The sequence below is a fragment of the Crotalus tigris genome, unplaced genomic scaffold, assembly GCF_016545835.1.
Source record: "Crotalus tigris isolate CLP2741 ecotype Arizona unplaced genomic scaffold, ASM1654583v1 scf7180000017929.1507224028:355905, whole genome shotgun sequence".
Lineage (NCBI taxonomy): Eukaryota > Metazoa > Chordata > Lepidosauria > Squamata > Viperidae > Crotalus > Crotalus tigris.
Window position 1 is genome coordinate 111,001 of NW_024096724.1, and position 72,089 is coordinate 183,089.

The window sequence follows — 72,089 nt, forward strand, 5'->3', positions numbered from 1 at the left end:
TCATCTATCAAAACCCGCATCAGCAACTTAGCCCCCTACCCCAAATTATTCACCTTTAAATAATTTCATCTATCAAAACCCGCATCAGCAACCTAGCCCCCTATCCCAAATTATTCACCTTTAAATAATTTCATCTATCAAAACCCGCATAAGCAACCTAGCCCCCTACCCCAAATTATTCACCTTTAAATAATTTCATCTATCAAAACCCGCACCAGCAACCTACCCCCCTACCCCAAATTATTCACCTTTAAATAATTTCATCTATCAAAACCCACATAAGCAACTTAGCCCCCTACCCCAAATTATTCACCTTTAAATAATTTCATCTATCAAAACCCGCATAAGCAACCTAGCCCCCTACCCCAAATTATTCACGTTAACGTCAACTAAAATTGTTCCTCCCCTCTTTCTGTCTCTGAGTTAGGCTCTTCCAAACTGTTGTTTGTTTTTGCCGTCCTTTTAAGCTTGGATGGATTCCTTCGGTCAGCCCTCCCAGGTAAATATGACCAGGTGATCTAATTCTATTTTGTTGTAAGGTTACATTAACCCAGTGGTTCTCAACCTGTGGGTTGGGACCCCATTTGTGGTCGAACGACCATTTCACGGAGGTCGCCAAACAACACAGTCCGCCATTTCCCCCCCCCCCTTTTCCTTAGCTGTGCTCCTCCCTTTTATTCTATTGGCTTTTGAAAGCCAATAGAATAGACTCTCTTGAATAGACTCTAACTCTATTGGCTTTCAAAAGCCAATAGGAATTGTCCAGGCTGTCTCTGCCCTGCTGAGCCCGCCAGAAGTCCCATTCTGCAAACAGTGCTGCACCAGTTGAGTAGTCCTCGACTTACAACCTGTTGAGTAGTCCTCGACTTACGACCGGTTGGGGGGTCGCGGCATTAAAACGGTTGAGAACCACTGCATTAACCGAATCTTGCAGGTCTGAAGGGAGAAATCTCCTGCTGTCACTTTTAACCCGTCTAACCCATTAGGGTTGACCCTTCCAAGTTTCTTCCTCTGACTGTTGAGCCACTGAGGGCTCCTGTCTCTCTTATCCAATTGTTTCATAGGTAAATGTCTACGGAGTTGATCTGTGCTGGGTGGTGGTGTGAGAGAGCGTGCAGATAGCGGTCTGTGTGTGTTTTCTTCTGGTAGATGGTGTGTCCTGGGGAGCCATTGGATTTCTTGTAGACTAAGACATCCTGGAAGGGAAGTTGGTTATTAGCTTCTGTTTCCATGGTGAACTGTATTTTGGGGTATAGGCTGTTGAGGTGTGTGAGGAAGTTGTCCAGTTTTTCTTTCCCATGTGGCCAGATTATGAAGGCGTCGTCTACGTATATGAGCCAAAGCTGAGGTGAAGAACCTCATTCAAGTTTTTCCCAAGTCAATTGCATACAGGTAATCATCAAAGGCTCGGAGACTAAAACATATGAAGTACAGTTGCGGGACTTGGGTTTGGCCAGTCTAAAGAAAAGAAGAAACAGGGGAGACATGATAGCAGTATTCCAGTATCTGAGGGGCTACCACAAAGAAGAGGAGGGGGTCACGTTATTCTCCAAAGCACCAGAGGTGAAGGGTGAGAAACAATGATTGGAAACTAACCAAAGAAAGAAGCAATCTGGAATTAAGGAGAAACTTCCTAACAGAGATGACAATTAACCAGTGGAACAGCCTGCCAGCAGAAATTGTGTGTGCTGGAGGTTTTCAAGAAGAGACTGGACAGTCACCTGTCTGAGATGGTATAGGTTCTCCCTGCTTGAGCAGGGGGCTGGACTAGAAGACCTCCAAGGTCCGTTCCAGCTCTATTCTATTCATTATTTATAATATGGTGGAATGCTTAAAGGGAATCGTGTTTAAGGAAGAGCCCAGATCACTTCTACCTTCAACCAGTTCCTCTTTCTTAACTGAAGCCTTCTCAATGTGTTGAAGTTGGGGAGATAACCAAAGAGAGATCCTTGTCCTCATTCAGCTCAAGGAGCCCTGATGCGCAGTGGTTAGAGTGCCATATTGCAAGCAAAACTCTGCCCTCTGCCAGGAGTTCGATTCTGACTGGCTCAAGGTTGACTCAGCCTTTCGTCCTTCCCAGGTCAGTGAAATGAGGACCCAGATTCTTGGGGGCAATAGTATATAAGTCTAAGTGCTATTGCTATTCCTTCCTTCCTTCCTTCCTTCCTTCCTTCCTTCCTTCCTTCCTTCCTTCCTTCCTTCCTTCCTTGAGCCCTGGTAGCGCAGAGGTTAGAATGCAGTATTGCAGGCAAACTCTGCCCACAGCCTGGAGTTCGATCCTGACGGGCTCAAGGTTGACTCAGCCTTCCGTCCTTCGGAGGTCATTAAAACGAGGACCCAGATTGTTAGGTTTAATAAGTGCTATTGCTATAAATAGGAGCCATAGTGGCACAGCGGTTCATATTGCAGGCTGATTCTGCCCACTGTCAGAAGTCCGATCCTGACCGGCTCCAGGTTGACTCAGCCTTCCATCCTTCCGAGGTCGGTAAAATGAGGACCCAGATTGTTGGGGGGGCAAATAGGCTGTGTTGAAGGAAAAGGAAAGACGTTTGCAGTTTATTGAAGAGGAGAGCCAGACAGAAAGGTGGGTCTCCTCTGCAACAAACTGCCACCTTCTTTCTAAAGCAGTCGTCATGTTGTTTATTCCCGGCTTGGACTGAACCACGATGAAGACTTTTCCTTCAGCATCTGATTCTGTGCATCGCTCAGAGAGGGCAGTAAAGCACTGTCAATTGGTATATAAGTCTAAGTTGTTGCTTATATCCCTCTTGAAGTGCCACGGGGGAAAAAAGAGCATTACAAGCGCCATAAACAGCACATCTGGGGTTTTCCCCGAACCATCTCCTCTGCTTCTAATCTCTTGACCTGCTGTGCAAGGGCATGGCTAATCAGCACCGTCTTCTTTCTGTAGCTTGATCTGAGCCCAGTTGATCAACTTTGAGTCCTGGAACTTTCAACAAAAGACTTGCAAGCAATTGGAGAGTAGCCGGGCTCTGTGGGTGTTATATGCTTTCATATCGACGTGCTAGTGCTGTTGTTTTGCAAGTTGTGGGTATTATGTGCTTTCATATCGACATGCTAGTGCTGTTGTTTTGCAAGAAAAATAACTGCAGAAAGGGAGAAAATGGGGCAGAAAGAAGCTTTTGCAGGAAAAGCCCACATCAGGCAAACTTTCCACACTGCATGGGAGGAGGAGGAGGTGGAGTAGGACTTCCAGACCCAGAGATTTTTTTTGCAGAGTATATAAAGTGCAACACTGCTCTTTTGCTATCACTGTCCCTGCACACCCTCCTTAGGCAATAAACTTGGCAGAGACAACAACGTTTCCTAACCAGATACTACTGCAGGTAAGATATTCCTCACTCTTCCCCTAACACAGCTGGAGGGTTACATTCTGCAGCTCCCCTTGAAGTTTCCACCGCTTTGAGCTAACCCCATCTCTTTCCCCCTTGCTAGAAAATTGCAAAAAAAAAAAAAGCATTTTTAAAACCAGAGAAACAAAATGGAATTTTGGTAAAGAGCCCTGGTACCAGAATCCTGGGCTGGGGACTCCATCGTGCTTGGCATTTTTTGTGTGTCGGTGGTTAGATCTGGTGGGACCGTGGGGTGCCACCTTGGCAATCTCAATTTCCTGCCCCTGTTCCCTTCGAGCAACTGGTAGCAAGTGATAAGAAGCAGGGGAAAAACAACAAACAGCTGGGTCGTCAAAGAAGCTGCTGAAAAGTGAAACCTCTGTGGCTTTTTTATTGTTATTATTTGCGGTTTGCCCTTGCCCGCCCGAGGGCGTTGAAAGAATTGTGGGCTTATAAAAAGAGGCTTAATGGAGACTGTCTTTGGGTTGAAACCAGGGAGGTGTTGTAAGTGAAGTATCCAGGCTAATGTGCAATTATTTGCACATTAGCTACATTCATCTTTACATTCATATGTGAAGGAAAATGGGAGAAAGTTCCACACAAAAATTATTTAGAAATTTATGGATGCTCATTTTAACAAAAACTCTGTATTACTAATGAAATGATAGATAGATAGATAGATAGATAGATAGATAGATAGATAGATAGATAGATAGATAGATGGATGGATGGATGGATGGATGGATGGATGGATGGATGGATGGATAGATAGATAGATAGATAGATAGATAGATAGATAGATAGATAGATAGATAGATAGATAGATCGAGATGAGAGAGCGCAAGAGCTGTTTTTATAAAATCTCTCTGTAAAAAAAAAAATGTCCGAAATGGTATAGGGTTTACTGCCTGAGCAGGGGGTTGGACTAGATGACCTCCAAGGTCCCTTCCAACTTTACTACTACTACTACTACTACTACTACTACTATTATTAATAATAATAATTTCTCATGATTCCTGTTGTATTTGGGGTTCTTTGGAAATCATTCATGCACCCACAGCCACAACTGAGATTTTACCTTAAGTCTTTGTTTAAAAGGATGAAAATGTAATAATAATAATAATAATAATAATAATAATAATAATATAGAAAATAATAAAATTAAACTGCTCTGGGACTTCAGAATTCAAACAGACAAGCACCTGCAACATAACACCCCAGACTTAACAATTGTCGATAAGAAAGACAAAAAAGTCTGGATAGTGGATGTGGCAGTGCCTGGAGATAGCAGAATAGAAGAGAAAGAACTGGAGAGATAACAAAATACAAAGACCTACAAATAGAAATAGAAAGACTGTGGCAAAAGCAAGCAAGGGTAGTACCAATAGTCATAGGCTCCTTGGGTGCAATCCCAAAACAACTGGAGCACCACTTGAACACCATTGGCATTGACAAATTCGCTATTAGTCAATTACAAAAGGCGGCCTTATTAGGAACTGCTTCCATCCTGCGACGATACCTGTAATACCATCAAACATCCACATCTGCCTATCCCAGGTCCTGGGTAAGGACTCGATAGGTAGACAAAATGCCAAATCCAGTCTGAACATCTGACTGACTGTGCGATGATTGATAATAATAAAGTTGGAAGGGACCTTGGAGGTCATCTAGTCCAACCCCCTGCTCAGGCAGGAAACCCACGTGAGGGTTGTGTTGCTGAAGCGATGCTCCAGGGATAAGAAAGAAATATAGGACAGCCAAACAAAGAATTCCTTCTCTGCAATTAGCATTTCTGGGAAGTTAAATGGGTGCGGATAAATGCTAAGGACAAAGGCCAGCCCATAGTAACCGGGCAGCATTCAACCTCTTAATATACTAAACATTTTGCAAGGAAATCAAATTGTACCCTTCAATTTTCTGAAGTGAACTCTGGTACGGGGGGGGGGGCAATCATCTTGAAGGACAGGCTGACACAATGGATATGCAAGTCATAACTTTAGATCAGGGTGTTTTTTTTCCAAGCTGGGCAACTTTCAGATGTCTGGACTTCAATTCCCAGAATTCCCACGTCAGCCATGCTGGCTGGGGATTTCTGGGCGTTGAAGTCCACCCATCTGAAAGTTGCTCAGGGCTGGAAAAAGTGCTGATATATTATGTTACCTAGCAGCAGATATAGACTAAAGGATAGCTTCTGAGCAAAAACTTCTACAGGGAAGCACGAGAAACAAGGGTTGGAAAGTGTTACTACCACTTTAAAAGGCCTTGGTAAGGCCACACTTGGAATCCTGCATCCAGTTTTGGTCATCACAATGTAAAAAAGATGCTGAGACTCTAGAAAGAGTGCAGAGAAGAGCAACAAAGATGATTAGGCGACTGGAGATAAAAACCCATAAGGAACGGTTGTTGGAATTGGGTATGTTTAGTTTAATGAAGAGAAGGATGAGGGGGGACATGATATCAGTCTTCCAATATCTCAGGGGTGACCATAAAGAAGAGGCAGTCAAGCTATTCTCCAAAGCGCCTGAAGGCAGGACAAGAAGCAACGGATGAAAACTAATCAAGGAGAGAAGCAACCTAGAACTAAGGAGAAACTTCCTGACAGTGAGAACAATTAACCAGTGGAACAACCTGCCTCCAGAAGCGGTGAATGCTCCAACACTGGAAGTTTTTAAGAAGAGACTGGACAGCCATTTGTCCAAAATGGTGTAGGGTTTCCTGCCTGAGCAGGGGGTTGATGACCTCCAAGGTCCTTTTCAACTTTATTATTATTATTGTTATTATTATTATTTAACAATTGCACGCTTCACTTAAACAACAAATCAAAAAAATGGGGCACAACTCATTTAAACAATTGCCTTGCTTAGCGATGGAAATTGGGGGTTCAGCTGTGATTGTAAGTCAAGGAATATCTGTATATGGCATTGATTGTTAATAATAAAGAAAGATGTTCTTTTCATCCGCTTCCTAAACCTTGCCAATCATCTTTTTTAAAAAGCGTATAAGCCAAGACTGTTTGTCTCTATCTTGTGGCAGGGAGTTTCATCTACGTTTATTTATTTACTTACTTATTAAATGTCTACATCGCCCATCTCACTGGGGAGAGTTCACAAGTTCTGTGTGTGCTGCACATACCATAACAGCAGCCCAGCTATTAAATCAGTTGTTTGGCAAAGTGATAATAAGGTCCACGGGGATTGCAACATGCTTAATCTTGTTACTAAATGAATCCGTTTCCTGGGTTAATCTAGTAGATTGGCTTGTAAATCCTTGGATGGGCTGAGTTTGCAACAAGCTGCTAAGCTGCCCAAAAGCCCCGAGGTTAATGCCAACTAAACCTAACTAGTTTATCATCTAGGGTAACGTGATGCTATTGGGTTTCTAACGTAGTTTGTGAACTGGCTGTGCAAACAGAACCACGGAGATTGGCGGGAGGCAACGCAACTTTGGGCAAAGGAGAGTGTGGGGTGGAAAGGGTGAGTGTGCACCAGCTTCCCCTCCAACAACTGGTAGGTGTGCAAAGTGAAGAGGCCGTGCAACAAATGTTTGCCTCCTCTCCAGGACGTGCAAATAGAAGAAACTGGGGTGGCGTGGAAGCGCTGCGTAAACTTGTGGAAAGCTGCGTCAGATAGACCAGATGGAGCAGAAAAAAGGAGAAATAGTTGGGTGTCCATGTAAAGGTAGTCCTCGTCTTATGACTGATTGCTTAGCAACAAAGGACCTCCCTTGAGCTACTTAGCAACAGCACTTAGATGTACATACCGCTTCACAGTGCTTTACAGCCCTCTCTAAGTGGTCTGCGGAGTCAGTATTTTGATCCCCCTACAATCTGGGTTCTCATTTTGCTGACCTCGGAAGGATGGAAGGCTGAGTCAACCCTGAGCCTTGTTAGGATCGAACTCCTGGCTGTAGGCAGAGTTTGTCTGCCGTGCTGCATTCTACCCACTGCGCCACCAAGGAAGGGAGGGAGGGAGGGAGGAAAAGGAAAGAAAGGAAGGAAAAGGAAGGAGGGAAGAAAAGGAGGGAGGGAGGAAAAGGAAGGAAAATGAAGGAGGGAAAGAAGGAAGGGAGGGAAGGAGGGAGGGAGGAAAAGGAAAGGAAGGAAGGAAGGAAAAGGAAGGAGGGAAGAAAGGGAGGGAGGGAGGAAAAGGAAGGAAAATGAAGGCGGGAAAGAAGGAAGGGAGGGAGGGAGGAAAAGGAAAGAAAGGAAGGAAGGAAAAGGAAGGAGGGAAGAAAGAGAGGCAGGGAGGGAAAGGAAGGAAGGAAAATGAAGGAGAGAAAGAAGGAAGGAAGGGAAGGAGGGAGGGAGGGAAGGAGGGAGGGAGGGAGGAAAAGGAAAGGAAAGAAAAGGAAAGGAAGGAAGGAAGGAAAAGGAAGGAGGGAAGAAAGGAGAGAAGGAAGGAAGGCAGGCAGGAAGGAAGGAAGAAAGGGAAAGGAAAGGAAGGAGAAGGAAGGAAGGAAGGAAGGAAGGAAGGAAGGAAGGAAGGAAGGAAGGAAGGAAGGAAGGAAGGAAGAAAAAGGAAAGAGGGAAGGAAGGAATAGCAATAGCAATAGTACTTAGACTTATATACCGCTTCACAATGCTTTACAGCCCTCTCTAAGCGGTTTACACCCTATTTGCCCCCAATAATCTAGGTTCTCGTTTTACTGTCCTGGGAAAGATGGAAGGCGGAGTCAACCTTAAGCAGGTCAGGATCGAACTCCTGGCAATGGGCAGAGTTTGCCTGCAATGCTGCATTCTAACCACTGTGTCACCATGCACGGCTCTTAAAACCGGTTTCAAAGCTCCAATGGCCATCCAGGGTCACGTGATGGCATCTCGGGTGCTTTCATAGCCAGCCTGCAATTTATGGCCAGTTGCAGTACCACATACAGTCATGTGACTGTGATTTTGGGCATTTACTTCCAGTTTCTAGCAAAAAACAAAAAAACCCACCCATTAAAGTATAATGGATTCGTTCAACTACTGCCACATGCGCTTCACTTAATGAATTTGGGCCAATCACTGGGAGACGGTGAGTTCTAGTCCCACCTTAGCCATGAAAGTCAGCTGGGTGACTTTGGGCTAATAACCAGAAGACTATGAGTTCTAGTCTGGGCCTAGCCATTAAAGTCAGCTGAGTGACATTGGACCACTCACCGGGAGACGGTGAGTTCTAGTCCTGCCCCAGCCATGAAAGTCACCTTGGTGACTTTGGGCCAATCACCAGGAGACTGTGAGTTCTAGTCCGACCCTAGCCATGAAAGTCAGCTGAGTGACATTGGACCAATCACCGGGAGACGGTGAGTTCTACTCCCGCCCCAGCCAGGAAAGTCAGCTAGGTGACTTTGGGCCAATCACTGGGAGACGGTGAGTTCTAGTCCCTCCCTAGCCTTGAAAGTCAGCTAGGTGACTTTGGGCCAGTCCCTCTCTCTCTTAGCTCTCTTAGCCCAACCCACCTCACAGGGCTGTTGTGGGGAAACCAGGAGGAGGAAGGTGTGATGGATGACAGTTAGAACAATTAACCAGTGGAACCACCTGCCTCCAGAAGCGGTGAATGCTCCAACCCTGGAAGTCTTTAAGAAGAGACTGGACAGCCATTTGTCTGAAATGGTGTAGGGTTCCTGCCTTAGCAGGGGGTTGGACTTGATGACCTCCAAGGTCCCTTCCAACTTTATTATTATTATTATTATTATTATTATTATTATTATTATATATTCAGCACCTTGAGTTATTTGTAAAAATAATAAAGGTGGGTAATAAATAAATGAGTTTTTTTAAAAAAGGCAAAAGAACAGAGTTTTGATCGAAAGCAGAACAATTTGCAGCAGTGAATCTTCCAATTAAAAGGCAGTTCTACAGGCAGCCACTTTGCTGCAAAAATAATAATAATAACTTCGAAAAAGAGAGCATAAATCATGAAACAAATGTAAACAAAATGTGGCCGCCTGGGTTTAAGGAATTGGGAAAAATACATGTGCCCTAACTTTAAAATCCAGCTCTCTCCACAAAATTAGGGAGGGAGACTCTAAACTGGGGGGGGGGGAGAGGAGGCTGATTTTTAGAACACATTGGGGGAACCTGAAAGACACAGAGATTGAAAGGACCACCAGCTCGTGCCTTGCGCCAGAATGGATGTTCCAAACTCTGAATTCCACCAGGCAGTTTTGCACCTAAACACAATAAATCAGGTAGGACGGCAAACAGTGGGACGTGTTGTTTAATACGACAGCAATGTAAAAACATAGAGAGCAAGAGCTTTAAAAGTGCTCTTCAGAAGACTGGAAGTTTTTAAGAAGAGACTGGACAACCATTTGTCTGAAATGGTCTAGGGTTTCCTGCCTGAGCAGGGGGCTAGACTAGATGACCTCCAAGGTTCCTTCCATCTTCTATTCTGATTGGTTGGTTGGTTGGTTGGTTGAAATAGTACAACATTTCCTGCTTGAGCAAGAGGTTGGACTAGAAGACCTCCAAGGTCCCTTCCAGCTGTATTTTGATTGGTTGGTTGGTTGGTTGGTTGATTGGTTGATTGATTGATTGAAATAGTATAGGGTTTCCTGCTTGAGCAGGAGGTTGGACTAGAAGACCTCCAAGGTCCCTTCCTGCTGTATTTTGATTGATTGATTGATTGATTGATTGATTGGGTGGGTGGGTGAGTGGTTGAAATAGTATAGGGTCTCCTGCCTGAGCAGGGGGTTGGACTAGAAGACCTCCAAGGTCCCTTCCAGCTCTATTTTGATTGATTGATTGATTGATTGATTGAGTAGATGGGTGGTTGGTTGGTTGATTGGTTGGTTGGTTGGTTGGTTGATTGATTGATTGATTGATTGATTGATTGATTGATTGATTGAAATAGTATAGGGTTTCCTGCCTGAGCAGGAGGTTGGACTCAAAGACCTCCAAGGTCCCCTACAGCTCTATTTTGATTGATTGATTGATTGATTGATTGATTGATTGGGTGGATGGGTGGTTGAAATAATATAGGGTACCCTGCTTGAGTAGGGGGTTGGACTAGGGCTTTTCAACCAGGGGTACAGGTACCACCTGTGGTACATTGGCACCTGGCAGGTGGTATGCGAGCATCCTAGAAAAGGGGTAGCGGGGGAGGGGAATGAGCTGAACAGGTGGCAGCACTGCACAAGCCTGAGCAAGGGACGGCTGGAGCTGCAGGGCTGTCAGGGCTCAACGGAAGCGCCAGGATCAGTGCCGCTTTCCAGCTGATCGGCACTTTTTCGGGCTGTCAGGGCTTAGCGGGAGCACCAGGATCAGTGCCAGGCTCCAGCTGGAGCTCGGCGCTGATCCTGGCGCTTCTGCTGAGCCCAGAAGTAGCGCCGATCAGCTGGAATGTTGCAGCCTCTCCAGGGTCTTGCGATTTACATTCAGAGGCTTGGCAACCGATTCGTATTTATGACGGTCACAGTGTCCCAGGGTCATGTGAAGGGACCAAAACCTGCTGCAACCATCCAGCAGATGGGGGGGAATAAAAACCAAACACCCCCCCACCCCTGCTGCCAATCCTCAACAGAAATGCTCACAACAATGAAAGCCTCGGACAGGAGGAAGAGCGCCACCGGGCGGGCAGGCAGGTGTCTTGCTTGGCTGTGGCTTGGGGGGCACTTTTTCCAGTGTCATTGTAACTTTGAACAGCCACTAAGCGAACTGTTGTAAGTCATCAAGTTTTTGACACCTTGCTAGGTGACAGGTGGTCCTCGGATGTTGCCATCTCCTAAAAGTGGTACAATGGGTGAAAAGGTTGAAAAGCCCTGGACTAGATGACCTCCAAGTTCCCTTCCTACTCTGTTATTCTGAATACAGACATTTTTATAATTTTTATATCTTCAAACCAAAAGTATATTTTCATTGCAATTGCCGTTTTTCTTAACCTTGTAACGCAGCCAGCTATTTAAAAAAAATACACATTAGGAAAAAGCATGTACAGACATTCACGTATTCAGAAGAGTCATGTGCAAAAACGTGCACAACGAGGCCAAAAAAAAAAAAAAAGTTCTGCATGTTTGAAAAGATTTCAAACAGAACTTGGTTGGGCTTATCTGAAGAGTCAACATAAAAAAATGTTTGTGCAAACTTTAAAACCAACTCCATTCCAAAGAATGAAACTCAACAGTTTCATTAAAAAAAAAAAGAAAGAAATAACATGAGCACATTCTGTAACCCAAATTGCATGGCTGCTTTGAGGACTGGCATTTTTAGAAGGGCAGCAGGATCATACAATTCCATGCACCGACCTGCTAGGGGCCTTTTAATCAAATATATTAAAGGAAAGAAGAGAGAGGGTCAACAAGAAATGAGAGCTGAATGAATTCTCAACACGAAAACAAGTGATTCGTAATGAAAGAGTAAACGGAGATGATTTGGTCATGTGGCGGGAATAAAGGAGGGGCTGGATCACAAAAGAAAAATATGGAGTAAAACGGATGACTGAAGGAAAAAAGCAGAACATCATAGTTGGATGGATATTAGAATAGAATAGAATTAGATAATAGAATAGTATAGAGTAGAATAGAGTAGAGTAGAGTAGAATAGAGTAGAGTAGAATTAGATAAGAGAAGAGAAGAGTAGAGTAGAGTAGAATAAGATAATAGAATAGAATAGAATTAGATGATAGAATAGTATAGCGTAGAATAGAATAGAATAGAATAGAATAGAATAGAATAGAATAGAATTAGATAATAGAATAGAATAAGATAATAGAATAGAATTAGATAATAGAATAGTATAGAGTAGAATAGAGTAGAGTAGAATTAGATAATAGAAGAGTAGAGTAGAGTAGAGTAGAGTAGAGTAGAGTAGAGTAGAGTAGAGTAGAGTAGAGTAGAATAAGATAATAGAATAGAATAGAATTAGATGATAGAATAGTATAGCGTAGAATAGAATAGAATAGAATAGAATAGAATAGAATAGAATAGAATAGAATAGAATAGAATAGAATTAGATAATAGAATAGAATAAGATAATAGAATAGAATTAGATAATAGAATAGTATAGAGTAGAATAGAGTAGAGTAGAATTAGATAATAGAAGAGTAGAGTAGAGTAGAGTAGAGTAGAGTAGAGTAGAATAAGATAATAGAATAGAATAGAATTAGATGATAGAATAGTATAGCGTAGAATAGAGTAGAATAGAATAGAATAGAATAGAATTAGGTAATAGAATAGAAGAATAGAGTAGAATAGAATAGAATAGAATAGAATAGAATAGAATAAGATAATAGAATAGAATTAGATAATAGAATAGTATAGAGTAGAATAGAGCAGAGCAGAGTAGAATAGAATTAAATAATAGAATAGTATAGAGTAGAATAGAGTAGAGTAGAATTAGATAATAGAAGAGTAGAGTAGAGTAGAGTAGAGTAGAGTAGAGTAGAGTAGAGTAGAGTAGAGTAGAGTAGAATAAGATAATAGAATAGAATAGAATTAGATGATAGAATAGTATAGCGTAGAATAGAGTAGAGTAGAGTAGAGTAGAATAAGATAATAGAATAGAATAGAATTAGATGATAGAATAGTATAGCGTAGAATAGAATAGAATAGAATAGAATAGAATAGAATAGAATAGAATAGAATAGAATAGAATAGAATAGAATTAGATAATAGAATAGAATAAGATAATAGAATAGAATTAGATAATAGAATAGTATAGAGTAGAATAGAGTAGAGTAGAATTAGATAATAGAAGAGTAGAGTAGAGTAGAGTAGAGTAGAGTAGAGTAGAATAAGATAATAGAATAGAATAGAATTAGATGATAGAATAGTATAGCGTAGAATAGAGTAGAATAGAATAGAATAGAATAGAATTAGGTAATAGAATAGAAGAATAGAGTAGAATAGAATAGAATAGAATAGAATAGAATAGAATAAGATAATAGAATAGAATTAGATAATAGAATAGTATAGAGTAGAATAGAGCAGAGCAGAGTAGAATAGAATTAAATAATAGAATAGTATAGAGTAGAATAGAGTAGAGTAGAATTAGATAATAGAAGAGTAGAGTAGAGTAGAGTAGAGTAGAGTAGAGTAGAGTAGAGTAGAATAAGATAATAGAATAGAATAGAATTAGATGATAGAATAGTATAGCGTAGAATAGAGTAGAATAGAATAGAATAGAATAGAATTAGGTAATAGAATAGAAGAATAGAGTAGAATAGAATAGAATAGAATAGAATAGAATAAGATAATAGAATAGAATTAGATAATAGAATAGTATAGAGTAGAATAGAGCAGAGCAGAGTAGAATAGAATTAGATAATAGAATAGAAGAATAGAGTAGAGTAGAGTAGAGTAGAGTAGAGTAGAGTAGAATAGAATAGAATAGAATAGAATAGAATAGAATAGAATAGAATAGAATAGAATAGAATAGAGCTGAGCTGGAACGGACTTTGGAGGTCTTCTAGTCCAACCCACCGCTCAAGCAGGAGATCCTATATCATTTCAACCAACCAATCAGAATAGAGCTGGAAGGGACCTTGGAGGTCTTCTAGTCCAGCCCCCTGCTCAAGCAGGAGACTCTATCCCATTCCCGACAAATGGCTGTCCCGCCTTTTCTTAAAAACGTCCAGTGTTGGAGCGCCTACAACTTCTGCAGGCTGCTTGTTCCATTGGTTAATTGTCCTCACTGTCAGGTACTTTCTCCTTAGTTCTAGGTTGGTTCTCTTGAGTTTAAATGGAAGGGTGGGCAGCTGTGAAGCCCGAAAATCATGGGAACAAGACGATAAAATGTAAAACTAGAGCAATTCCTGGCCAGGCACGTAGAGCCATACTTTAGCAGGCGTGATATTCAATAAATGCACGACAGCCACCTCCCAACTTTGCGAACGTCACCCACCTCTCACCCTTTCTCCTCACTCGACTTTCTTCCATCCCTAAAGTCTAATTTAAATTAACGGAAACTGCTTTGCTATACGATGCCCAGAGTCAGGATGAGGACGCTCTTTGACGGTTGACTGACCCGGATCCCACAGTTGTTTTTCCCAACCTGATCATAAAATGAAATAACATCATGAGGAGCATTGACCCAGAATCTATAAAATAATAAACTCAGGGTGGAGAGTCTTTTCTTGACTTCATCCTCTCTACCCTTTAGCCTACGTGCAATGCTAACAAAGATGGATGGAGGTCCCATCAACCCTTCCACTCTCCCAATCCCAGTTCAGCTATCACCAGATGGATGCACGTCTTATGACTCTGAATCAGGAAGTTCAGCCTGTGCCCAAGATCTTTGTCAAAGTATGCCACTACTGGAGAGGCTGGAAGCCCAGGTAGGCATCCATCCACACCTTGCCTTCAATGCTCAGGTTGAGAGAGGACCACAAGGTGGATCTAACACAGTGTTCCTCAGCCTTAGCAATATGAAGGTGTGTGGACCTTAGCTCCCAGAATTTGGGGATTTGAAGGCCACAGATTGTCATTCACCCATCCAGGCTTCATGAGTTGATGATGGAGCTTCTTCGCTTAATGACTGAGTGGGACGGTTGACGCACGTCTTCAAATTGCTGAGGTTAAGAAACACTAATCTAGTGTAGGGGGGTCTCCAAAGTGGACAACGTTAAGACGTGTGGACTTCAACATCCAGAATTCTGGGAATGGAAGTCCACAAAGTTGCCCAGTTTGAAGACCCCAGTTGTAATGACCTCTGAAGACCTTAGAGTAGTTTCTCTCACTATATGTGGTGTGGACTTCAACCTCCCCAGAATTCCATAATCAACATGCTGGCTAGAGAATTCTGGAAGCTGAAGTCCACCTAGTCCATAAAGTTGCCAGAGCTGAGAAGAACTGCTTTAGAATATTCTTCAACATACCTGTGGCATCCATGGCTGTTTTGCTCGGAGTTGCTTCCTATATTCCCATGGAAAGACAGCGCTCGTTGTTGACCCAAAGGAAGTTCTGGAGGACAGTCGGTCAAATGCTTTGTGGTTTTTGTCTGGGCAGGTTCCAAGCCTCACAATGGAAATCGATGCTGCTGCTGAAAAGTGTGACAAAACACAAAAGTCAACAGGCAAATGTTGCCAGCAAGTGTTGAGAGCCCTGAGTTGTGTCACGGGAGATATGAAGGTGTTTGGAGACTGGCTAAAAGGTAGGTGACGTTGCCTGGCTGAGGAATTCTGGGAGTTGAAGTCCACGAGTCATAAAAGGGCCAAGTTTGAAGAGCCCTGCTCTACAAGAACCAATGGAAGCACAGGTGTAGGTGGGCTCGAGGTGAGAAGTTGTTGAATGCCTTGATTATCATCCAGGGCAAATGTTTCTCAGCCTCAGCAAGTTTAAGCCAGGTGGACTTCGACTCCCAGAATTCCCAAGACAGTATGCCAACAGGTTTAAGACATGTGGACTTCAACTCCCAGAATTCCCCAGCCAGCCCTAATCTGGGAGTTGACATCCGCACATCTTAAAGATGCTAAGATAGAAAAACACTGCACAAGAGTTTTTTGGAAAAACTCCCCCTTCCTTCTTTCCTTCCTTCCTACCTTCCTTCCTTTCTCCCTTCTTTCCTTCCTTCCTTCCTTCCTTCCTCACTCCTTATTTCTTTCTTCTCCTTCCTTCTTTTCTTCCTTTCTCCCTCCCTTGCTCCTTCCCTCCCTTCTTCCTTAATTCCTTCCTTCCTCCTTTCCATCTTCCTCCCTCCCTCCCTCCATCCATCCATCCATCCCTCCATCCCTCCATCCATCCATCTCTACTTCTTCCTTTCCATCTCCTTCCTTCTTTCTTTCCTTCTTCCTTGCTTCCTTCTTTCCTTTTTTCTTCTTTTTTCTTTTCTGACATTCTTTCCTTTTTTCTTACTTTCCTTCTTTTCCTTTCTTTCTTTCTTTCCTTCCTTCTTTTTTCTTTTCTTCTTTCCTTTCTTCCTTTTCTTTTTTCTTCCTTCCTTCCTTCCTTTTTTCTTCTTTTTTCCCTTTCCTTCCTTTTTTCCTTTTTTTCTTTCTTTCCTTCTTGTTTCCTTTCTTTCTCTCCTTTCTTTTTTCTTTTCTTACCTTACCTTTTTTCGTTTTCCTTCCTTCCTTCCTTCCTCACTCCTTATTTCTTCTCCTTCCTTCCTTCCTTCCTCCCTATTTCTTTCTTCTCCTTCCTTCCTTCCTTCCTTCCTCGCTCCCTCCCTATTTCTCCTTTATTTTCCTTCCTTCCTTTCTCCCTCCCTTGCTCCTTCCCTCCCTCCTTCCTTAATTCCTTCCTTCCTCCTTTCCATCTTCCTCCCTCCCTCCCTCCATCCATCCATCCCTCCATCCATCCATCTCTACTTCTTCCTTTCCATCTCCTTCCTTCTTTCTTTCCTTCTTCCTTGCTTCCTTCCTTCCTTTTTTCTTTTTTCCTTTCTGACATTCTTTCCTTTTTTCTTACTTGCCTTGTTTTCCTTTCTTTCTTTCCTTCCTTCTTTTGTCTTTTCTTCTTTCCTTTCTTCCTTTTCTTTTTTCTTCCTTCCTTCCTTCCGTCCTTTTTTCTTCTTTTTTCCTTTTCTTCCTTATTTCCTTTTTTTCTTTCCTTCTTGTTTCCTTTCTTTCTCTTTCCTTTCTTTTTTCTTTTCTTACCTTTCCTTTTTTCTTTTCCTTCCTTCCTTCCTTCCTTCCTTTCTTTCTTCCTTCCTTCCTTTCTTCCTTCCCCTCCCTCCATCTTTCTTTCTTTCTTCCTCCCTCCCTCCCTCCCTTCTTCCTTCCTTCCTTCCTTCCTTCCTTTCTTTCTTCCTTCCTTCCTTTCTTCCTTCCCCTCCCTCCATCTTTCTTTCTTTCTTCCTCCCTCCCTCCCTCCCTTCTTCCTTTCTTTCTTTCTTCCTTCCTTCCTTCCTTCCTTCCTTCCTTAATTCCTTCCTTCCTCCTTTCCATCTTCCTCCCTCCCTCCCTCCATCCATCCATCCCTCCATCCATCCATCTCTACTTCTTCCTTTCCATCTCCTTCCTTCTTTCTTTCCTTCTTCCTTGCTTCCTTCCTTCCTTTTTTCTTTTTTCCTTTCTGACATTCTTTCCTTTTTTCTTACTTGCCTTGTTTTCCTTTCTTTCTTTCCTTCCTTCTTTTGTCTTTTCTTCTTTCCTTTCTTCCTTTTCTTTTTTCTTCCTTCCTTCCTTCCGTCCTTTTTTCTTCTTTTTTCCTTTTCTTCCTTATTTCCTTTTTTTCTTTCCTTCTTGTTTCCTTTCTTTCTCTTTCCTTTCTTTTTTCTTTTCTTACCTTTCCTTTTTTCTTTTCCTTCCTTCCTTCCTTCCTTCCTTTCTTTCTTCCTTCCTTCCTTCCTTTCTTCCTTCCCCTCCCTCCATCTTTCTTTCTTTCTTCCTCCCTCCCTCCCTCCCTTCTTCCTTCCTTCCTTCCTTCCTTCCTTCCTTTCTTTCTTCCTTCCTTCCTTTCTTCCTTCCCCTCCCTCCATCTTTCTTTCTTTCTTCCTCCCTCCCTCCCTTCTTCCTTTCTTTCTTTCTTCCTTCCTTCCTTCCTTCCTTCCTTTCTTTCTTCCTTCCTTCCTTCCTTTCTTCCTTCCCCTCCCTCCATCTTTCTTTCTTTCTTCCTCCCTCCCTCTTCTTCTTTCTTTCTTTCTTCCTTCCTTCCTTCCTTCCTTCTTCCTTTCTTTCTTCGTTCCTTCCTTTCTTCCTTCCCCTCCCTCCATCTTTCTTTCTTTCTTCCTCCCTCCCTCCCTTCTTCCTTCCTTCCTTCCTTCCTTCCTTCCTTCCTTCCTTCCTTCCTTTCTTTCTTTCTTTCTTTCTTTCTTTCTTTCTTTCTTTCTTTCTTTCTTTCTCCACCACCCAAAGCTGTCATTGCTCATCCTATGATGAGCTTTAGGCTGACCCTTATTTTACCTTATAAATACATCACAAGTTATTTATGCTCAAGCATCCTCTCTCAGCCCTCTCTTTCCCCCTCCAAAGCCCCATCCCACATCACGCATTCCCCTCGCCTGCCTGCCCATCACTGCGGATGTTAAATTATACACTCGGAGGGTGTGTCAGAATCCCAACACAAGCTGGTCTAGAGATGTTCAGGCCATCTGCCAGCTTCCAGGCGAGCAACATAAATTAAACTGTTTTGTATCTTCCGCATGAACTGAGGCGCTCAATCAACTTCCCAGTTGCATGATGTTTTTGCAAAGAACAATAAATGTGTGTCATATTTTGCAACCTTATTGGCAGTAAGAGCCACACCAGATGTTGCCAGAGATATACACAATTTGGCAATTGTTCCAGCTGATAAACTTTCAAAACAACAGGAAAGAAAAAAAACACCTTGTTGTGGAATTGTGGAAGATCGGATGAGTTACTTTTTTTTTTCCAAAATTCCTTCTATATTTTGACATTGTATCCTCATTGGTGGCATTTATGCAATCTGGTCCTGCCTTGACCCATTTTAACAGAATAACAGAGTTAGAAGGGACCCTGGAGGTCATCTAATCCAACCCCCTGCTCAAGCAGGAGACCCTAGACCAATTCAGACCAATGGCTGTCCTGTCTCTTCTTAAAAACTTCCAGTGTTGGAGCATTCACAACTTCCGGAGGCAGGTGGTTCCATGATTAATTGCAGAGACCATATATGATACTCGCACGTCTTATTATTTTTCCTGCAACGACAACCCTGTGAGGTGAGTTGGGCCAAGAGAAGGTGACTGGCCTAGGATCACCCCGCTGGTTTTCATGGCTAAGGCGGGACTAGAACTCACAGCCTCCTGGTAACTGGCCCAAAGTCACCCAGCCAGCTTTTGTGCCTAAAGCGGGACTAGAACTCACAGTCTCCTGGTGATTGGCCCAAATCACCCAGCCAGTTTTCATGCTTAAGGCAGGACTAGAACTCTCAGTCTCCTGACGATTGGCTCAAATCACCCAGCCGGTTTTCATGCCTAAAGTAGGACTAGAACTCAGCGCCCTGATCATTGGTCTAAAGCAGGGGTAGGCAACCTTGGCTCTTTTAAGACTGGTGGACTTCAATTCCCAGAATTCCTGAGCCAGCCATGCTGAGGGGAAAGGAAGAGGTTTCCAAGCTGAGCCATGCTAGCTCAGGAATTCTGGGAGTTGAAGTCCACGAGTCATAGGCCAGAGGTAGGCAACCTTGGCTCTTTTATGACTCGTGGACTTTAACTCCCAGAATTCCCTCTGCCAGCATGGCTCAGCTTGGAAACCTCTCCCTTTTCCCTCAGCATGGCTGGCTCAGGAATTCTGGGAGTTGAAGTCCACGAGTCATAAAGCAGCCTAGGCCTAGGCCAGAGGTAGGCAACCTTGGCCCCTTCATGACTTGTCGACTTCAAGTCCCAGAATTCCCTCTGCCAGCAAGGCTCAGCTTGGAAACCTCTCCCTTTCCCCTCAGCATGGCTGGCTTAGGAATTCTGGGAGTTGAAGTCCACAAGTCATTAAGGGGCCAAGTTTGAAGACCCCTACCCTAGGCCTAGAGTCTAGTTCAGGGGTAGGCAACCTTGGCTCTTTTATGACTGGTGGACTTCAACTCCCAGAATTCCTGAGCCAGCCATGCTGAGGGGAAAGGGTTTCCAAGCTGAGCCATGCTGGCTCAGGAATTCTGGGAGTTGAAGTCCACCAGTCATAAAAGAGCCAAGGTTGTCTACCCCTGGTCTAAAGTCACCCAGTCGGCTTTTGTGCCTAAGGTAGAACTAGAACTTCCATTCTCCTCTAGGCTTGCACCTTAGTCACTACTGGAAACTGGCGTTGTGTTATTGTTGCTATTTTTTTTTCCACAAAGGACGCATTTTATTACCGCATAGTATTCTTGCACTTTATGGTGATGATCCCTTTTATAAACCATCCCGGCCGAGGTTTTTGACCTCTGCGCTGCAAATAAGCAACTGAAATTGCACCTCCTAAGAATTGTTAAACCTTTTGCCGAACGCAAAAACGAATACACAATGTGTTGGGCTGTCTCCTAGTCTCCAGGTCAAAGATAATTCAGAGTAGAGAAGAAAGCGGTGTTAAAAGGACAATCAAGCAGAGCGTCCATCCAGGTAGACCCTTGATCAACTATCTCAGGTTTTCCCAAACCTTGGCAACGTTCAAGGACTTCAACTCCAAGAATTCCCCAAGCTAGGATATTTCAAGTTTTCCCAGCCATCCACTCTGCAGAAAAAACAGGCTGGATCCGGAGAAACAATACATTAGACCAGTATTTCAACCTTCGCAACTTCAAGATGCTTGTGAATGCTCCAACACTGGAGGTTTCTAAGAAGAGACTGGACAGCCGTTTGTCCGAAATGATGTAGGGTTTCCTGCCTGAGCAGGGGGTTGGACTAGATGACCTCCAAGGTCCCTTCCAACTCTACTATTATTCTTATTATTATTACTTCAACTCCCAAAATTCGCCAGCCAGGATGATTGCCCAGGTTGGGAAACCCTGGATTCAGAAATCTGCTTCTTTTGTCCGGCAGCGTCCGCATTGTGCTATTTTCAGCAGAATGACCATACTAGTGTTGCCAAATCACAACATTTCAATATTCATTTACTGTAGTTCGCCTGACTGCTTCCTCTGTCCTAGCATGCAAGCACCATTGGGTCTGTCCATTGTCTTTGGACCCCAGGATGGATCAGCGCAGGGCACTGAAAACAGCCAGAGGAAAAACTATGGAGGACCAGCATGCTGTAGGCTGTCACCCGTTTTGTGCAGTTTTGTCATTAAAAAAGAAAAAAGAAATTGCAACTCTCTGGGTCAATAAGCTGGGTCAAGATACACGGGCTGTAAAATCTGTACTGGAGGGTCACCTTTTTTTAGCCCCTCTGTATCTCCCTTCCTTCCTTCCTTCCTTCCTTCCTTCCTTCCTTCCTTCCTTCCTTCCTTCCTTCCTTCCTTCCTTCCTTCCTTCCTTTCTTCCTTTTCCCTCTCTCCTTCCTTCACCCCCTCTCTCTTTCCTTCTTTCTCTCTCCTTTCTTCCATCTTCCTTTTTCCCTTCCTTCCCTTCGTTCCTTTGCTCTCTTCTCTCTTCACTCCTTCCTTCCTTCCCTCTCTCTTTCTCCTTCCTTCCCCTCTCTCCTCCCTTCCCTCCCTTCCTCTTCCTTTCCCTCTCTCTCCCCTCCTTACTTCCTTCTTTCCTTCCTTCCCTTCCTTCGTTCCTTTGTTCTCTTCTCTTCACTTCCTTCCTTCTCTCCTTCCTTTCTTTCTTCCCTCGCTCTTCTTCCTCTCTCTTCACTCCTTCCTTCCCTCTCTCCTTCCTTTCTTCCTTCCCTCACTCTTCTTCCTCTCTCTTCACCCTTCCCTCTCTCCTTCCTTCCCTCTCTCCTTCCTTTCTTCCTTCCCTTGCTCTTCTTCCTCTCTCTTCACTCCTTCCTTCCCTCTCTCCTTCCTTTCTTCTTTCCCTCTCTCTTCTTCCTCCCTCCCTCCCTCCCTCCCTTCCTTCCTTCTTTCCTTTCTTCCTTCCTTCAAGATCATCTCTATATTCCTTTCCACAAGATCTCCTATTCTATATATTACCCATATCATACCATCATATCACATCACATCATATATCATATATCATACATCATACATCATATATCATATATCATACCTCATACATCATATATCATATTGTCATGGTTTCGACAGATGAAACTCTTCAAAGAACTTCGAGGCATTGTTTACTTTAAAGAATCTTTATTCGAGTAGCATAGCGTGGGCACTAACACAACCGAAGTCAAAATCTGAATTCCCCTCCCCTGAGCACATAATATCAAAGCACAATTCCCTCCTCCAATTAACCGTCATAAATCACATTCTCCAATTAGTTTGAAATGCAGGCTTTCCCTCCACTTCTCCAACCTGCCATTTCTTATCATCTCTTATTTCAATAACCTTGGTTCTCACACTAGGTCCAGTATTGTTATATCTAGCTAAAGTCTCATGCCCATTCCTCCCCCTAGCATCATCTAACTCTTGTCAAAGCAAAAACATCCGATGTTAGCAGCGTTGACACATATCATATGAAACATTGTCAAATGCTTTGTCTTTCAGAGAAGCCTGTGGCCCTCCAATTTGTTGACTGGCTTCTGCGCGGAATCTCTCAAGTGATGTTTGTGAACAATCCTCTCAGTGGCCTCATCCTGCTCATTGGATTCCTGGTCCAGAGTCCTTGGCTGACACTCATGTGTTGCATTGGAGGGATTGTCTCAACTTTAACGGCAGTTATTCTAAGTCAGGAGAGGTAGGTGGTCCTCTAATTTTTCCTCCTCCTCCTCTTTCAATGCTCAGATGAAATTAGCCACTGGATTTCTCCTAAGTGACAATATTTATGCCATCAACTCCTATCAAATATTTTATTATGATTTGACTGGCCTTTACAATGTAAGATTACATTAAAAAAGGTAATCAGCTAAGCTCAAATACAGTTTTCAAACGAGGGTAAAAAAAACCTGTAATTTATCCGCTTCTCCTGCTTGAGCAGGGGGCTGGACTAGAAGACCTCCAAGGTCCCTCCCAGATCTATTCTATTCTATTCTATTCTATTCTATTCTATTCTATTCCATATTTTCTATTCTAGCATATTTTCTATTCTATTCCATATTTTCTATTCTACCATATATTCTATTCTATTCTATTCTATTCTATTCTATTTTATTCTATTCTATTCCATATTTTCTATTCTATTTCATATTTTCTATTCTACTATATTTTCTATTCTATTCCATATTTTCTATTCTATTCTGTTCTATTCTATTCTATTCTATTCTATTCTATTCTATTCTGTTCTATTTCATATTTTCTATTCTACCATATTTTCTATTCTATTCTATTCCATATTTTCCTATTCTATTTCATATTTTCTATTCTATTCTATTCCATATTTTCTATTCTATTCTATTCTATTCTATTCTATTCTATTCTATTCTATTCTATTCTATTCTATTCTATTACTATTCTATTCTATTCTAAACCAGTAAGAAGACCAGGCCCTTTTTCATTTTAGAAGATGAGATTTACTGAAATTAAAGAAACGTTTCTGGAGCCCAGAGACCGTAACAATTATTTCGTCGCTCAATTTCTACAGCCGCCCACACAATGAAATTTTGTTCATTTTTTTTTTAAAAAAATGGCTTGACTTTGAAGATGTGCACATTCGAAATGATAGCTCTGCTTGAGTTTGTGTGACGTTCAAGCACATCCATCTAGGTGTGTCTGCCTTCTACATTCGCAACGTAATTTCTCTACCTTGCTACACAGGTCTTCCGTTGCTGCTGGACTGCACGGCTACAACGGTGTCCTTGTAGGGATGCTGATGGCCGTCTTCTTAGACAAGGGTGAATATTACTGGTGGCTTCTACTTCCTGTTATGCTCATGTCTATGACCTGGTGAGTCTATATAAATTATCTGGTAGTTTTCTCTCTCCTTTTTTCCTAAATTCTGCTCTCTTCTTTTCTCCGGAGTCAAGTTAAAGCACTGTCCATCACTTCCAGGAAAAGATCAAGAACATATATCCTAAACCAGCGGTTCTCCACCTGTGGGTCAGGATCCCATTTGGGGTTGAACGACCATTTCACGGGGGTCGCCAAACAACGCAGTCCGCCATTTTTTTCCCCTTTTCCTTAGCTGTGCTACTCCCTTTTATTCTATTGGCTTTTGAAAGCCAATAGAATAGACTCTCTTGAATAGAGTCTAATTCTATTGGCTTTCAAAAGCCAATAGGAATTGTCCAGGCTGTCTCTGCCCTGCTGAGCCCGCCAAAAGTCCCCTTCTGCAAACAGTGCTGCACCAGTTGAGTAGTCCTCGACTTACGACCGGTTGAGTAGTCCTCGACTTACGACCGGTTGGGGGTCGCGGCATTAAAAAGGTTGAGAACCACTGTCCTAAACCTAGTTCCCCGTTGCATTCCAGATAAGCTTACTTGCATTGTCTATGGAGATTTTCAGTCAACCAGATCACGGAGGTCCCAAAAATACTTTTCCAAATGGTAACTGGATTTTCTTTCCTCTTGCTTGAAGGCATTTTACTTTTTCTCCAAGAAGCTTCTTCAGTTCTGACTGAAGAAGTATTTGAGGGGCTGCCACATAGAAGAGGGGGTCACTTTATTCACCAGAGCACCAGAGGGAAGGACGAGAAACAATGGCTGGAGACTGAACAAAGAGAGAAGCAACCTAGAATTTTCCTAACAGTGAGGACAATCAACCAGTGGAACAGCTTGCCACCAGAAATCGTGGGCGCTCCATCACTGGAGGTTTTTAAGAAGAGGCTAGATAGACAGTCACTTGTCTGAGATGGTATAGGTCAGGGGTAGGCAACCTTGGCTCTTTTATGACTCGTGGACTTCAACTCCCAGAATTCCTGAGCCAGCCATGCTGAGGGGAAAAAGAGAGGTTTCCAAGCTGAGCCATGCTGGCGCAGGAATTCTGGGAGTTGAAGTCCACAAGTCATAAAAGAGCCGAGGTTCCCTACTCCTGCGCCTACATCAGGGGTCTTCAAGCTTGGCAACTTTAAGACGTGTGGACTTCAACTCCCAGAATTCCTAAGGCAGCATGAGGGAACTATGGGTCTCCTCATGACTCGTGGACTTCAACTCCCAGAATTCCTGAGCCAGCATGAGGGAACTATGGGTCCCCTCATGACTCATGGACTTCAACTCCCAGAATTCCTGAGGCAGCCATGCTGAGGGGAAAGGGAGAGGTTTCCAAGCTGAGCCATGCTGGCTCAGGAATTCTGGGAGTTGAAGTCCATCAGTCATAAAAGAGCCAAGGTTGCCTGATATAGGTCTCCTGCTTAAGTGGGGGGCTGGACTAGAAGACCTCCAAGGTCCCTTCCAGCTCTATTCTATTTTAATGTCCTCAAGCAAGAACAAACAAAGGCCAGTTGCCTTTTGAAAAAAAACAGCTTTGGGACTTGCTTGCTTTAGGAACTATAGTGGCAATGAGGAAGACCATTGTTATTCCAAGGAATTCAGTGACATGTTTTGATTTCTTCTTCATATGGAGAAAAGTCTATCAATTTAGAGCTCACTCACAGCTGGGCTGCTTGCATTTGCTTGCTGAAGAAAAGAGAAGGGGAGGCTGAAATCGTCACGTACCTTCAAAGCATTTTTTGCGGTGAAAGTCTCGGACTTCCAGTTCCTATCCCAGAATCATGGATAAAAAAGATTCTTCTTTTCCTGGAGTTTCTGAAGTTTGATGTAGTTCAGTGGTGAAAAAAGTAAGGCAGGAAAAAGCAAATAGATACAGGTGTAGAAAGAAAAATCAGGTCCGGTTCCAAGCCGGGAGAAAGATGCTGAAAAATGAAATGGAGGCTAGCTGCTTAGGAAAGGAAGTCTATTGATGAGCAGAACCAACCACAGCAGGCAGTTCTGGGACAGCCGAGGTGGCGCAGCAGTTATAGTGCAGTTCTGCAGGCCACTTTAACTGACTGTGTTCAGCAGGTCAGCGGTTCAAATCTCACCGGCTCAAGGTTGACTCAGCCTTCCGTCCTTCCGGGGTAGGTAAAATGAGGACCCAGATTGTTGGGGGCAATGTAAATATATATATACATTGCTTACTGGTGTACACCGCTTAGAGAGTGCTTGCGCTTAAAGCGGTATATAAGTCTCATAAATACATAAATAAAATAAATAAATAAATAAAATGGAGTTGAGAGTAGGTGGGTTTTTATACATTCTTTGGGGCTTTGTGTTTGAATGCCTCTTCCTTCTGAAATGTACTTTGACCTGTGCTTGATTGTGCCCTTTTAGTATTCTAACTATTGTTGCCTGACTCCCACTGTGGCTGGGAGGTCATGCCCTGTCCTTGGAGCTGGGTGGGGAATGTAGATTTTAGGAGTCTTTGTTTTTCTAATCCCATCAGCTCCAGCCTCCTGTGGGAGCTGTGTCTAAAGCAGTGGTTCTCAACCTGTGGGTCGGGACCTCATTTGGGGTCGAACGACCATTTCACGGGGGTCGCCAAACAACGTAGTCCGCCATTTTTTTTCCCCTTTTCCTTAGCTGTGCTACTCCCTTTTATTCTATTGGCTTTTGAAAGCCAATAGAATAGACTCTCTTGAATAGAGTCTAATTCTATTGGCTTTCCAAAGCCCATAGGAATGGTCCAAGCTATCTCTGCCCTGCTGAGCCCACCAAAAGTCCCATTCTGCAAACGGTGCTGCACCAGTTGAGTAGTCCTCGACTTACGATCGGTTGAGTAGTCCTCGACTTACGACCGGTTGGGGGTCGTGGCATTAAAAAGGTTGAGAACCACTGGTCTAAAGGAATTTTGCAGCTGCCAAAAAAGCCAACACAGTGCTACGCTGCATTAACAGAAGGATAGAATCCAGTTCACGTGAAGTGTTAATATCACTTTACAAGGCCTTGGTAAGGCCACACTTGGAATCCTGCATCCAGTTTTGGTCACCACGATGTAAAAAAGATGTTGAGACCCTAGAAACAGTGCAGAGGAGAGCAACAAAGATGATCAGGGACCTGGGGGCTAAAGCATAGGATGAAACGGTTGAGGAGCACCAGGTAGGTAAGTCTATCTATCAAACAGATGGATTGGGGAGACATGACAGCTGTCTCCCAATACTTGAGGGAAAAAGGGGTCAACTTATTCTCTAAAGCACCAAAGGGCAGGACAAGAAGTAATGGGTGGAAGCTTGTTAAAGAGAGAGATCCAGTCTGGAAGTAAGGACAAATTTCTTGATGGCGAGAACAAGTAATCAGCAGAATGACTTATCTCTGAAAGTTGAAGGTGCTCCATCATTGGAGCTTTGCAAAAAATAAACCAGATAACCATTTTCCTGGGATGAAATAAGGTCTCCTGCCTTGAGCAAGAATTGGATTAGAACAGGGGTCCCCAATCCCTGGTCTGTGGACTAGTACTGGGCCACGGCATGCCAGCCACCGGTCCACACAAACCAGCAAAGCCCCACCCACGGGATGCAAGCAGCACACAAAACCACATGCCCTCCGGTCCGCGGAAAAACCTCTCTCCACGGAACCGGTCCCTGATGCCCAAAAGGATGGGGACCTCTCAACTAGAAGTCTTCTGAAGTCTCTCCCAATCCTCTGCTTCTATGTTCTATGTTCTAAAAAGCCACAATGTTGGTAAAGTGTGTAGCAAAAATGACCATATACTTTCGGCAATGATCTGCAATCGTTCCTGTTCTTCTTTTTCAGCCCTATCTTTACCAGCGCTTTAGCCTCGCTCTTCAGCAAATGGGACCTTCCCGTTTTCACGCTGCCTTTCAATTTGGCCCTGAGCCTGTTTCTTGGGGCCACCGGTCACTATAATCCTTTCTTCCCTACGACGCTGATAGAACCGACCACCTTTTTGCCCAACAACTCTTGGTCTGACGTTCAAGTGACTATGGTAAGATGATACCAACCACGTACCCCTTTGTTGTGTGCTCTTTGATGTTGGGAGAGGGGGATCTCTAAAGGAAGAAGCTTCACACATGTGTGTGGATAACACGTGTGCGTTGAGCTGGATGGTCTGGTTGCTGCGATGCCTCCCTTACCGGCATTGTGTGAAAAGCTGGCTTTGTAATATGAGCCAGTCGTGTGCTGCAGCTGCCAAAAAAGCCAACACAGTGCTAGGCTACCTTAACAGAGGGACAGAATCAAGATCACATGAAGGGTTAATACCACTTTACGACTTGATAAGGCCACACTTGCAATACTTCATCCAGTTTTGGTCACCACGATGTAAAAAAAGATGTTGAGACTCTAGAAAGAGTGCAGAGAAGAGCAACAAAGATGATTAGGGGACTGGAGGTTAAAGCATACAAGGAACGGTTGCTGGAATTGGGTATGTCCAGTTTAATGAAGAGAAGGACAAGGGGGGACATGATAGCAGCCTTCCAGTATCTCAGGGACTGCCCCGAAGAAGAGGGAGTCAACCTATTTTCCAAAGCTCCTGAAGGCAGGACAAGAAGCAACAGATGGAAACTGACCAAGGAGAGAAGCAACCTAGAACTAAGGAGAAACTTCCTGACAGTGAGAACAATTAACCAGTGGAACCACCTGTCTCCAGAAGTGGTGAATGCTTCAACACTGGAAGTTTTTAAGAAGAGATGGACAAACACTTGTCCGAAATGGTATAGGGTTTCCTGCCTGAGAAGGGGGTTGGATTAGATGGCCTCCAAGATCCCTTCCAACTATTATTATTATTATGGATCATCGCACAGTCAGCCAGATGTTCAGACTCGATTTGGCATTTTGTCTACCTATTGAGTCCTTACCCAGGACCTGGGATAGGCAGATATGAATGTTTGATGGTATTACAGGTATTGTCACAGGATGGAAGCAGTTCCTAGTAAGGCCGCCTTTTGCAATTGACTAATAGCGAATTTGTCAATGCCGATGATGGTGTTCAAGTGGTGCTCCAGTTGTTTTGGGATTGCACCCAAGGAGCCTATTACTATTGGTACTACCCTTGCTTGCTTTTGCCACAGTCTTTCTATTTCTATTTGTAGGTCTTTGTATTTTGTTATCTTCTCCAGTTCTTTCTCTTCTATTCTGCTATCTCCAGGCACTGCCACGTCCACTATCCAGACTTTTTTGTCTTTCTTATCGACAATTGTTAAGTCTGGGGTGTTATGTTGCAGGTGCTTGTCTGTTTGAATTCTGAAGTCCCAGAGCAGTTTAATTTTATCATTTTCTATGACTTTCTCTATTTTATGATCCCACCAGTTTTTGCTTACAGGCAAATGATATTTTTTGCAGATCTTCCAATGCACCATTGTTGCTACTTTGTCATGCCGCTGCTTGTAATCAGTCTGTGCAATCTTCTTGCAACAGCTTACCAAGTGGTCCACTGTTTCTTCAGCTTCTTTGCATAGGCGGCACTTACTGTCTGTTGCTGTCTTCTCAATTTTGACTTTGTATGCATTTGTCCTTAAGGCTTGGTCTTGTGCAGCCAGAATTAGTCCCTCGGTCTCTTTCTTCAATTTTCCTGCTCTTAGCCATTGCCAGGTTTTATTATTATCTGCTTTCCCAGCTATTTTTTTAATGTATTGGCCATGTAGTGCTTTGTCTTCCCATGCCTCTATTCTGTTCTTCATTTGGTCTTTCTTGTAGGCCAGTTTGGTCTCTCCAGTAGTTAGTAAGCCTTCCTGATATACTAATTTCAGTGCATCTTCATCATTGTTCTTCAGATATTCTTCCAAAGCCATTTTTTCTTCTTCAACCATCTGATGTACTTGTAGCATTCCACGCCCACCTATTTGCCTTGGTAGATAAAGTCTATCAATGTCACTGCGTGGATGAAGGGCATGATTCATTGTCATTATTTTTCTGGTCTGCCTATCCATTGCTTTTAGTTCTGCTTGAGTCCAGTCCACTATTCCAGCTGTGTACCTAATGACTGGGATTGCCCAGGTGTTGATTGCCTTTATGGTATTTCCTCCATTGAGTTTGGATTTTAAGATCTTCTTCACTCTCTTGATGTATTCACCTCTAATCTTTTTCTTGACTTCAGTGTGCTTGATGTTGTCAGCTTGAAGGATACCCAAGTATTTGTAGTACTCTTCCTCATCCAGACTCTTAATGTTATTTTCGTGGGGCATCTTGATTCCTTCAGTTTTCACTATTTTTCCTTGTTTGATAGTAAGTGTGGCACATTTGTCCAAGCCAAACTCCATTACAATATCTTGGCTATATATACGGACAGTGTTGAGCAGCGATTCTATTTCAGATGATGTTTTTCCATACAGCTTCAGATCATCCATGTAAAGGAGGTGGGATAGTCTGGCAGATGTTTTTGATGTTTGATAGCCATGTCCTGAGTTATTCAGTATTGTTGACAGAGGAAACAGTGCAATAACAAATAGTAATGGTGATAATGAATCTCCTTGAAATATTCCTCTCTTGATATTAACCTCTCCCAGTCTCTCACCATTGATCTGCAACTGTGTCTTCCATTGTGCCATCGATCTTTGCACAAATTTTCTGATGTTTCTACTGACTCCTGTTATTTCTAGGCACTTTATTATCCAATCATGTGGCAGAGAGTCAAATGCCTTTTTGTAGTCAATCCATGCCACATTCAGGTTGGTCTTCCTTCTCTTGCAGTTTTCCAAGATCATTTTGTCTATTAGGAGTTGATCTTTTGTTCCTCTGCTATTGGGGCGGTTTCCTTTCTGCTCAGGTGGAAAGAGATTGTTTTCAACTAGATGCTGTTGTACTGCATCAGCTACCACACCAGTTAGTAATTTGAAAGTTGTTGGTAAGCAGGTAATTGGCCTGTAGTTACCTGGTGTTGCCCCTTTTGCTGGATTTTTCATTATTAGGTAGGTTTTCCCAGTTGTTAGCCACTTTTCAATTTCTCCTCCTTGTAGTATATTGTTGAACTGCTTGGCAATGAGTGGGTGTATAACAGTTAGATGTTTCAACCAAAACCCATGCAGTTCATCTTCACCTGGTGCTGACCAATTTTTGATTTTCTTTGCTCTTTTTTCTACCATTTTTGTTGTTATTACTAGTTCTTTCATTTCAACTTCTGTTTTATTTGCCTCCACCTCTTTTAACCAAGCCGCATCCTTGTTGTATTTCTTTGGGTTATCCCATATCTGCTTCCAGAACTGCACTGTTTCTTCCTTGTCAGGTACTGACTGATTCCTTGCAGTTTCTCCATTGATGGATTGGTAGAAACGTTTCTGATTGGATTGAAATTGGAGGTTCTGCCTATAGTTTGCAATTCGAGCTTCATATCTACTGATTTTCCTGGCTATAGCTGTTATTTGTTTCTTTATTATTTCCAGTGCTTCCTTGATCTTCCTTGTTTCTAAGTGGTATTTCTTGATTAGGTATTCTTTGGTCTTCTTGTTCTTCAGCTTCTTTTCTTTCATCTGTTCTAGCTTGCTTGCATGTGATCTTAACTTGCTGATCTTATTTTCTAGTCTAATTTTTTGTGGTGCACTGTTTGTTTGTTTTTCTTCTTTGTTGATTTTGCATCCCAGGTATTCAGTTATAACTGCAGCTGTGCTGTACATTAGTTGGTTTGTTTCTTGCAGTGAATTGGTGCTTATACTTGATATTGCAGTATTTGCATCTTTTAATGCTTGTGCTAGCTGTTTCTTTGGAACAAGCTTCAATGCAGGCAGCCTTATTCTGTTGTTTTTGTGCTGTTCTAGATGCTCAGTTATTCTTTGTTTCAATTCTTTTATTTCTTTAGTTAGAGGGTTTTGTTCTTCCTGAGGAAGAGGTGCCTGGTTTCCAAATGAGAACAGTTGTATATCTCTGCTGGATTCCTTCACTGCCAACTCCCCCTGGTTTGCCTCTACATTCTGAATTACTTCTGGTAAGGCTTTGATTTCTTTGCCCTGGGTAAACCTTTGCAGTTCGTCCAATTCTGTTTCTGTAAATACTTTATTTCGTGTTATAAATCGGCGTTGATCTGCTAGTCTCTGTTCTGTTATTTCTGATTCTGGATGTTGTTCTTTCCAGAATTGGTGCATTCGTTTTAGATATCCTCGTCTTGTTGGACTTGATCTGTAGTAACAGATCATTATTTCTTTGTTTTCCATCACTGTGTATCTGCGACGGGTAAACACCTTTTCTTCCAGTAGTTCTGCAGCTGCTGGCCCTGGTTGCTCAGCCAACAGTCCTGAGTCCTGTAACCCATTTTTCACCAGATATCCAGGAACTCCGATATCTAGCGCGGACCTTGTTAACCCGGGCGACGTCCGAGCCGGTATGGCATTCTGCAATTTACGTCTCACCATATTTTTTATGGGAGAGACACTCTTTGTCTGACTCCTCTGATGAGACCTGTCCAGTATGGTTGAACCTCTGGCATAGCTCTCATCTTTCTCAGAGTACACAAGCCCCACAACCACGTCAAGGTAGTGCCTCACTACTATTATTATTATTATTATTATTATTATTATTATTATTATTATTATTATTATTATTATTATTATTATTATTATAGAATGGGTGCAACATTTGGGGGCAACATTTTGTGGGAAGAATCCAGAGAAAGAAATATTTTGGGAAATATTAAAAAGGCAGAATATTATATTTCCCCAAAGGATTTTAAAGGCAGAAACCAACTCACCCCCTCCCAAGTCTCTCTGCCCCAGACAGAAACCAGGTCTGCAGAAATGCAGATGTGATAATCTTGTCAGAAAGATTGGAGTCAGGAGGCTGGGATTAGAAAGATGTAGATCCCTAGGATCAACAATCCCTCACACCAAAAAATCCAACACTCATCAGCCATAGCCCCAGGGAAGCAGGATATGACCTTTGGGACATAATGGGATTAACCCACCACCATCAGAATACCAGAAAGGCAGACTCAAACTCAGGTCAAAGTTCATGCCGCAGGAACAACTCCAAACAAAAGCCCAAGAAGGTATAAAAACCCACTCCCTACATGTGCTCACCCCCTCTTTTCTTCCAGAGCCATCTTTGTGTCTGGCTCTTCTCTCCAATAAACTGCAACTTTCTTTCTAAAGCAGTCGCCATGTTGTTTATTCCCGGCTTGGACTGGAACCTGATGAAGATTTTTCTTTCAACAATTTGAAATCTGTGTTATTTTAAAATGCTGTATACTTTCCTTAGGCATTCTATACAATATCTAGGTATTATGCAGAAGGGCGAGAACTAATTAGGCCACATATGAAAAGACAGTCATGAATAGGTTTAGGATTGGGGTTGGGGTTAGGTTTTGGATTAGGGTTAGAATTTTGGATTAAAGCCAGGCCTGTGCTGCTTTCTGCAGCACAAGGACTCTAAACTCAACCTCCTCTTGACAACTTGACAACTCTTGACACCACATTGGATGACCAACAGCAAGCTGAATTGACTTGCTTAAATGATGATGAATGCACTGTTGGAAGACATGAAGGACCAGATATGGGACAATTGTAACAGAATATAACAGAATAACAGTGCTGGAAGGGACCTTGGAGGTCTTCTAGTCCAACCTCCTGCTCAGGCAGGAAACCCTATACCATTTCAGACAAATGGCTGTCCAGTCTCTTCTTAAAAACTTCCAGTGTTGGAGCCTTCACCGCTTCTGGAGGCAGGTTGTTCCACTGGTTAATTCTTCTCACTGTCAGGAAGTTTCTCCTTAGTTCTAGATTGCTTCTCTCCTTGATTAGTTTTCATCCGTTGCTTCTTGTCCTGCCTTCAGGGGCTTTGGAGAATAGCTTGACTCCCTCTTCTTTGGAGGGAGATATTGGAAGGCTGCTATCATGTCCCCCCTCGTCCTTCTTTTCATTAAACTAGACATACCCAATTCCAACAACAGTTCCTTATGGGTTTTTGCCTCCAGTCGCCTAATCATCTTTGTTGCTCTTCTCTGTACTCTTTCTGGAGTCTCAACATCTTTTTTACATCATGGTGACCCAAACTGGACGCCGTATTCCAAGTGTGGCCTTGTAAAGCCGTCTTAACCCTTCACGTGAACTTGATTCTATCCCTTTGTTAATGCAGCCCAGCACTGTGTTGGCTTTTTTGGCAGCTGCAGCACAGGGCTGGCTCCTATTTAAGGGATTGTCCACTAGGACTCTGAGATCCCTCTCACAGTTACTACTTCAGTATCACTGAAGGCATGAAGTCAGTAGAAGATGTGATTCTTCGTTACAGTTGTTGTTCTCAGGATGGGATGAATTTAGTGTGTGGTAAAAGGCAAATTATGATGCTTATCGCCTATCCAGCAGCAGTCCAGCCCACTTGAAGCCAAATAAACATAGGAGTCACCAAATAGCTGTGTCATGAAAATAGTTTTTCCTGCACTTTAATCCACAAAAAAGTTGTTTGTTATTCATGACAACATCAAAACCATGGAACAATATATTGGAAACCTGCCTCTCTCTCGGCTAGGTTAGGAAATATTATGATAGCACTTGAGTTTTATAGATGGTGTAAACCGCCTAGAACCATATCAACCGAATTGGGCATAATTAAGATGTTATAACATTATATATATATATAATGGTCTACTTCTGACTTCTAAGAATTGTGGAAACTTTGAACTCTTGGGGAAAACCACAATAACAGCCCAACCTGACTGGATAAAAGACTGAAAGTCACCAACATCTGGCTACCTATTCAATCTTGTTTGGTTTTTTTTTTAATTTGAATTTATAAGTGTCTCTAGACCAAAAGCTTGGTCACCTTCTCCCTTTGGACCATTGATTATATGTATTTATTTTTATTGGATTGTAAAACGGTTGCATTGTATTTTCGAAGAGCTGCATGACCAGCTATCTCCAAACAGCCCTGGGTGTCTCACAACAATAAAAATATCAAAACGATAAAAACATAAAAGGCTAAAACTCAGTGCCCTGATCAATCTCCCAGGGTAGAGTAGAGTAGAGTAGAATAGAACAGAACAGAACAGAACAGAATAGAATAGAACAGAACAGAATAGAATAATGATAAAAATAGAAAATAGAATAGAATAGAATAAAAATAGAATAGAATAGAGATAAGAATAGAATAGAATAGAGATAAGAATAGAATAGAGTAGAACAGAATAGAATAGAATCATGATAAAAATAGAAAATAGAATAGAATAGAATAGAATAACAGAGTTGGAAGGGACCTTGGAGGTCATCTAGTCCAGCCCCCTGCTCAAGCAGGAGAACCTATACCAGTGATGGCGAACCTTTTAGAGACTGAGTGCCCAAACTGCAACCCAAAACCCACTTATTTATCGCCAGGTGCCAGGTGGGTGTGGCCCACTGGGTGGGCGTGGCTGTGGTGGTCATGGCAGATTGGGTGGGTGTGGCCAAGGTGGGCATGGTTACAATGTTGTTCATGGGGAGGGGCGCCTGTGGACAGGGTTGGGGGAGATCCAGGGGGTCTCTGGCAGGTGGGGCGGTGGGCAGGAGGCTCGTCCTGTAGGGTGAGACGAGGCAGGGTGGGGGTGCCATTGCCATGGGGCAAGGCAGGGGCCACGGAAGCTGCTGCCTGACACCATCGGCCCCCGCACAAACAGGCCAGTGAGCGCATGGGGATGGACAGTGTCTTGTCAGCAGCCACAGCCTGCCGGCCCCTCGACCGGCGCACTCTGGTGTTGTGGTTCCGGCTAATGAAACATTCCAAAGAACTTCCAGGCATTGATTTTCCTAAAAGTCTTTTATTGTTACAAAATGTCGGCACAGGCACAACGGAGGGATGCTAGGATCTAAGTTCTCTTCCTCTGAGCAGCTAAATTATCAGCATGTTCCCTCCCTAAATTAGCCGGCATATCTCACATTATCCAAATTAGTGTGAAGGTCAAATGTTTTCTTCCTCTTTCTTTCCCGGGCTTTACCCCCAACCTCCCTTCTGCTCTGTATTAACCCCATATTTACCAGACAATTCTGCATATTGTCAAAAGCAAGAATATACAATATTTGCAGCGTTGACATCTGGGGCTCTGCTCAAAGAAGCCACCTCTGAGCTGGACAGATGGCCGACAGCTGAGGAGGCGATGCAGTGGGCCATGCCCGGGAAAAGGAGAGCATGCAAGGCCAGGAGGGATGGGACCGGGGGGAGGGAAACCAGCCATGCTGGGATGCATCCGGCCACGTGGGACTTCAGCGAGTTAGCGGGCGGCTGGTTGAAGAGGGACAGTTGCCATCTCTGGGGCATGGCGCGCTTGCCCACAGAGAGGGCTCTGAGTGCCGTCTCTGGCGCGCATGCCATAAGTTCGCCACCACTGACCTATACCATCTCAGACAGGTGAATGTCTAGTCTCTTCTTGAAAATTTCCAGTCCACGATTTCTGGAGGCAAGCTGTTCCACTGGTCGATTGTCCTCACCGTTAGGAAGTTTCTCCTTAGTTCCAGGTTGCTTCTCTCTTTGGTCAGTTTCCAACCATTGTTTCTCGTCCTGCCCTCATTATTATTATTATTATTATTATTATTATTATTATTATTATTATTATAAGAGGGAGTCAAGCTATACTCCAAAGCGCCGGAAGGCAGGACAAGAAGCAACGGATGGAAACTAATCAAGGAGAGAAGCCACCTAGAACTAAGGAGAAACTTCCCGAGAGTGAGAACAATTAACCAGTGGAACAACCTGCCTCCAGAAGCAGTGAATGCTCCAACACTGGACGTTTTTAAGAAGAGACTGGACAGCCATTTGTCTGAAATGGTATAGGATTTCCTGCCTGAGCAGGGGGTTGGACTAGATGACCTCCAAGGTCCCTTCCAGTTCTATTCTATTCTATTCTTTTCTATTCTATTCTATTCTATTCTATTCTAATTAACCAGTGGAACAACCTGCCTCCAGAAGCTGTGAATGCTCCAACACTAGAAGTTTTTAAGAAGGAACTGGACAGCCATTTGCCTGAAATGATATAGGGTTTCCTTCCTGAGCAGGAGGTTGGACTAGATGACCTCCAAGGTCCCTTCCAACATCATCATCATGATTATTATGATTATTATGATTATTATGGCTTAAGCATCTTGGGTGAACCTGGTTTCTGAGTACTGGACAAATTGCTAGAATAAAACATTAAATAAACTAAGCATAAGGCTAGACTGACACTTCATGAAAAGGCATGGTTTGCTTGCAAATAGGAACTCAGGTTTATAACCCTTCAGATTCCCTCTTTGATTCATGTTGCAAAAAGATTATAATATCTCTAGAGTTATTTTTCTCAACCTCAATGCATTTAAGATGCATGGACTGCAAATCCCAGAATCCTCCAGCCAGCAGTGCTGGCTGGGAGATTTAGGGAATTGAAGTCCACACATCTTAAAGGCGTCAAGAGTTGGAAAAAACGCTGTTCTAAACTGTCACATCTGAAGTTGTGGTTCCATATACTCATCCTTCACCATGCCAAAATACCTCTTGGGTGTGTTGTTGTTGCTCTCTTGGCCGTTACACAATTCCAGTGTGGATTATGTTATTTATGGGCTTGGTCACCAGCCAGTAACTGTTCATTCCTCCCTATTTCATTTTGATTATACCTGAAAACGTGTTGTCGGTTGTTTTTCCAGCTGGGAGAAAAAGGAGCAGCGGTTTGCAAATCACAAGAAGTTATATCCCACCATAAAAAAATAAAAATAAATAAAAAGCTACAGCTAAAAACCAGAAGGAGACTGCTAGCCCTTCTTCTAATCCACACATTTTATTTAAAGTAAACTGTGCGGGGGGGGGGTTCGTTGCTGTTCCCAAATGCTTCTGCTTTTTAATATATTTTTTTTAATTGGAAAAAGTGCTAGCAGGATGTTGATTTATTGTTACTAAAGATTTACACCTGCCTTTTTGAATGTTTTACGCCTTGAGAACAACAAATGTCTGAGATATATAAGGAAAATGAGCTAGAATAAAAGTCACTAAATTAAGTGTAAGATTATATGTATATATTTTATTTTATTTTATTTATGAGACTTATATACTGCTTTAAGTGCAAGCACTCTCTAAGTGGTGTACACCAGTAAGCAATGTATATATATATTTACATTGCCCCCAACAATCTGGGTCCTCATTTTACCTACCCCGGAAGGATGGAAGGCTGAGTCAACCTTGAGCCGGTGAGATTTGAACCGCTGACCTGCTGAACACAGTCAGCGCTGACCTGCTGAACACAGTCAGCTAAAGTATATATGCATATATATAATATATGCAGGTCTTGGCGTATTTGGGTCTTTTCCCATGTAAGATTGAGAGTATCTTGGCGACGTTTCGACGAGGTCCCACTCATCATCTTCAGGCTGGGATCTGTAGGTGGCTTGGTTGGCTGTGTTGGAGTTATTGTTTGTGGATTGTTTGGCTGTTTCATAACACCCTGAGTAGTTGAGATGCTGGCTGTGTGCCCATTAGTCTTTTGTGCTGTAACGACCTGGATAATGGGTTGTGTGATGACATCCTGAGATCTAGTGTAGTGATATCCTGAGTTCACTAGATCTCAGGATGTCATCACACAACCCATTACCCAGGTCGTTACAACACAAAAGACTAATGGGCACACAGCCAGCACCTCAACTACTCAGGATGTTATGAAACAGCCAAACAACCCACAAACAATATCTCCAACACAGCCAACTAATCCACCTACAGCAACTAAGCCAGCACTCCACACACACATACACTAATATATATAGAGAGAGACGGCAGCTCCAATCACACTTTGCTCACACAAGCACAAATCTGAAGACCCCAGCCTGAAGATGACGAGTGGGACCTCGTCGAAACGTCACCAAGATACTCTCAATCTTACACGGGAAAAGACCCAAATACAACAAGACCTGCATACCTATACCCGTGAAAATGTACAATATATATATATATATATATATATATATATATATTGGAAAATTTGCATAAAAATATGACTCCTGGGCATGTCTATGGTACAAATAAAATACGAACACCAGGAGAGTATAAATATAAAAATATACTTTACTAAAAGCTGCCAAGCTTTCGTTTGGAAACTCCAAACATCATCAGGGCTAAGGAGCCAGTAAACAATGATGACTTAAATGGGTTTTGCTATTGAAAGAGGCGTGGTATTCCAACAAAGATGCGGTTAATCGTCACATTGACTTACATCCAGCTCAACAAGCATTGAGGAAATGGGATTTTAAACACCATGCCAATTATTATAAGCGGCCTGAACAATGCTTGCACAGCTGTAAACGTGACGGGATACCTGGCCTCCATCCTGAACAGATAGATGGAACTTTGTCTAACCCTCTACACTCCAGGGACACCCCCGTCTCGCCCGATCAACACCAATACCACTCTAATGAACGTCTGAGGAGGCTACCACTGTCAAACACACGTAATCATCCACTGATGGAAGACCTCCCCCTTCCCCAATATCATCATGATAGACCCCCACCCCCAGAACTTAACAACAACTGTGGAGAGTGTGGAAGATCCAGCATGAGGAGCCTGCAGCCTGACGCTGTGGGTAGAGGGGAGAAGAAGAACGAAAGCATGGCTCGATTGCCTAGGCATAGGGTGAAAGGGAGAGACACGGAATTCTGCCTGGATTCCCTGCAGACAAGGAATACCCCCACCAACAATACAGCCCCCTCCCGGGACGAACACTTTGAAGTCCCCCCCAAAGACGAGCACAGAAGAGGGGAGTGAGAACGCAGGGAATCAGAATGCAGAGATCTGGAGACCTGGTGTCCGCCTGAATACCGTTCCTAACAGCAATGGGGAAGAGCGTGCGATAGGGAGGAGGGATGAATTGAGAGACGGGGTAAGCACCCGATCACGCAGCAAACAAATGGAACGGTGGAGAACTGTTGACACGAAGATTGCCAGGACGGAGGAGGGGGGTATAGACCCCCAAATATGTAACACCCGTATGAAAGTTACTCATGACAGTGGAAGAGTGAGAAGAAAGGGTGTGGAGCAGGGATTGAGAAAAACGTGTGTGGGGGGGAGCGTCTGTGAGCCCAGGGAAGCTTGTAACACTGATAGAGGAGAAACAGATGCCCCCAGGGTGGAGAATGAAAACAAAAAGGGGAGGAGGGTCAGTGCTATGGAAGGAAATAAGGATAAAGGGGTTGTGGAGGAGATGAATACCAGTAATGAGATAGTGGAAGGAATGATCCGGAAGAACCATAGAAGGAAGCGTAAGGAGAGTAATAAAGAACATCTGGAACACTATTAACCGGCCGGGACCGGTGACGCGGTCCATGAGCCGGGTGCAGATGCCGGCAAAAACCCATTTAAGTCATCATTGTTTACTGGCTCCTTATCCCTGATGATGTTTGGAGTTTCCAAACGAAAGCTTGGCAGCTTTTAGTAAGTATATTTTTTATATTTATACTCTCCTGGTGTTCGTATTTTATTTGTACCATATATATATATATATATATATATTATATATATATATATATATATATATATATATATATAAATGTTTTCTGAGGTTTTCGTGGGTGTTTGTATGTAGGTCTTTGATTGTTCAGGTTTTCCTCCCCGCATAAAATTGGATCAACACAGATTAACTCCGTAGCCAACACTCATCTCCAGAACAAAATGCTTAGCTGACGAACAACACCTAAAAACCGAACTACACACTCTCACCAATGTACTAACCTCCATGGATTCCAAAGAAATAAGATTACAAACCTAATCCAAAAAGAAACCCCCACTAAAATCCAAGACAAGAACAAGAAAACGGCAAAGCCCTCCTCCCATACAATAAAAAGGCATCACAGACAGAATCAGTAAGATCCTCCATAACACAACATCAAAACAGCATTCTGCACAAACAGAAAAATATCCACCATCCTTAGAAACCCCAAAGATAAAATGATTAGAAATCAAGGAGTATATGAAATCCCATGCACTGCTTGTCCCACATATACATCGGACAACCAGCAGAAGAATAGTGCACGCATTGAAGAACATAAGAACTCAGTCAAAAAAGAGGAACCAACTCTTCCCTGGTCCAACACCTTAAAGCCACAGGACATGAAATTGACTTTAAAATACCAGAACCATTGCCAAAAGTGAACATTTTAATAACAGAATAATCAGAGAAGCCATCGAGATAGAAAAACGCCCACACAGCATGAACAGCGAGATGATACCTCCCCGCCTACCAGCCATTTGGAAACCCGCCCTTATTGACAAACGACTCCCTAACACAAAAATGATACCAGAACCCACACTCACAAAAACCACACAGGAGGTCACCACCACACATCCACGCAAAAAAACAAACCCAAAGCCACACCGATGATGAGGCACGACCACAAACAGAAGCCAGACCACAGCTGCATCATTAGCCACTTTAAACCCCTCCATCCATACATGAAGCAAACTGACACCTTCCATGAAGATGAGGCACTGACCACAAACGCGAAGCCAAAAAATAGCAACCAGCCCAAAATCTTAAACCCCCCTGCAACTCAACTAACCTGAGCACAACCAAACAGAACACTCCCCCAGCCATCAGCAGCACAGCCACCCCCCCAGCCAATCAGAGCACAGCCACCCCCCAGCAATCAGAGCACAGCCAAGCCCCTAACCAATCACCACACCTCCATAAAAAAGAAAGCTAAGAACCCCCACAGCAGCTAAGACCACACATTGCTGCTCGAACACGAAGCTGAAAACACCAGCCTGAAGATGACGATGGGACTTTCATCGAAACGTCGCCAAGACACTTCCAATTTTACGCGGGAGAAATCCAAACAACCAAAGACCTACATACAACACCCGTGAAACCTCAGAAAACATATATATATATTGGTTTAAAGGGCAATGAGCTAGAATGTTTTCAATGAATAGAATAGAGTAGAGCTGGAAGGGAACCTTGGAGGTCTTCTAGTCCAGCCCCCTGCTCAAGCAGGAGTCCCTATATCATTCAATCACCATTCAATCAAAATAGAGCTGGAAGGGACCTTGGAGGTCTTCTAGTCCAGTCAAGGTTTTAAGTTGACAACTACATTATGGGAAAAGCAGTTTATTTCATCTGGGACTAAATTTCTTGTAAAATAATAGGAAGGACTCGGTAGCTGGAAACCACCTTGAGTGTCTCAAGACACTGTGGAAAATTACAGCCTTAGTCCTTGATTCCGCCGTAGGTTTGGGAATTAAATCCCTCTTTCCAGAGAATTTATGCAAGAGTAGCAACTACTAAATATTTTTTTATTCTTTTTTTAATATGTTGACTTTTTAGCATAAAGATCTTAATATTTGATAAACAGGGTGTTGCCTGGGCTTATATTTGCAAAGTAATCACTAACAATCATTTCTATATTCCAAAGTCCACGTAATAGCTTTGCTTGATTTTCTCTTCTTCCCGTAATTTCTCTTTGCCAGCCTTGAATTGATGCAATTCTTATTAGTATAGTAATAGTATAGTAGTAAAGTTGGAAGGGACCTTGAGGTCATCTAGTCCAACCCCCTGCTCAGGCAGGAAACCCTACATCATTTTGGACAAATGGCTGTCCAATCTCTTCTTAAAACTTCCAGTGTTGGAGCATTTACTACTTCTGGAGGCAGGCTGTCCCACTGATTAATTGTATTAGTTTGATAGATAACCAATAAAGATAAAGTTTTTTTCAACATTTCTACCAACAATACTCACATCCATATCATGCCTCTTTTCTGTGTGATCCTCTTGGTTGCCTTGTCAAATCCTGTTTACAATTCTTATTTAACTTGGTTTCCCCTACAATGTTCAAAACCTTCTCACTGGTTAAGATTTTCTCAAGGTTAATTCCATTTTAAGTATTTAGCTCTATTTTCCTCATACAGGCCGTCCCAACACGTTTACATTTCTCATGTCTTTTTTTTAAAAAATGTGTTTTGAAATATTTTTTTTTTATTCTTATCTCGGCGAGAGGCTTCAAAGCAAATGCCAACCGCAGTAATAATACTAACAATAATACTAACCACAATAAGAATTGTATTTGCTTAGGGTGGAAAAATGTCTACAGAGGAAGATAGGCTATATTGGAGGGTGTAATGTTGGATTGAATTTGAAGAAGCCTAAATGTACTACGGAATTACTAAGGGACTCAGTCATCACATTGCTTATTAAGCACTTGATTGTAAAAACGGAAAATTAATAAATATTTTCTTAAAAAAAGAGCAAATGCCAGGGTCATTTAGCAAGAACATTCCCCGATGACTTAGCCAAAGCAGTGATATTTTCGGCTGTTTGTCAAGCCAAAAAGAGACTCCGGCAGGAAATAATTTGATTTAATTAAAGAATAAGATCTTTGTTTTCCCACGTTCAGTTCATCCCAGCTCAGACGCAGTACGGAGCTTGAGTTAGCCCCCGTCGTTCAAAGGGACGAGAAGAGCCACGTCAGCTCCTGGGTTGGGTTCAGCAAACAAAAGACTAGTTTCACTGCTTTCTGGAACAGATCCAGCCAGGGTTCAATTAACGGAGAAGCTACCAGGAAAGGCCACATCTTGACAGGTGACCAAAATGACCATGGCTGGTGTAGAAGAGTCCCAGACAGAAAAATATATGTATATGTATGTGTATGTGTATATGTAGATGGATGGATGGATGGATGGATGGATGAGGAGAGAGAGAGAGAGAGAGAGAGATGGATAGATGATAGATAGATAGATAGATAGATAGATAGATAGATATAGATATATAGACAGACAGATAGTATAGACAGAGACACAGAGACGAGACAGACAGACAGACAGACAGACAGACATAGATACATAGATAGATAGATATAGATAGACAGCAGAGATAGATAGAGATAGAGAGAATAGAGATAGAGAGATAAAGATAGAAATACAGACATATAGATAGATAGATAGATAGATAGATAGATAGATAGATAGATAGAGATAGATAGAGATCAGACAGACAGACACAGACAGACAGACAGACAGATAGATAGATAGATATATAGATAGATGATATAGAGACAAAGATAGATAATAGATAGATAGATAGTGATAGATAGATAGATAGATAGATAGATAGATAGATAGATAGATGATAGATAGATGATAGATAGACAGACAGTTAGAAGATAGAGAAGATAAAGATAGAGAGAGACAGAGACAGAGACGATATATAGATAGATAGATAGATAGATAGATATGATAGATAGATAGATAGATAGATAGATAGATAGATAGATAGATAGAGATGAGACAAACAGACAGACAGACAGACCGACAAGATAGATAGATAGATAGATAGATAGAGAGACAGAGATAGGTAGATAGATAGATAGATAGATAGATAGATAGATAGATAGATAGATAGATAGATATAGAGATATAGAGATATAGTGATATAGATAGATAGATAGATAGATAGATAGATAGATAGATAGATAGATAGATAGATAGACAGAGATAGGTAGATAGATAGATAGATAGATAGATAGATAGATAGATAGATAGAGACAGAGACAGAGACAGAGACAGACAGACAGACAGTCAGACATAGATAGATAGATACATAGATAGACAGACAGAGATAGATAGAGATAGAGAGAGATAGAGAGAGATAGAGAGAGATAAAGATAGAGATAGACAGACGGAGATAGATAGATAGATAGATAGATAGATAGATAGATAGATAGATAGATAGATAGATAGATAGATAGAGATAGAGATGAGACAGACAGACAGACAGACAGAGACAGACAGACAGACAGACAGACAGACAGACAGACAGATAGATAGATAGATAGATAGATATAGAGACAAAGATAGATAGATAGATAGATAGATAGATGGATGGATGGATGGATGGATGGATAGATAGATAGATAGATAGATAGATAGATAGATAGATAGATATAGAGACAGAGATAGGTAGATAGATAGATAGATAGATAGATAGATAGATAGATAGATAGATAGACAGAGATAGGTAGATAGATAGATAGATAGATAGATAGATAGATAGATAGATAGATAGATATAGAGATATAGTGATATAGATAGATAGATAGATAGATAGATAGATAGATAGATAGATAGATAGATAGATAGATATAGAGACAGAGATAGGTAGATAGATAGATAGATAGATAGATAGATAGATAGATAGATAGATAGATAGAGAGATAGAGAGATAGAGAGATATAGTGATATAGATAGATAGAGAGAGAGAGAGAGAGAGAGACAGAGACAGAGACAGAGACAGAGACAGACAGACAGACAGTCAGACATAGATAGATAGATACATAGATAGACAGACAGAGATAGATAGAGATAGAGAGAGATAGAGAGAGATAAAGATAGAGATAGACAGACGGAGATAGATAGATAGATAGATAGATAGATAGATAGATAGATAGATAGATAGATAGAGATAGAGATGAGACAGACAGACAGACAGACAGAGACAGACAGACAGACAGACAGACAGACAGACAGACAGATAGATAGATAGATAGATAGATATAGATACAAAGATAGATAGATAGATAGATAGATAGATAGATAGATAGATCAGATAGATGGATGGATGGTGGATGGATGAGATGGATGGATGGATGGATAGATAGATAGATAGATAGATGGATGATAGATAGATAGATAGATAGATAGATAGATAGATAGATAGATAGATAGATAGATAGATAGATAGATAGATAGACAGAGATAGGTAGATAGATAGATAGATAGATAGATAGATAGATAGATAGATAGATAGACAGAGATAGGTAGATAGATAGATAGATAGATAGATAGATAGATAGATAGATAGATAGATAGATAGATAGATATAGATATAGATATAGATAGATAGATAGATAGATAGATAGATAGATAGATAGATAGATAGATAGATAGATAGATATAGAGACAGAGATAGGTAGATAGATAGATAGATAGATAGATAGATAGATAGATAGATAGATAGATAGAGAGATAGAGAGATAGAGAGATATAGTGATATAGATAGATAGAGAGAGAGAGAGAGAGAGAGACAGAGACAGAGACAGAGACAGAGACAGACAGACAGACAGTCAGACATAGATAGATAGATACATAGATAGACAGACAGAGATAGATAGAGATAGAGAGAGATAGAGAGAGATAGAGAGAGATAAAGATAGAGATAGACAGACGGAGATAGATAGATAGATAGATAGATAGATAGATAGATAGATAGATAGATAGATAGATAGATAGAGATAGAGATGAGACAGACAGACAGACAGACAGAGACAGACAGACAGACAGATAGATAGATAGATAGATAGATAGATAGATATAGAGACAAAGATAGATAGATAGATAGATAGATAGATAGATAGATGGATGGATGGATGGATAGATAGATAGATAGATAGATAGATAGATAGATAGATAGATAGATAGATAGATAGATAGATAGATAGATAGATAGACAGATAGATAGATGACACCCTCTGGAGGTGTTAAGCTCAATGAAGATACAAGTACTTACAACGCATTGCTTAGTGACTGTTCAAAGTTACAACAGCTCTGGAAAAAAAGTGGCTTATGAGCATCTTTTTGCCCTTATGACTGTTGCAGCATCCCCAGGCTCATGTGATTTACATTCAGGTGCTTGGCAACTGACTCACATTTATGATGGTTGCAGTGTTCTCGGGGGTCACATGAGAACAGAACAGAACAGAGCTGGAAGGGACCTTGGAGGTCTTCTAGTTGAGCCCCCTGCTCAAGCAGGAGAACCTACTGTATAACATCTCAAACAAGTGACTGTCTAGACTCTTAAAAACCTCCAGTGATGGAGCGCCCACGATTTCTGGTGCCAGGCTGTTCCACTGGTTAATTGTCCTCAGTGTCAGGAAGTTTCTCCTTAATTCCAGGTTGCTTCTGTCTTTGGTCAGTTTCCATCCGTTGTTTCTCGTCCTGCCCTCTGGTGCTTTGGTGTATAACATGACCCCCTCCTCTTCTTTGGGGCAGCCCCTCAGATACTGGAACACTGTTATCATGTCTCCCCTATTTCTTCTTTTCTTTAAATTAGCCAAACCCAAGTCCTACAGCCGTTCTTCGTATGTTTTTGTCTCCAGGCTTTGGTTCATATTAAGTTGCTCTTCTCTGATTTTTTTCCAAACTCTCAACATCTTTTTTATGGTAGGGTGACCAAAACTGGCTGCAGTATTCCCGGTGTGGCCTCACTAGGGTTTCATAAAGCGGCACTAATACTTCGCATGATCTTGATTCTACGCCTCTGTTTATACAACCCAGGATTGTATTAGCTTTCTTGGCTGCTGCTGCTGCACACGGCTGGCTCATGGTCAAGTGTCCGTCCAGTATAATGGAAGTCCTTTTGATACAACCTTCAACCTCTTCCTTTGAATGCTTCTTCCACAGCTCCTCAGGTCTATCCCAGTAGGAATCGGGCAGGTCTACGGTTGCGATAACCCTTGGACTGGTGGCATCGTCATGTTGGCTCTTTTCCTGTCGTCCCCTCTCATCTTCAGCCATGCTGTGATTGGCTCAGCGGTTGGAGTACCTGCAGGTATGACAGGTGGCCTTATATTATTCAACTTTCTCCAAGATCCCAAACATGCTGGGCCTAGAATTCTTACTGTCCATGTTGGTGGGATGTTCTCGGAAAAAGAGGTTCACAATTCCAGTATCTCAAGAACATCAATATCTCAAGAGCTTCGTGTTGCGGTAGTGTTCTGTGGTGCCGCGCACGGACGAAACTCTGGGATCTAGCATTTATTGATAGTCAGATTTATTTGCAAAGGTAATAATAATAATAATAATAATAATAATAATAATAATAATAATAATAATAATAATAATAATAATAATAATAATAATAATAGTACAAGCAGCGGCATGACAAAGTAGCAACAATGGTGCATTGGAAGATCTGCAAAAAATATCATTTGCCTGTAAGCAAAAACTGGTGGGATCATAAAATAGAGAAAGTCATAGAAAATGAAAAAATTAAACTGCTCTGGGACTTCAGAATTCAAACAGACAAGCACCTGCAACATAACACCCCAGAATTAACAATTGTCGATAAGAAAGACAAAAAAGTCTGGATAGTGGACATGGCAGTGCCTGGAGACAGCAGAATAGACGAGAAAGAACTGGAGAAGATAACAAAATACAAAGACCTACAAATAGAAATAGAACGACTGTGGCAAAAGCAAGCAAGGGTAATACCAATAGTAATAGGCTCCTTGGGTGCAATTCCAAAACAACTGGAGTACCACTTGAACACCATTGGCATTGACAAATTCGCTCTTAGTCAATTGCAAAAGGTGGCCTTACTGCTTCCATCCTGCGACAATATCTGTAATACCATCAAACATCCACATCTGCCTATCCCAGGTCCTGGGTAAGGACTCGATAGGTAGACAAAATGCCAAATCCAGTCTGAACATCTGGCTGACTGTGCGATGATTCATAATAATAATAATAATAAAAAGTTGGAAGGGACCTTGGAGGTCATCTAGTCCAACCCCCTGCTCAGGCAGGAAACCCTATACCACATTTCAGACAAATGGCTGTCCAGTCTCTTCTTAAAAACTTCCAGTGTTGGAGCATTCACCACTTCTGGAGGCAGGCTGTTCCACTGGTTAACTGTTCTAACTGTCAGGAAGTTTCTCCTTAGTTCTAGGTTACTTCTCTCCTTGATTAATTTCCACCCGTTGCTTCTTGTCCTGCCTTCAAGTGCTTTGGAAAATAGCTTGACTCCTCTTCTTTGGGGCAGCCCCTGAGATATTGGAACACTGCTCTCATCTCATCCTTCTCTTCATTAAGCTAGACATACCCAATTCCAGCAGCTGTTCCTTATATGCTTTAGCCTCCAGTCCCCTAATCATCTTTGTTGCTTTTCTCTCCACTCTTTTTAGAGTCTCAATGTCTTTTTTACATTGTGGTGACCAAAACTGGATGCAGTATTCCAAGTATGGCTTTACCAAGGCCTTGTAAAGTGGTATTAACACTTCACGTGATCTTGATTCTGTCCCTCTGTTGGACAGACTTTGATGGCTGGGCGTCACACTTAACCTGTGTCAGGGAAGATGTGAGCTAGCGATCCAAACCAAACAAGTCCAGGGTCTTTGGGGATAACACATTTTCAGGACAGACCTTGGGTAGCCTCTTCCTTTCTTCTTAGAAAGGGTCAATTTGGACATTCATTCCATTTTTGAGTATTTCCCTCTCGAGATGAAGAGTAGCGATGCCACCAGGTTTCGGTAACTGTGTTCGAAGGTAGTTCCAAGACCTCAAAGAGCAGTCGTGAGTTTTAATGTGGAGAAAAGCAAAGTTTTACATTTAGGCAGGAAAAATCAAAGGTACAAGTACAGATTGGGCGAGATCTGGCTCAAAAACAGCAACTGTGAGAGGGACCTCGGAGTCCTAGGGGACGATCCCTTGACCGTGAGCCAGCTGTGTGTGGCAGCAGCCAAAAAAAGCTAATACAATCCTGGGTTGCATAAACAGAGGCATAGAATCAAGATCACGTGAAGTATTAGTACCGCTTTATAAAACCCTAGTGAGGCCACACCTGGAATAGTGCAGCTAGTTTTGGTCACCATATCACAAAAGAGATGTTGAGAGTTTGGAAAAAATTCAGAGAAGAGCAACTAAGATGATCCAACATATAAAGATTCTATGGATCTGGTCTCTCCAGATCTTCTGATCTTGTGCTACTTCTTTGAGTTGTTCTATGCCAGGGATCTTCAAACTTAGCCCTTTTATGACTTGTGGACTTCAACTCCCAGAATTCCTCAGCCAGGCACTCGTGCCTGGCTGAGGAATTCTGGGAGTTGAAGTCCACAAGTCATAAAAGGGCCAAGTTTGAAGGCCCCTGCTGTATGTCGCAAAGGTGGTTTTCCAAAAGACAACTGGATGTTCTTGGTTTTTTTTTTCCTTGAAAATGTTTTACTTCTCATCCAAGGAGCTTCTTCAGTTCTCTTGGACGAGAAGCAAAATGTTTTCAAGTCCAGTTGCCTTTTGGAAAAAGACTCAGAATAGAATAACAGAATCGGAAGGGACCTTGGAGGTCTTCTAGTCCAGCCCCCTGCTCGAGCAGGACACCCTATATCATTTCAGGCTGTCCAGGGTCTTCTTAAAACCCTCCAGTGATGGAGCGCCCACGATTTCTGGTGACAAGCTGTTCCACTGGTTGATTGTCCTCCCTGTTAGGAAGTTTCTCCTTAATTTCAGGTTGCTTCTCTCTTTGATTAGTCTCCATCCATTGCTTCTTGACCTGCCTTTAGGTCAGCAGTTCTCAACCTATGGGTCACGACCCTATTTGGGGTCGATCGACCATTTCACGGGGATTGCCAAGCAAGGCTGTCCGCCATTTTTTTTCCCCTTTTCCGGCGGAGGCCTTACCTCCCTTAGGCTGGGCCAGCTGGTAGCCCAGCCGGTGGTCGGCCTGCACCATCTCTGCCGCTTGCCAGCTATGCCTCGGCCGGCGCAGGGGATGGCACCACGCACGCGCGGCGCTCCCGGGCAGGGAAAGTCCTTGACTTACGACGGGTTGGGTAGTCCTCGACTTACGACCAGTTTAGTCCTCGACTTACAACTGGTTTAGTCCTTGACTTACGACTGGTTGGGGGTCGCGGCATTAAAAAGGTTGAGAACCACTGCTTTAGGTGCTTTGGAGAATAGGCCGGCCCCCTCTTCTTTGGGGCAGCCCCCCAAATGTTGGGAAATGGTTATCATATCTCCCCTAGCCCTTCTCTTCCCTAGATTAGACATACTCAATTCCTGCACCTTTGAGAATAACACTGACCTGGATGATTGAGAATCTCCCTAGACCAAGATACGGACTATTATAAAACTTGGAATTTATTTTATTCTTGGTTAGAGAAAAGAATGAGGGATTAGGAAGTGAACATGTATTAGCTTAGCAAACACCAGGCAACTTGTTGATTGGAAAAATTAACATATGTTGATGGGAAAAAAATTAATAAAAAAGATTGTTAAAAAAAAAAAAGAGAGAATCTCCACAGACCAGTGGTGGCGAACCTATGGCACGGGTGCCAGAGGCGGCACTCAGAGCCCTCTCTGTGGGCATGCGCGCCGTCGCCCCAGTCCTAGGCCTTCAGCTGGGTTTTATAAAACCTTTTCGCTTTAGGCCTCTGCCGCCGTGTGCAAAACAAAAAAAGATTCAATCAATCCGTCAATTTTAACTTCTCGCGGGAAAAAAAAGATCTCGCAAAGTTGGAATTGATTGATTAAACTTTTTAGTCCCACCCAGTCTGCCGTTACCACCGTAGCCACGCCCACCCAATGGGCCACGCCCACCCAATGGGCCACACCCAGCCAAATGGGCCACACCCACCCGGCACCCGGCGATGCATCAGTGGGTTTTGGGTTGCAGTTTGGGCACTCGGTCTCTAAAAAGGTTCGCCGTCGCTGCCGTAGACGTTGATGGGAATCATGTTCCTTTTGGGGTTAAAGCTACAGAGGTGGACACCAGGAGGAGAGGTGGACATCAGGAGACCTTCTGGATTGCCATATTCTCTATGGGTTCAGCCATTTTTTCCATCTGTTTTATTTTGTAGCTCTGAGCCTGGCTTCCCCTTTGAACAAAATGTATGCCGGGTTGTGGAACTACAACAGCTGCCTCTCCTGCATTGCCATCGGCGGGATGTTCTACGCCCTCACCTGGCAGACATTTGTGTTGGCAGTCACGTGCGGTGAGTAACCAGGCTCTTCACAGCACTAACATTCAGATCGTCCTCGTTTTATGACCAATCGCTTTGTGGCCGTTGAGAGTTCTGATGGACCTACCATATTTACCACCTGGATTCAAAGTTCTGGCGGTTCCCTCGTCGCCCTGCCCCCCCCCCGTGATCACATGACTGCACTTCAGATCTATGGCAACCAGGCCCCATTTACTGTCATTTGCGTTCACTTAACGACCGCAGATTTACTGAAGGGCCAGAGTGATCCACTTAACCATCATCGCCCTCCATAAAATCAGGGATAGTCACCCAATCCTGTCCTATGATGGTGAGCCATTGGCTTGCTTAATGACCGCAGCTTTTGCTTAGCAACCATTGATTCACTCGTGTTGTGATTCCTCGCCAGCCAGTGGACCCGGCAGCTGAGTCTGAGGAGGAGAGGAGGGGCCTGGAGTGACATCAGAGGAAGGCTCTGAGGAGCTCAAAGATTTACAGTCGGACAAGGAGTCTGGCCCCTCTACTCGCCCTCAGGCTGAGACACAGCTGTGCTGGGAGCCTGAGTTGGACAGTGATGAAGAACAGCTGGGACAAATCCCAGATGCACAAATGCACAGGAAAGAGAAGAGAGTAGGACAGAGGAATGCAATGGGGCGGCTCCAAAGGCAAAGGAGAAGGCATTAGGAAGCCATGCCTTGGCTGAATTATAAAAGGGAAGGTGTGGGAGGTGTGGTTGCTGAAGGCAACTGTTTGTGTTAAGGAACCAAGTTTCAGTGAACTGTGTTTTGTTTGCCTTGGACATTGACTCGGGTCTGTAAATAATAAAAGGGGATTGGTTTTTTCCTGCGGTTCCAGCCTGCTTGTTGGAAGAGGGGTTTCTCCTTGTGAGCATAACAAGGACTCACGTATGCTGGGACACAACAACTTGGCTGCCACAGGATTCACTTAACAACCACCGCAAAGGAAGGTCATGAAATCCGGACAGTCACACAAGCCCATTTTACGACGGCTTTGAAGGGAACCGTTGGTTTGCTTAGTGGCTGCAGCTTTCACAAAATGGCTGCCGTGATTCACTTAACAATCAGAGGTCATAAAATGGCAGGCACCATTAGGGTCATAATTCGAGGGATACTTCTAGGAGCAAAGGATTTGGCCGAGTTCACACAAATTGTTAAAGCCAGGTGAACAAATACAGTTACTTGATTCACCTCCTTGTTGTGATGCAACCAATAGACCAGGGGTCCCCAACCTGTGGGCTGTGGCCCGCTACCGGTTCATGGCCTGTTGACCACCGGGCTGTGGGAATGGCTGGCCAATGTGGGCGCACTCCCCCCCTCTCGCGCTAACCCCACTCCATGGTTGCTAGAGCCCCCATTTGTGCTTGTGCATGGGCTCCCATGGCCCCATTTGCACAGGCGTGCAGGCGCTAGCACCACTGTGAGCCTTGTGCAGGTACACACGGCCCCATGTGCACATGAGCGCCTGTAAATTTGCCTGCTCCTCCCTTTTCCTCCGGGCTGCCAACCTGGAAAATTTGGGGACCTCTGCAATAGACCCCCTTCTGGTTTAGTGTGATGGGCTGCTTCGCCCATCCCCACAGGTCACAATAATGGCTAAACCTCAAACGAGTGAACCTGGTTTTTACCTGGGTGTTAGATGAACGTTGCCACTGGAGAAAACAGTTGTGTTTGGAAGAGTTAGCAGTGAAAGGAAACCAGGCCGAGAAAGAACAGGATGCCTGGACACCCTGCTAGCTGACCCCAACCAGAGCATAGAACAACTCAAAGAAGTAGCGCAAGGTCTGAAGATGTGGAGAGATCCAGTCCATAGAATCGCCAAGAGTCGGACATGATTGAAGGGATAACACCACCCTCAATGAACTCTGCCTTGGATTCCCTTTCCTGTTCCAACAACCAAGCGGTTGGACCCACGACAAAACAACAAAAGCTCGGGGGAACGAAGAATGTGATAGCCCTGCTTTAACACAGGGGTCTCCAACCTATGGTCCACAGCCCAGTACCGGACCATGGCCTGTTGGCCACCAGGCCACAGGAATAGCAGCCGAGCCACCCCACTCACGGTAGTGCCACCACGCGGGGGCTAGTGGCCCCCTTTTGCGCACACACAGGGGCACTAGCACTGCCATGTCACGTGGGCACTAGTGGCCCACTTGCACATGTGCGTAGGTGCCAGCGGCCCATTTGTGCGGGCGCCAGCAGCCCGTTTGCGCATGTGTGTGGGCACCAGCGTGCCGCCATGGATGCGCACAGCCCACTTGCACGTGCGCACACCCGCTACCACTGCCACAGTGATAGCGTGTCCGTTTGCGCACGGACATTTCCCTGCTTCTCCCTTTCCTTCTGGGCCACTAAGCAGGAACACTTGGTGAGCCAAGCTTTCACAAATGACTATTTTAATTCATTATGTCACTTTTATTGCATTTATTAACTGTACTTATGCATTTATTTATTGGAGCTCAGCAGAGGGTCCCAACCCAACAGCCCACTTTACGACTCAGTGTTTTGTGGGAATTCCCTGCCCCCCACCCAAAAAGTGGCTTTCTTGATTCGTACCCCGCCTTTATGTTTGTTACAAATAACGCAAGGCAGCAAACATCTCCAACGTTACGTTCCCCCTCCTGTTTTACCCACAACAATCTTGTGAGGTGGGTCAGGCCGAGAGGGAGGGGGGCTGGCCCCGAGTAACAGATTGGAGTCTCTTTCACCATCTGTCCCTTAACCCCTTATTATTTCAGAGTCTCTTACAATCAGTAGCAACGTTACTTATTTATATTTCTTTTTGCAGCTTTCTTTACCGCCTACGTGGGAGAAGCGATGAGCCGTATTTTTTCCGTGGTACGTTGCTGAGCATCAGGGAACGAAGATTGACTTGTATCTCTTAAATCGTCATCAATTCTTTCTGAGGGGGGGGGGAATGACAGGTGGCTTAAATGGGGGGAGAGTCTGTCTTATTTTAACCTCACAACGTCCCACCTGCAAGGCGTAGCCGTTAAGACACGTGGTAACCCGTTTAACGACCGCAATGACTTACAAGCAAAATTGCGATCGTTAAGTTGAGGACTACCTGTAGTACAGCACACACAAGTGTGTTGAGTAAATCCCGAAGTAAGACAGTGGAAATGAATCAAGGAGAGAAGCTACCTAGAACTAAGGAGAGATGTATTAAGTGTCGTGGTTCCGACTAATGAAACATTTCAAAGAACTTCCAGGCATTTATTTTCCTAAAAGTCTTTTATTGTTACAAAATGTCGGCACAGGCACAACGGAGGGATGCTAGGATCTAAGTTCTCTTCCTCTGAGCAGTTAAATTATCAGCATGTTCCCTCCCTAAATTAGCCGTCATATCTCACATTATCCAATTAGTGTGAGGGTCAAATGTTTTCTTCCTCTTTCTTTCCTGGGCTTTACCCCCAACCCCCCTTCTGCTCTGTATTAACCCCATAATAACCCCATAATAACCCGACAATTCTGCATATTGTCAAAAGCAAGAATATACAATATTTGCAGCGTTGACATTAAGAGTGAGAACAATTGATCAGTGGAGCAACCTGAATAGAATAAGAATAGAACAACGGAGCTTGAAGGGATCTTGTAGGTCATCTAGTCTGACCCCTTGCCTAAGACGGAGTCCCTACACCATTTCTGACAGATGGCAGTCCCATCTCTTCTTGAAAGCCTCCTGGAGGTTTTTAAGAAGAGATTGGACAACGATTTGTTTGAAGTTGTACAGGGTCTCCTGCCTGAGTAGTGGGCTGGACTAGAAGACCTCCAAGGTCCCTTCCAACTCTGCTGCTCTGTTATTGTCCACTTGATATTACTGCCAGCGAGGTGGATATCTTCCCTTGTTGTTTAATTCCAAAAAGTGTGTAGCACGTTCTAAGTTTACAACAGATGTAAAAACGGGGCAGGGCTTTCACCAACATCTTTGCGGCCACCCTCTTGATTTTGTATAAACTCCCCAAAAACATTTCTGAGATCGCAAAGGTGCTTTTTTTTCCAAAAGGTAACTGGACTTCCCTGTTTTTCTTTGAAGATGTTTCGCTTCTCATCCAAGGAGCTTCTTCAGCTCTGACTGGAATGGAGGGGAATGGAAAGATTTATACTCCTTGCAGACAGCCGGTCATTTGCAGTCTTTTAGAGCAGCGGTTCTCAACCTGTGGGTCAGGGCCCCATTTGGGGTCGAACGACCATTTCACGGGGGTCGCCAAACAACGCAGTCCGCCATTTTTTCCCCCTTTTGCTCAGCTGTGCTACTCCCTTTTATTCTATTGGCTTTTGAAAGCCAATAGAATAGACTCTCTTGAATAGAGTCTAATTCTATTGGCTTTCTAAAGCCAATAGGAATTGTCCAGGCTTTCTCTGCCCTGCTGAGCCCGCCAAAAGTCCCATTCTGCAAACGGGGCTGCACCAGTTGAGTAGTCCTCGACTTACGACCGGTTGAGTAGTCCTCGACTTACGACCGGTTGGGGGTCGCGGCATTAAAAAGGTTGAGAACCACTGTTTTAGAGAGTCCTTGAGGCCACTTGGAGGTTTATCTGTGTCCTCAGGGTCCCCTGAGCAGTGCAAATGGATGTGGAGCCTTCTTGGAACTGCTGAAAGGACAATGTTGTAACACAGGAGATAGATGATGTTGTATCCTCCCCCTCTGTTGAGGGAGGGCTGTTCAGTTTTGACCTAGACAGCCTCTTGGATCCCTTGTTCAAACCAATGGTCCTCTCTGTCCAAAATGTGGACTTTGCTGTCAGCAGTACATTTATTTATTTATGAGACTTATATACCGCTTTAAGTGCAAGCACTCTCTAAGCGGTGTACACCAGTAAGCAATGTATATCTATATTTACATTGCCCCCAACAATCTGGGTCCTCATTTTACCTACCCCGGAAGGATGGAAGGCTGAGTCAACCTGAGCCGGTGAGATTTGAACCGCTGACCTGCTGAAGACAGTCAGTTAAAGTGGCCTGCAATACTGCACTCTAACTGCTGCGCCACCTCGGCGCCACATCTGCATTTAAAAGGCCGCTCTTTTGAAGACAGCAAAGTCCACATTTTGGACCGTTGGTTTGAACAAGCGATCCAAGACCCCCATCTAGGTCAAAATTGAACAGCCCCCCCTCAACAAAGGGGGAGGGACACGACATCATCTCACTCCAGTCTACAACACCATCCTTTCCGTAGTCCCAAGAAGGCTCCCACACCCGTTTGCACCACTCAGGTGACCCAGAGGACACAGGTCAACCTCCAGGTGACCTCAACGACTCTCTGAAAGAAGGCAAGTAACCAGCTCTCTGCAAGGAGTATAAATCCTTCCATTTTCCCACCATCCAGTCCAAGCTGAAGAAGCTTCTCGGATGAGAAGCGAAACGTCTTCAAAACAAAACAAGAACGTCCAGTTGCGTGTTGAAAAAAGCACCTTTGGGGGACAACCATGATGGAGAGTCTCCATAGACCTATTTCTGAGATGTTGCTGTTTTTATTCCTTTCCAGTTTGGGCTTCCAGTCGGGACCTGGCCCTTCTGCTTATCTTCACTCACCTTCCTGCTCTTAACCATCAACAACGAGGCCATCTTCAAGCTGCCTCTTTCCAAAGTCACCTATCCCGAAGCCAATCGGGCATATTACATGGCGAGGAAGAAGCTGTGCCCTGAATCCATTTGTGACAAAGTGTAAATGAACCAAATCCAAAAATCTGTCTTGCAACTAGTTTTCCCAAGGAAGGATGGAACAAAGACTGAGTTTTCAGTGGACAATCTTCTTCTTCTTCTTCTTCTTCTTCTTCTTCTTCTTCTTCTTCTTCTTCTTCTTCTTCTTCTTCTTCTTCTTCTTCTTCTTCTTCTTCTTCTTCTTCTTCTTCTTCTTCTTCTTCTTCTTCTTCTTCCTTCTTCTTCTTCTTCTTCTTCTTCTTCTTCTTCTTCTTCTTCTTCTTCTTCTTCTTCCTCTTCTTCTTCTTCTTCTTCTTCTCCTCCTCCTCCTCCTTCTCCTTCTCCTTCTTCTCCTCGATTATTGATGCCTCCCCTTGGATCAGCCAAGTTCAACCTTCCAGAGGTTCTTCAGTCAGAACTGAGCGTAATATAGTACCTGATTCACCTGGAAAGGAACATAATATAGGTGGGACAATTCAGTTTAGACCAGAGGGGTCCAAACCTGGCAACTTTTAAGATTTGCGGACTTCAACTCCCAGAATTCCTCAGCCGTGTTTAAAAAAAAAGGCATAAAATCAGACGTGACTCATTTAAAAACTGCTTTGCTTAGTTAACAGTGGAACCAATTATGGCTGTAGGTCGAGAACTACTTGTAAAGAAGAGAAATTGTTATTATTATTTGCAAACTTAGCTGTTACCTGCAAGTTACGACTACTTTGAATGAATGAATGAATGAATGAATGAATGAACGAACGAATGCTTTATGTGGCCACGTGGGGTTAGACACACAATATTCTCTTTATGCAAATATTCAGGAAATCAATTGTTGTAAAATACGTTTACAACATCCTCAAATTCCTAGAATATAGAGAGTAGTGAGTGGTTAGTGCTAGAGCAAAATTGATCCAAAGAAGGCTTTCCATATATATCAATGCATTCCCAATTCATTAACCAAAATGTATAATCTGCACACTGAAGACATAACCAATCTAGGAGTGATCGTGTGTCAGCTCCTTTTCTAAGCACCGTGAGAAATGCTTGGGAAGATGAGTGACTACAGAAGCAGTTTTTCTCCCAGCTTCTGTAAGCTGTCCCAAAAGGACTGATGAGAAAGTGGCAATTGACAAGGATGGATCAAGTTAGGATGTTCTCAATATAAGCAGGAGAATCTCAGCAACAGAAGAAGATATTTACAGCTCAAGGTTTGCAGAGTAGAGGAGGAGGAGGAGGAGGAGGAGGAGGAGGAGGAGGAGGAGGAGGAGGAGGAGGAGGAGGAGGAGGAGGAGGAGGAGGAGGACAACGACGACAACGACCATGGGGTCCTTGGTGCTCTCTGAGCTTGGTAGTTTTCTTACAGACATTTCATGACCTAACTAGGTAGCGTCATCAGTGGTAGAAGGGGGTGGGGATTGTGAGGAGAAGGAGGAGGAAGGAAGGAGGAGTGAAAGGAGGAGGAGGAGGTGGAGGAGGACTGTGGGATCCTTGATGCTCTCTGAGCTTGGTGGTTTTCTTGCAGACGTTTCATGACCCAAGTAGGTAACATCATCAGTGTTAGAAGGGAGAGGGTTTTACAGAGAAGAGGAGGAGGGGGGGACTGTGGGATCCTTGGTTTTCTTGCAGACGTTTCATTACCCAGCTAGGTAACATCATTAGTGCTAGAAGGGAGTGGGATTTGATCTATTTTTAAAGACTAGTGGTTTACCCCAATCCAATAACTACCAATTCAGACAAACAATCAAACAGTACACAAGCCTAACCAAGGAAGCACAAGAACACCTCCACTAATACTGGCAGGGCAAACCACTTGTACATAGAGAACAAACCCCAATCTCTTCTAGCACGGATGATGATTGTCTAGTCGGGTCATGAAACTTCCGTAAGAAAACAACCCAGTTCAGAGAACACCAAAACCCTCACAAATCTCTGTTAAGTTGTAATTCTTGGCAGATGCCAGCAAACTGACCCCTGATGCTAGCCCTGATACCTTGTCTCCAAACCATGATTTATAAATGAGCTTGAATCATAGTTTGAAGAGCAGGATTCATTTCGGGTATCTTAGCAATGTAGAGTTGGGGAGAAGCATATTGAAAATGAAGAAGGGAGACCCAAGAGAAGGAACTTTTGTAAGTCCAACCATAATCTACAATTTATTGGAATTATTCTATGAGATATAAATCTATATAAGTCCTGTAAATCCATATAAGTCCTGTAAATAAGCTCACCCGATATGTGTATATATATATATATATATATATATATATATATATATATATATATTGTAAATAAACTCAATCAACATTATATATTGCCCTTTACTGTGTTACTACAAGTATAATGGATGTGTTTTAGGTTTTTATTTTTTTATGTATAGCAAATAAACTACGCCAAAATGCATGAACTAAAAAAGATTTTTTCTTTTTTTAATAATAATAATAATAATAATAATAGAGCTGGAAGGGACCTTGGAGGTCATCTAGTTCAACCCCCTGCTCAGGCAGGAAACCCTATATCATTTCAGACAAATGGCTTCCAGTTTCTTCTTAAAAACTTCCAGTGTTGGAGCATTCACAGCTTCTGGAGACATGTTGTTCTACTGGTTAATTAGAATAGAATAGAATAGAATAGAATAGAATAGAATAGAACAGAGCTAGAAGGGATCTTGGAGGTCATCTAGTCCAACCCCCTGCTCAGGCAGGAAACCCTATACCATTCCAGACAAATGGCTGTCCAGTCTCTTCTTAAAAACTTCCAGTGTTGGAGCATTCACAGCTTCTGGAGGCAGGTTGTTCCACTGATAAATTGTTCTAACTGATTAATTGTTCTAATGAAGAAAATGACGAGGGATGACATGATAGCAGTCTTCCAATATCTCAGGGGCTGCCCCAAAGAAGAGGGAGTCAAGCTATTCTCCAAAGCACCTGAAGGCAGGACAAGAAGCAACAGATGGAAACTCATCAAGGAGAGAAGCAACCTAGAACTAAGGAGAAATTTCCTGACAGTAAGAAAAATTAACCAGTGGAAAGTCAAGGAAACCATAGGCCCACTAAAGAGAGAAGATGGGCAACAGGGAGAAAGCAGAGCTGCTTAACTCATACTTTGCGTCAGTCTTCACACAAAAAGAAACTATAGCCCAACACACACACACACCCCCAAAAAAAACCCACTGCAAAAGACATACTAGAAACAAAAATTAAAAGAAGCAAGAAAATGGTAAGAGAACACCTTTCCAACCTTGATTAGATGCAACCTATTTTCATATTTGGTGGACTTGTAGAGATATAAAAGCTTTTTGGATTAAGATTTGGTGGAATATTTAAAAGATTTTTAAGAAAAAGATAAAGTTTACTCTGCAAATATTTTTGTTGGGTATCATGATAGATTTTGATGCTAAAGAAATTAATTTGATGCTGGATCTTATAACAGCTGCAAGATTATTGGTGGGGCAATATTGGAAGAAAAACTCTTTGCCTACTATGGAAGAATGGATACTTAAGGTATCTAATTTAGCAGAAATGGCGAAAATCTCCACCTATTTGAAGGACCATTCACAAGAAAAATACATTTCAGTTTGAAGAAGATGGATTGATTATATTCAAAAGAAATATGAGACTGAAAGTATTATCTTGCTTATGAGTAGATTTTAGATTATTTTTAATAGTTCAATATGGTTGAATTGTATTATTATTTTTGTTTTCAATTTGTTAATATTTTTTTGAAAAGGAGTTAAAGTACATTATGGTTTGATTGATAGTACAGTTGGGTAATGTTAGTTAGATTATGATTCTTGATTTTTTACCCCGTAATCAGCTCTGGGAAGTGGGGGAGGGGGGGAAGGGGATGGGAGGGGTTTAGGTTATATTGTATTAAATTTGTAAAACTTTTAATAATATATATATATATATATGTAGGTCTTTGGTTATTCGGGTTTTCTCCCACGTAAAATTGGAAGTGTCTTGACGACGTTTCGACAAAGTCTCATTCGTCATCTTCAGGCTGGTGTTTTCAGCTTCATGCTTCGAGGAGCTAAGACCACACATTGCTCCTCGAAGCACAAAGCCGAAAGCACCAGCCTGAAGATGACAAATGAGACTTCATCGAAACGTCGTCAAGACACTTCCAATTTTACGTGGGAGAAAACCCGAATAACCAAAGACCTACATACACCCGCGAAAACCTCAAAAAACATGTATGTATGTATGTATGTATGTATGTATATATAAATCACCGGGACCTGAGAGATTACATCCCGGAGTTCTGAAGGAACTGGCAGATGTTATCTCAGACCCATTGCACCACATCTTTCATAAATCCTGGGGCACCTGGGAAGTATCCAGAGGATTGGAAAAGGGCTGATGTGGTCCCCATCTTCAAGAAAGGCAAAAAAGGACCTAGGAAACGACAGACCAATCAGTTTAACCTCAATACCTGGGAACGTCCTGGAAAAGATCATCAAAAAACAGATCTGCGAACAACTAGAAGCAAACAGAGTCATAATGAGTAGCCAGCACGGGTTTGTTAAAAACAGATCATGCCAAACCAATCTTATTTCATTCTTTGATAAAGGGACTAAACTAGTAGACCAGCAAAACGCAGTATGCTTAGATTTCAGTAAGGCACTTGACAAGGTAGACCACAACCTACTCCATGGTAAGTTAGGAAAAGGTGGGATAGACAACATCACCACCAGATGGATCTGCAGTTAGCTAACAAACCGTACTCCACGAGTAGTCCTCGCTGGCACTACATCCACGTGGAGAGAAATAAGCAGTGGGGTACCACAAGGTTCCATCTTAGGCCCAGCAAACTCTTCAATGTCTTCACCAATGACTTAGATAATGGAATTGAAAGGGAACTCATCAAATTTGCAGATGACACCAAACTGTCAGGAATAGCCAACACCCCAGAAGACAAACTTGGAATCCAAAAAGATCTTTGACAAACTTGAACAATGGGCCCAATCCAACAAAATGAGTTTCCATGTGGAGAAAAGCAAAGTCTTACATTTAGGCAGGAAAAGCCAAAGGTACAAGTACAGATTGGGTGAGACCTGGCTTAAAAACAGCCACTGTGAGAGGGACCTTGGAGTCCTAGTGGACGATCGCTTGACCATGAGCCAGCCGTGTGCAGCAGCAGCAGCCAAGAAAAGCTAATACAATCCTGGGTTGCATAAACAGAGGCATAGAATCAAGATCAGGCGAAGTATTAGTGCCGCTTTATGAAACCCTAGTGAGGCCACACCTGGAATACTGCAGCCAATTTTGGTCACCGCATCACAAAAAAGATGTCGAGACCTAGGAAAAAATTCAGAGAACAGCAACTAAGGCGATCCAAGGCCTGGAGACTAAAACATACGAAGAATGGCTGCGGGACTTGGGTTTGGCCAGTCTAAAGAAAAGAAGAAATAGGGGTGACATGATAGTAGTGTTCCAGTATCTGAGGGGCTGCCACAAGGCAGAGGGGGTCACGTTATTCTCCAAAGCACCAGAGGGAAGGATGAGAAACAATGGTTGGAAACTGACCAAAGAGAGAAGCAACCTGGAACTAAGGAGAAACCTCCTGACAGTTATACCTTCTGGGACTCTTCAGGTTGTGTTCTGTTCCTGTTTGAGGCTTTGTGTTTCCTGTGTCATGTCTGAGTATGCCCTTTTGGCATTGGTGGGTTAATCCTATTATGTCTCCTGTCCTTAGAATTTGGGTGGGGGTATGTAGATTTTAAGGGTCTTTGACTTTCTGATCTCTTCAGCTTCTAGCTGGAGGGCTCCGACCTTCCTGAATGGATTATCGTATCTGCATTTCTAAAATCTGGCTTCTGCCTAGGGCAGTGGTTCTCAACCTTTTTAATGCCACGACCCCCCAACCGGTCGTAAGTCGAGGACTACTCAACCGGTCGTAAGTCAAGGACTACTCGACTGGTGCAGCGCCGTTTGCAGAATGGGACTTTTGGCGGGCTCAGCAGGGCAGAGACAGCCTGGACAATTCCTATTGGCTATTGAAAGCCAATAGAATTAGACTATATTCAAGAGAGTCTATTCTATTGGCTTTCAAAAGCCAATAGAATAAAAGGGAGTAGCACAGCTAAGGAAAAGGGGGAAAAAATGGCGGACTGCGTTGTTTGGCGACCCCCGTGAAATGGTCGTTTGACCCCAAATGGGGTCCCGACCCACAAGTTGAGAACCACTGGCCTAGGGGCTGGGATGATTTCTGGGGGCTGGGTTTTTGACTTTTTTTTTTTTTAAGATCTTCTCCATTATTCCTCTGGGGAAATATATTCTGCCTTTGTAATATTTCACAAAATATTTCTTTCTCTGGATTCTTCCCACAGTTGTGTGGCCATTTCTGGATGTGACCCAGAAGGAGAATAGCCTCTCGGCACAACGCTGGCTTTAGTGGATATACTCTGGCTTTTAAAGAGACAAAAAAATAAGCTGGAGAAAATCCTTTCGAGAGCGCTAGCAATGATTTAGGGGTTACGTTTAAGCCCCCCAAATACACAGTTATCTTGGTTTGGGCTGTATATTTTGAGAGAGAAGGGTGAACGTTAGCTGACTTTACTCATGGATACCATTCCTCCCTTCCTGGAAAGAAGGAACCATAAAGCTACTTTAAGGATTAATAATGAGTTTCTATTACACGTTTATATCATAGAAATCACTCTATCATATGATCGAATCAGAGAGTCGGAAGGAATCTTGGAGATCATCTTATCCAAATCCTATTCAGTACACAATCGTTGAAACATCTCCGACAATCCAGCCTTTGTTCAAAGAACTCTTTTCCAAAGAGACTACATCACTCCAGAAGTTACAGGCTTAGGATACAGGAGGATCTGGACAGACTTGAACACTGGGCGCTATCTAACAAAATGAAATTCAATGGTGAAAAAAGTAAGGTTCTACATTTAGGCAAGAGAAACCAAATGTACAGGTATAGTATGGGTCAGGGTTAGGCAACCTTGGCTCTTTTATGTGGACTTCAACTCCCAGTATTGGTAAGGCCACACTTTGAATACTGCATCCAGTTTTGGTCACCACGATGTAAAAAAAGATGTTGAGACTCTAGAAAGAGTGCAGAGAAGAGCAACAAAGATGATCAGGGGACTGGAGGCTAAAACATATAAGGAATGGTTGCTAGAATTGGGTATGTCTAGTTTAACGAAGAGAAGGACGAGGGGGGACATGATAGCAGTCTTCCAGTATCTCAGGGGCTGCCACAAAGAAGAGGCAATCAAGCTATTCTCCAAAGCACCTGAAGGCAGGACAAGAAGTAACGGGTGGAAACTAATCAAGGAGAGAAGCAACCTAGAACTAAGGAGAAACTTCCTGACAGTGAGAACAATTAATCATTGGAACAGCCTGCCTCCAGAAGCAGTAAATGCTCCAACACTGGAAGTTTTTAAGAAGAGACTGGACAGCCATTTGTCCAAAATGGTGTAGGGTTTCCTGCCTGAGCAGGGGGTTGGACTAGATGACCTCCAAGGTCCCTTCCAACTTTACTACTACTATTATTATTATTAATTCCTGAGCCAGCCGTGCTGAGGGAAAAGGCAGAGGTTTCCAAGCTGAGCCAGGCTGGCTCAGGAATTCTGGGAGTTGACGTCCATGAGTCATAGAAGAGCCAAGGTTGTCTACCCCTGGTATAGGTGGTACCTGGCTCAATAGTAGTAGCTGTGAGAAGGATCTCGGAGTCCTAGTGGACAATCCCTTAAATAGGAGCCAGCCGTGTGCTGCAGCTGCCAAAAAGGACAACACAGTGCTAGGCTGCATTAACAGAGGGATAGAATCAAGATTGCATGAAAGGTTAATACCGCTTTACAAGGCCTTGGTAAGGCCACACTTGGAATACTGCATCCAGTTTTGGTCACCACGATGTAACAATGATGTTGAGACTCTAGAACAGGCATGTCAAACTGCTGGCCCCCGGGCCGGATGCATCATACTGAAATCACGCCCACCCCATTGCCGGCAATGGGGAAAAAGTTGCGATATGTCACGCGATGTCACATGACATTGCGAGTTTGACATGCCTGCTCTAGAAAGAGTGCAGAGAAGAGCAACAAAGATGATTAGGGGACCGGAGGCTAAAACATATAAGGAACGGTGGCTGGAATTGGGTATGTCTAGTGTCATGGTTCCTGACAGATGAATCTCTTCAAAAGAACTTTGAGGCATTGTTTTCCTTAAAGAATATTTTATTCGAGAAACAAAGTATCGGCATTATATAGCTGAAGCCAAAAACTGAATTCCCCTCCCCTGGATACAAAGTAGCAAAGTGCAATTCCCTCCTCCAATTAACAGTCATAAATCACATTCCCCAATTAGTTTGAAGCGCAGGCTTTCTCCCCAGCTCTCCTGCCCGGCTAAATTTCTATCAACTCTGGACCTAATAACCTTGGGTTCCCACGGCTGAGTTATTATTGTTATGACTAACTGGACTCTCATCCACATTCCCCTTCCTTGCATCAATAAACTCTAAAAGTGATAGAGAAAAGATGGCTACATTCCCATCTGTTATCAAAGCAAGAACATCTAGATTAGTGGTTCTCAACCTGTGGTTCGGGACCCCATTTGGGGTCGAACGACCATTTCACAGGGGTCGCCAAACAACGCAGTCCGCCATTTTTCCCCCCTTTTCCTTAGCTGTGCTACTCCCTTTTATTCTATTGGCTTTTGAAAGCCAATAGAATAGACTCTCTTGAATAGAGTCTAATTCTATTGGCTTTCAAAAGCCAATAGGAATTGTCCAGGCTGTCTCTGCCCTGCTGAGCCCACCAAAAGTCCCATTCTGCAAACGGTGCTGCACCAGTTGAGTAGTCCTCGACTTACGACCAGTTGAGTAGTCCTTGACTTACGACCGGTTGGGGGTCGCGGCATTAAAAAGGTTGAGAACCACTGATCTAGATGTTAGCAGCGTTGACACTTAGGATATATGGTGGCATCCTAACTACTACTCTGAACTTTTCTCTTAAAACCATGCACGTTGCCCCGTACTTAAAATAAACGAATATGCAGTCAAGTGTATGTTTAAGAATACAGTCACCTGTAAGAAGAGCATCCTCATATATTTGAAAAGATCTTAATTACCTCTTCTTTAGGGGAGCTATCTCAATCTGAACTGAAAAACACTTGATGGGATTTAGAGCAGGGCTTTTCAGCCAGTGGTACGGGTACCCCTTGTGGTACCTTGGCACCTGGCAGGTGGTATGCGACCATCCTAGAAAAGTGGTAGCAGGGAAGGAGAATGAGATGAACTGATGGTAGCACCGCACAAGCCTGAGAGAGACATGGCTGGAGCTGCAGGGCTGTCAGGGCTCAGCAGAAGTGCCAGGATCAGCGCTTCTTTGGTGCTTCAGGGCTCAGTGGAAGCGCCAGGATCAGCGCCAGGCTCCAGCTGGAGCTTGGTGCTGATCCTGGAGCTTCTGCTGAGCCCTGAAGCACCAATCAGCTGGAAAGCAGCACCGATCCTGGGGCTTCTGCTGAGCCCAGAAGAAGCGCCAATCAGCTGGAATGTTGCAGCATTTCCAAGATCTTGTGATTTACATTCAGATACTTGGCAACTGATTCATATTTATGACAGTCACAGTGTCCCAGGGTCATGTGAAGTGACCAGAACCTGCGGCAACACCCAGCAGACGGGGGGGAATAAAAACCAAACACCCCTCACCCCACCCCCGCTGCCAATCCTCAACAGAAATGCTCACAACAATGGAAACCTTGGACAGGAGGAAGAGCGCGGCCAGGCGGGCAGGCAGGTGTCTTGCTCGGCTGTGCCTTGGGGGGCACCTTTTTCAACGCCATTGTAACTTCGAACAGCGAACTGTTTTAAGTCGAGGACTACCTGTACTTCATCACTTTTTTCCGGGTTTTTTGGGGGGGGGTCAAGTTTTTGACACCTTGCTAGGTGACTGGTGGTACTCGGATGTTGCCATATCCTAAAAGTGGCACAATGGGTGAAAAGGTTGAAAAGCCATGATTTAGAGTACTTAATACTTCGTAAGTCCTCGACTTACAAAGTTCGCTTAATGACAGTTCGAAGTGACAACAGCACTGGAAAAAAGTGTCTTATGACCGTTTTCACGCTGTTGCATCATCCCCGTGTTCATGTGATCAAAATTCAGGATCTTGGCAACTGACTCATATTTATGACGGTTTGCAGTGTCCCGGGGTTACGTGATCCTTCTGACAAGTCAGATTCAGTTACTAACTTAACCGCCGTGATTCGCTTAAGGATGGTGGAAAGAAAGGACGTAAAACGGGGCAAAATTCACCTAAGTGCCTCGTTTAGCAACAGAAATATTGAACCCAGTTGTGGTTATAAATCGAGGACTCCCGGCATTCGGTTATGAATACGTTTAATTTTTTAAATTTTGGTGATAAGAATTGCAGGCAGACTGTTGCAAAGGCAGCAAGAAGTATGAAGGTGTCGGAATTTTACACCGGTGCTAATGAAGTTTCACCTTCCACGCCCGGGAAAATGAGTTATAGCGCTATTTCATTTCAAAATTGGATTTCTTATACCCTCCCCCCCTTACACACTTTTCTTCTGGTTGCCAACTGTATTAAATTGTATTTTTTTATTCTCTTGAACAGTCTACTCCAAAGTCAGCCTTTTGACTTGCTGCTGTCTAAACTGAACTTCACAAGACAGATCGCGTTGTGACATCAAATGTTTGCTTTAGAGACCAGTCTGGAATTTCTTGATTTATTGCTATTATACACTGTCTACTGTAGCTTTTATTGCATTTGTGTTTTATTGACACAAAGCAACCTACGCAGGAAAAAGCCTTAAGACTATCTGTTAGACAGGCCAGAGCGCTGAATTATTTCACTGGACAAGGAGTTGGACTATGTCAGGGGTAGGCAACCTTGGCTCTTTTGTGACTTGTGGACTTCAACTCCCAGAATTCCTGAGCCAGCCATGCTGAGGGGAAAGGGAGAGGTTTCCAAGCTGAGCCAGGCTGGCTCAGGAATTCTGGGAGTTGAAGTCCACGAGTCATGAAGGGGCCATAGTTCCCCCATGCTGCCTCAGGAATTCTGGGAGTTGAAGTGCATGAGTCATAAAAGAACCAAGGTTGCCTACCCCTGGACTATGTCAAGGATGTCCAACCTTGACAAGTTTAAGACTTGTGGACTTCATAGCCCAGAATTCCCCCCAGCCAGCCCAGGGAATTCTGGGAGTTGAAGTCCACAAGGCTTAAAAGTTGCCACTGTTGGACACCCCTGGACTAGATGATCTCCAAGATCCCTTCCAAGCCTTACAATCTATGATTCTTTGAAACCAAATTGATGCCATGTGGTCCTCAATCTGCAACTATTTCCTATGAAGTATTAACAACATTAATAGAGGAATCTAGTTTAATGAAGAGAAGGACTAGGGGGGACATCATAGCAGTGTTCCAGTATCTCAGGGGCTGCCACAAAGAAGAAGGAGTCAAGCTATTCTCCAAAGCACCTGAAGGCAGGACAAGAAGCAAGGGATAGAAACTGATCAAGGAGAGAAGCAACCTGGAACTAAGGAGAAACTTCCTGACAGTTGGAACAATTAACCAGTGGAACAACCTGCCTCCAGAAGTGGTGAATGCTCCAACACTGGAGGTTTTTAAGAAGAGACTGGACAGCCATTTGTCTGAAATGGTGTAAGGTTTCCTGCCTGATCTGGTGGTCGGACTATAACACAGGTCGGCAACCTGCAGCTCCAGAGCCGCATGCGGCTCTTTGAGCCCTCCCCTGGATACAGGATACAGAATAATAGAGTTGGAAGGGACCCTAGAGGTCTTCTAGTCCAGCCCCTTGCTCAAGCAGGAGGCTTTATTTGACAGCAAGCCTAGAGGAATGCAACCCATTAATTAAAGTGGAAAAAAGCAACAGCAGCCAAATTCTTGATTCCTTGAGAAACAGGGACTGTTTCAGAATAGAATAGAAATAGAATAGAAAATATGGAATGGAATGGAACAGAACAGAATAGAATAGAAATAGAATAGAATAGAATGGAAAATATGGAATGGAATGGAACAGAACAGAATAGAATAGAAAATATAGAATGGAATAGAATAGAATAGAATAGAATAGAATAGAATAGAATAGAATAGAATAGAATAGAATAGAAAATATGGAAATAGAACAGAACAGAACAGAATAGAACAGAACAGAGCTGGAAGGGACCTTGGAGGTCTAATAGTCCAGCCCCCCGCTCAAGCAAGATAACCTATGCCATCTCAAACAAGTGACTATCCAGCCTCTTCTTAAAAACCTCCAGTGATGAAGCCTCCACGATTTCTGGTGGCAGGCTGTTCCACTGGTTAATTGTCCTCCCTGTCAGGAAGTTTCTCCTTAATTCCAGGTTGCTTCTCTCCCTGACCAGTTTCCATCCGTTGTTTCTCGTGGACCCATAGCGACCAAGATGGTCCTTGGAGATTGTGTTGCCGTGGAAACCAAGATGCCTGCCCCCCCCCGTTCCCCCCACCACCAGAAATGAAGGAATGCAACCAGGCCTGGTGAACCAGAGGACCTCAACCAGCCCTGGACATTTCTGGCTTTCTCCAAGGGCGCAAAGTCAACAGGATTTCTTGGGGGCCTCTTCCTCCAGCTACGGGTGGAAATTTCTCTGCTGGGAAATTCCACTACCCGGTTCAAATCACCTCCTGTCCCATCAATGGGCAGGAGACTTTTTTTTTTAAATTTTATTTTATAGAAGACAAACATGCCAGAGGCCAGCATTTATAGCTTGGCACGTTTTTAAAAGCAGGGTGGGGTTGGAACTGCCATCGTGAAAAACCCCCAAAATTTAAACATCAGATTTTGAAAGGGGGTGGGTGTAGGTTAAGGGTATTTGCCTTGATCCAGAGGCCACGCTCCCGTAGTAAGGTCATCAGACAGGCAGCGTTGGGCACGCAGGGTCAAGTAACAAGTCGTAAAAATGGGCCACAGCGAACTCTACAACCCCGTTCCATGCACGTGCCTCTTTCTGGGAGGGGTAGAAAAAGTGCACGGGGGGGGGGAAACTTTCCACAAAGTTAGGTTAGGTTGAATGGGAAGGCACGAAGCTCCAGGCTGTCTTGACAGAGGGATAGAATCAAGATCCCGTGAAGGGTTAGTACCGCTTTACAAGGCCTTGGTAAGGCCACACTTGGAATGCTGCATCCAGTTTTGGTCACTACGTTGTAAAAAAGATGTTGAGACTCTAGAAAGAGACCAGAGAAGAGCAACAAGGATGATCAGGGGACTGGAGGCTAAAACATATAAGGAAGGTTGCTGGAATTGGGTATGTCTAGTTTAACGAAGAGAAGGACATGATAGCAGTCTTCCAGTATCTCAGGGGCTGCCCCAAAGAAGAGGGAGTCAAGCCATTCTCCAAAGCGCCTGAAGGCAGGACAAGAAGCAACGAATGGAAACTCATCAAGGAGAGAAGCAACCTAGAACTAAGGAGAAACTTCCTGACAGTGAGAACAATTAATCAGTGGAACAGCCTGCCTCCAGAAGCGGTGAATGCTCCAACACTGGAAGTTTTTAAGAAGAGACTGGACAGCCATTTGTCCAAAATGGTGTAGGGTTTTCTGCCTGAGCATGGGGTTGGACTAGATGACCTCCAAGGTCCCTTCCAACTCTATTATTATTATTATTATTATTATTATTATTATTATTATTATTATTATTATTATTGGATCATCGCACAGTCAGCCAGATGTTCAGACTGGATTTGGCATTTTGTCTACCTATCGGGTCCTTACCAAGGACCTGGGATAGGCAGATTATTATTATTATTATTAATAATAATAATTAACATTATTAATATTATTGATATTATTATCATCATCTCAGTTTTTAGCTTTCCCATTTAATTCCTCTACTTTTAATTGTCTTGGAATACAGACGGTCCTCGCTTTACGCCCACATTTGGGCCCAAAATTTCTGTTGCTAAGTGAGACATTGGTTCAGGTTGCCTGTTCTTACGACCATCCTTGCCACAGTTCTGAAGTGAATCACGGCTTTTGTTAAGCTAGTAACCCGGTTGTTAAGTGAATACAGCTTCCCCCGTTGACTTTGTTGATCAGGAGGTCACAAAAGGGGATCCCACATGATCCCAGGGGACATTGCGACCGTCATAAATACGAGTCAGTTGCCCAGCATCTGAATTTTGATCACGCGACCATGAAGATGCTGTAACGGTCGTTAAGTGTGAACGACGGTCCCTTTTTTCAGTGCTGGGGTAACTTGGAATGGTCACTAAATGAACTGTTGTTAGCCGAGGATCACCTGTGCTTTTAAAATTTGTTTTAACACATTGTGAGCTGCCCAGAGTCTCTGTATCAGTGAGAAGGGAGGCGTAGAAATTTAATAAATAAACTTAGGGTCACAATTGAGCCTGGAAATAATAGTAGTAGTAGTAGTAGTAGTAGTAGTAGTAGTAGTAGTAGTATTGGTAGTAGTAGTAGTGTAATACATGGTCAGTACATTAAAAAAATAGAGCCGGGAAAGCAGATATTAACAAGACCTGGCAATGGCTAAGAGCAGGAAAATTGAAGAAAGAGACCGAGGGACTAATTCTGGCTGCACAAGACCAAGCCTTAAGGACAAATGCATATAAAGTCAAAATTGAGAAGACAGCAACAGACAGTAAGTGCCACCTATGCAAAGAAGCTGAAGAAACAGTGGACCACCTGGTAAGCTGCTGCAAGAAGATTGCCCAGGCTGACTACAAGCAGCGGCATGACAAAGTAGCAACAATGGTGCATTGGAAGATCTGCAAGAAATATCATTTGTCCGCAAGCAAGAACTGGTGGGATCATAAAATAGAGAAAGTCATAGAAAATGATAAAATTAAACTGCTCTGGGATTTCAGAATTCAAACAGACAAGCATGAGTGAAGGACTAGCAATAGCAACAGCATTTAGACTGATATACTGCTTCACAGTGCTTTATACCACTTCACAGTGCTTTATACCACTTCACAGTGCTTTACAGCCCCCTCGAAGCGGTTTACAGAGTCAGCATATTTGCCCCCAACAACCTGGGTCCTCATTTTACCGACCTTGGAAGGATGGAAGGCTGAGTCATCCTTTAGCCGGTCAGGATCGAACTCCAGACTGTGGCAGAGTTGGTCTGCAATACTGCATTCGAACCATTGCACCACCATGCTCTTAGATAGCAACTTATAACTAGGTGACAATAGCATGTAGACCAGTGATGGTGAACCTTTTAGAGACTGAGTGCCCAAACTGCAACCCAAAACTCACTTATGCATCGCTGGGTG

At 43.2% G+C, this 72,089-nt stretch overlaps 1 protein-coding gene across 2 annotated transcripts; it reads left to right on the forward strand.

The window, feature by feature from the left end:
- Window positions 1–3,206: 3,206 nt before the first annotated feature.
- SLC14A1 (solute carrier family 14 member 1 (Kidd blood group)) lies at window positions 3,207–57,049 on the forward strand. 2 transcript variants are annotated; one of them, XM_039344534.1, is made up of 10 exons: window positions 3,272–3,347; window positions 14,431–14,605; window positions 15,276–15,420; window positions 22,230–22,419; window positions 23,436–23,564; window positions 27,344–27,536; window positions 46,895–47,042; window positions 51,064–51,198; window positions 53,989–54,038; window positions 56,689–57,049. In XM_039344534.1, exons 2-10 carry the CDS (start codon window positions 14,441–14,443, stop codon window positions 56,869–56,871), a joined length of 1,338 nt encoding a protein of 445 aa, XP_039200468.1. In that variant the 5' UTR covers window positions 3,272–3,347; window positions 14,431–14,440; the 3' UTR covers window positions 56,872–57,049. The 2 variants fall into 2 exon arrangements, with proteins under 2 accessions (XP_039200470.1, XP_039200468.1); XM_039344536.1 differs by lacking the exon at window positions 14,431–14,605 and having other exon boundaries at window positions 3,207–3,347.
- Window positions 57,050–72,089: the final 15,040 nt, after the last annotated feature.

What these genes read in the sequence shown, in the direction of transcription:
- SLC14A1 (XM_039344534.1), top strand. Translation starts at nt 14,441, where the DNA reads ATGCTAACAAAGATGGATGGAGGTCCCATCAACCCTTCCACTCTCCCA. An exon ending in TGGAGAGGCTGGAAGCCCAG is followed by an intron (nt 14,606 to 15,275) that starts GTAGGCATCCAT and finishes TTGTCTGGGCAG; the next exon opens with GTTCCAAGCCTCACAATGGA. An exon ending in ATGCTCATGTCTATGACCTG is followed by an intron (nt 23,565 to 27,343) that starts GTGAGTCTATAT and finishes CTTCTTTTTCAG; the next exon opens with CCCTATCTTTACCAGCGCTT.